The sequence below is a fragment of the Pseudochaenichthys georgianus genome, unplaced genomic scaffold (assembly GCF_902827115.2).
Source record: "Pseudochaenichthys georgianus unplaced genomic scaffold, fPseGeo1.2 scaffold_534_arrow_ctg1, whole genome shotgun sequence".
In the NCBI taxonomy this organism is placed as follows: Eukaryota; Metazoa; Chordata; class Actinopteri; order Perciformes; family Channichthyidae; genus Pseudochaenichthys; species Pseudochaenichthys georgianus.
In genome coordinates, this window is record NW_027263095.1 from 37,689 (window position 1) to 109,777 (window position 72,089).

Here is a 72,089-nt window from a genome sequence, read left to right on the forward strand (position 1 = left end):
AATATGTGCAAATAGCGAGACATGAAGTCATAAATAAAACTACAAAAGAACAAATATTTTTGACAGGTTTCAGACATAGACTACATTTAAGAAACGAGAATAATTATAAATGTGTGCTTTGTGTTTATTCAAACTATGTTTAAAGGTCCAGTGAGGGTGAAACTTACAGGGTGTTTCTCAATGTCAAGGAAGGATGCTCAAGAGCCACTATTTCAAGGATGCTACGTCATCGAGTCCCACGAAGGACTGTTCCAATGTCCAGGATCCTTGGAATTCGAGCCCGGCGTCCTTAAGCGCATAGGTGCGCCACATTTTCGGCTCAGTTGAGGCCTCCTCCGCGAGATGAGGCCCCCTCCGATAGGGGACTCTATGGCGCTATTGAGACCCCCGACGCCAAGATCAAAAGCTATATTATAGCAACCGGTCCATGTAGGCCTACCGGTCCATCCCCCAGAGACAAACATCAAGGAAACAGGTGTAATCCTCTTCTTAGTGCGCTGTGCCGTTGTCAGGCTGTGGTGGTCTGAGGCCAGACGAGGCTGTTGTTGATAGCCTATACATGTGGCGCTTCTGAGTGGTTGTGTATGTCCGTGCGTGTGTGGGGGAGGGGCCCCAAAACAATATTTGCACCGGGGCCAATCACAACCTTGTTACGCCACTGACGGCCCTGTATAGTCCGTTTGAGTTTTGCCCGTTTGAATGCAAACCGAACCTTCTGAAAAATGAACCTAACAAACTGTGGTCTGGTGCGCACCAGAGAAGTGACTGTTAGGTTTGAAGGACACCTTAAAGCGTTTTGCACCTGAATAAATAATTAAAATGAACCTTGACTTCTCTTGTTGATATTTGCGGCCTATGCAACAATGTGCACCAATATGTGTAAAAAAGGTTTGCAGACATCAAGTATGATATATGAATGGAAAGGATGTACAGAAACACCTTTTTGGAAAACTATGAGCATGAAGAAAGGTGATTGAAGATGAGAAATGATTGGAAATGTATGAATGTAAATATGTAAGTATGATTTAAAGGATACGCATTGATCAGCAGTAAGTAAGGGGTGGGCATTATAAGCATTTGCTTCCTCCTGCTCCCTTTCGGACACATGATTTATTATTATTATCATGAATATTTTTGTTGAATATATACATATTACAGGGTTCGTACGGCTGCTGGAAATCCTTGAAAATGCTTGACATTTCATGTGGTGTTTTCAAGGTTTGAAAAGTGCTTGGATTTTGGTTAAAGTGCTTGAAATTGTACTTTTATAATAAATTGCTGTCTGACTGAATAGTTCGCTTTTTTCGATAAAAGAAGAGAAAGAAGTCAGAGCGAGCTTAATTACTTTTCATAAAAAGACAGCTCCGCTCCTTTTATACATAATTTGATATTTTAATCCTTAGTTTTTTCAGTTGCAGATTTTCCAGTTTCAGATTCAAAACAATTATTTTTTTCAGTTTCAAATCTTGTTGTTTCAGGTTTCACCGTTGTACTTGTAGAAACAAACCTACACTATGTCCACAAGATTCTCAAGCAACGAAACAAGCAGTAGGCCTACATTAATTAAAAGTGAATCATTTTAAATATAATTTTAGGCCCTTTAAAACGGCCCTGCATTAAACTGCGGAGTGGCGTTCACAGACCGCGGCTCACAGAGCTGCAGAGAGACCGAGCTGTCCCCGCATCTGAAGGTGGATCAGATTCCCCTTGCAGCATTTTCCCTTCGACTAGTTTGGTTTTTTACTAAAGACCAGAGCTTGAAACAAAATATTAATAAAACGCTGCTGTTTGAATCTATAGAGGGTTCATGTTAGGTGATGCGCTCCCAGGAGCCCTCCTGAGGGGACACTTGGAACTGCACTTAAATCACTTCATGCTTTTTAAGATAAGATACGATGGTACTTTATTGATCCCAATTTTGGAAATTGTTTTTGTTGCTGCAGCATAAAAGACAAGGCATTTTACAATAAGACAAAAATACAAATAAACAAGAATAGAAATAAAATAAAATAGACAATATACATGTAGATATTATATATGCAAATATTCAAAAATATATGACGGATGGAATATGGAATATGGAATAATGAACAGATTATATATGTGTAAGATGTACAGCGAGGTTTTATTCCAATAGAAACTATGGAGCAGAGAGTTCTCTTCCAGCCAGAGGTGATTTATTGTACAGAGTTATTGCAGTGGGCAGGAATGTGTTCCTGTATCGGTCCTTGTGACAGCGGAGCTGCAGCAGTTTGTTGGAGAAGGAGCTCCGTTGACTGTCCAGCTGCAGGTGGAGAGGATGGCTGGGGTTATCCATGATGGACAACAGCCAGGGGCGGACTGGGACTAAAATTCAGCCCTGGAAACTGACCCAGTCCGGCCACATGAAATGTCAAATGTTAGAAATCCGCTGTTTATTATTTAAAGTTTTACGTCTGATTCGCTCCTTCTTTCCTCTCTGTACACAGCTCTAGTTTGGGCATTGGCCTGTCATCAGATTTCATTTTTAGTAGTTGCTGCTGTAGCGGAAGTTTAGTAAAATTATTTTTTGTATGAAATACTCCAAATCTCCACCCTCCATAATTGCACTTGCTTCAGTTGCTTGCTACTTTTTAAGGGCAGTTACAGTACGAACTGAAGTTGATGCGATTTGATTGGATTGTGTGGCATGACGTGAGCCTCATCTGATTGGTCAATCCCTCAATTTGTTTTCACCAAGGGAAGCCAATTTCGGCTAGCCTCCTCTCGCAACAGAGAGTGCAATCTACTGTTTCACCATAACATCTAGAGGGGCGCTGTTTCACTCTTTGTAAAATACTCAATGAGAATGGGGGAGAGACGGGCCGGCAGAATAATTACCGAAACTAAACGAAGTGTTTTTATTTATTTATTAATATTATAACTACAATGCAAAAAAACAGGGGAAGCCGGGCTTCCCTTGGCCTCCAGGAGAAAACGCCAAAGAGTTCAAGGGATAATTCTCACCCACCTCTTGCTCTTGCCCTGCACGTGTGCCAGTTGAGCTGGTTCTTCCAGCAGCTCAACTCTGTCCCTCATCATGAACGCAGGAGGCTGGCTGTATATCTGAACTCGCGCCCTCATGATCCTCTTCATCATCTTGCACTTGTTCTAAGCTGCTGATGATAGTGCTTGTAGCAACGCTGCTGCCAAAAAGGTCTGTCAATTTGCAACATTGATACGCTTCACCTGCGAGTGACTTCGTTTTATTTGATTTGTATCCATATTTTTTCATTCTCCCTGTCTGCCGCGGCGTCTAATCCCTTCTCTTCGTGTGGCCGGTCTTTTTTCTTCTTCGTGTGTGATTATTTGACAGATAAGAACCACACAACTGCATTAGCGACCGCTGTCGCCCTCTGTTGGCTGTCAGCGCAACTTAAATGATGACGTTAAACACATTTTTTTTTAAAGGGCCGGCCGGCCGTCAACGGCCCTTGACGACCGGCCGTTCTGTGGTTCTCCAGATTCTACAGATGGTCAGTCCGCCCCTGACAACAGCCTGTTCAGTGTCCTCCTGACTCCACCACAGCTTCAAAGGGGTCCAGCTTGATGTCGATGACAGACCCAGCTTTCCTGATCAGTTTATTGATCCTGCTGGTGTCACCGGCTCTTATGCTGCCCCCCCCCCCCAGCAGACCGCAGCAAAGCAGAGTGCACTGGCCACAACAGACTAGAAGATCTCCAGCATCTTGCTGCACACGTGGAAGGATCTCAGCTTCCTCAGAAAATAGAGTCTGCTCATCCCCTTCTTGTACACAGCTCCCCTCCAGTTCAGCCCATTGTCTAAGTGCACTCCCAGGTATTTGTAGTCCTCCACAACAGCCACACCCTCTCCCAGAATGCACAGGGGTAGAGGAGGAGACTTCCTCTTCCTCCTGAAATCAATGACCATCTTTCTGGTCTTGGCCACATTCAGAAGCAGATGATTTCCTCCAGTCCACTCTACAAAATCACCCACCAGCGCTCTGTACTCCTCCTCCCGTCCATCCCTTATCCACCCACTGCAGAGTCATCAGAAAACTTCTGCAGGTGGCATGACTCTGAGTTGTATTGAAAGTCAGAGGTGTATAAGGTGAACAGGAAAGGAGACAGCACAGTCCCATGAGGGGCTCCAATACTACCAACCACCACATCAGACAGCACACCATCCAGCCGGACGTACTGTGGTCTGTCCGTGAGGTAGTTGGTAATCCAGGAGATGGTGGACGAGTCTACCCTCATAGCCTGCAGCTTGTCACTCACTAGCCGAGGCTGGATCGCGTTAAATGCGCTGGAGAAATCAAAAAAGGTGATTCTCACAGTGCAACCCGATCCATCAGGTATGAGTGAGCATGCTGCAGCAGGTAAATATGCAGCAGCGACTAAGATTTTAAAAACCACTGCAGGGTGGGTCAAGTGACCCCTTCTCCTTATTGGTCGTCAATAATATGCACTAGTGATGTTATGTATTGCGCCGAGGCTTCGGAGCGTGTGTCGAGTAATCCCCGAAGCTTTTTGTGAAGCCTGTATCGAGGCTTGTATCGTTTTGGGCCAGTGACGTCACCGATGACAAACGAAGCCTCGCTGCCTGTCGATACCACGTGACTGCTTCAGGAAGCCATTCAGATCGGTTGAACCGTTGAACCACAACGCTCATAATACCCATGGATGTATAATAAGAACATATTACCCCTCCTGTACCCGGGCCCGGTGACACGATGGAATCAAGAGAGCTCAGACCCTCACTCATATAGAGGTCGGAACATGTCATAAGTAGGCTATAAATAGATACAAGCATAAATAAATGTAGGAATAAAAACATCAATAAATACAGGAATACATATCTTGCAGTGTTTTCAGGGAGCTTCAGTGTGTGTGCTGTGGCTCAGCTGGAAAGCAGTTGACTCCTGACCGCAGGGTCCCTGGTTCAACGACTGAACAATACGTATTTTTTGTTGTTTATAAAAGCTACAGCTAAATGAGATAATGTAGTTAATAAATGTAGTCTTGGATATGGTTTAGCCTTTCTCAGGCTACAACAAGGTTAAGTTTATGAAGGAATGCAAATCCCTCTTTGCAATGTTTACCAGCCTCCTTAGGATTTTCAATCACAATCATTCAACTGGAATAAATACAATATTGTTAACATGAAAATATGATTTAATGTTGGTTGTTTAGAGTTATTCTAAGGCTTTACTCAATGGGAACTCGGTATGAGAGAGCACACCGTTGAGATGTCCAATCTGCCTGTTTTACACACTTTGACCAGCAGGGGTTTGTGTTCAAATGAAGCCCATGATGGAGCCTCACGAACCCTTTTGCAAACCAATTGGCTGGAAAGCTTCAAAGCTTCATAAGGCTTCATCTCGCCATCACTAATATGCACCTTTACAATGGGTGATCCAAGGCCCCACATTTGTTTACTCCCAATTATATTGCTTTTTCAAAATTAAATTAGCTGTTTTTAATTTTAATTTAATTTTAAACTCTACATTTTGGACGACAAACAAGTCATTTCCCCATAAAAAGTTCTCCTGTTAAGATCTGTCTGTCTGCGTTGTGTTTTGTCTTGTTTAGATCTGTCTGTGGTTCCCTGTCGTTAGTTTCCCTGGTGTGTCAATTTACCTGATTGTGTTCACCTGGTGTCCCCGTGTTTTCTCCTCCCTCCTCACCTGTGTCTTGTTTGTTTGATTAGTCTTGTGTGTATTTAAGTTCTGGTTTTTCCGTCTGTCTTTGTCGGTTCGTCTTGTGTTTTGACTTGGTCTGCGGTGAGTGTTCTGTTCTGTATTTGTTAATAGTTGAGCCTTGAAATAAAGGAGCTATTTTTGTCACTTTAATCTGCATTTGGGTCCTGCTTCCTGCACACACCGTAACATTAAGAACCGACCCGAGATATGGGCCCAGCAGATCCGTTTGAGCAGGAACTTTTGGATTTGACCTTTTCTTTGTCTGTCTGCGCTAATCGATGGATAGGAGCGGTCAGGGTTCAGCAGCGAGAGGCTGCTATGGCTGAGGCACACCAGATGGCTATGGAGAAGCCAGATTTAGTGAAGTTCTTACCTGGCTGGATTTTGGACTTCCTCTCGGTGTGTGATTCCCGGCCTGCTAGCCCCAGTATGCTAGCCCCAGGCATGCTAGCACCCTGCCTCCCAACTCCCAACCTGGCGCCGTACGCCTCGGTGTGTTCCGTCTGGAGTCGGCCTCTGCTTCTTCCCCAGTTCCTGCTCCTGTCCAGGAGCCATTCTCTGGAACTCGTCTGGCTTTTGGAGGTCCACGGAGCCTCCAAAAGGCTCTTAAGAGAAGGAGTCGCAGGTCCAGGCTAGCAGCCCTACCCCCGGAGGCCATGCTTTGGGCTCCAGTACAGGCCCCAGCAGCCATGGTTCCGGACCCTGTTCTGGCCCCAGCAGCCATGGTTCCAGCCCCAGTTCCGGCCCCAGTGCTGGCCCCAGCAGCCATGGTTCCGGCTTCAGTACCGGCGCCAGAAGCCATGGGCTCGACTCCAGTTTCGGCTACAGGGCTGGCTCCCCAGCCGACGCCAGCTCCCAGAGTCTTGTCGGCGTACCGGCTGACTCCAGCACCTCGTCTCCTGCTGGCTCTCCAGCCGACGCCAGCTCCCAGAGTCTTGTCGGCGTACCGGCCGACTCCAGCACCTCGTCTCCTGCTGGCTCCACAGACGACGCCAGCTCCCCGTGTCCTGTCGGCGTACCGACCCGACACAAGTCACCTCTCAAGTCCCCTCTCAAGTTTCCCCTCTAGTCTCCTCTCTCAAGTCCCCTCTCAAGTCACCTCTCGAGTCTCCTCTCGAGTTCCCTCTCAAGTCTTCTCTCGAGCTACCTCTCAAGCCCTCTCTCGAGTCCCCTCTCGAGTTCCCTATAGAGTCCCCGCTCGAGTCAACTCTCAAGTTTCCTCTCGAGTCACCTCTCAAGTCTCCTCTCGAGTTCCCTCTCAAGTCTCCTCTCGAGTTCCCTCTCAAGTCACCTCTCGAGTCAACTCTCAAGTCTCCTCTCGAGTTCCCTCTCAAGTCACCTCTCGAGTTCCCTCTCAAGTCACCTCTCGAGTCACCTCTCAAGTCTCCTCTCGAGTTCCCTCTCAAGTCACCTCTCGAGTTCCCACTCAAGTCCCTACTCATGTGCCGTTGGAGGTCTCGCAGACTACTCTTCTGCCGGGGGTCCTGCCAACCCCATGTCCTGAGCCGTTGGAGGTCCCGCAGACTGCTCTTCTGCCGGGGGCCCTGCCAACCCTATGTCCTGTCCCGTTGGGGGTCCCGCCGACTACTCTCCTGCCGGGGGTCCTGCCAACCCTATGTCCTGTCCCGTTGGGGGTCCGGCCGACTACTCTCCTGCCGGGGGTCCTGCCAACCCTATGTCCTGTCCCGTTGGGGGTCCCGCCGACTACTCTTCTGCCGGGGGTCCTGCCAACCCCATGTCCTGAGCCGTTGGAGGTCCTGCAGACTGCTCTTCTGCCGGGGGTCCTGCCAACCCCATGTCCTGAGCCGTTGGAGGTCCCGCAGACTGCTCTTCTGCCGGGGTCCTGCCAACCCCATGTCCTGTGCCGTTGGAGGTCCCGCAGACTGCTCTTCTGCCAGGGGCCCTGCCAACCCTATGTCCCGTTGGGGGTCCGGTCGACTACTCTCCTGCCGGGGGTCCTGCCAACTCTATGTCACGTGCCTTTGGAGGTTCCGCTGGGGATTCTGCCAGCTCTATGTCCAGTCCAGTTGGTGGCCCCGCCATCACCTATCTTGCCGGGGGTGCTGCCAACTCCTGGTCCAGTGCCGTTGGAGGCCCCGCCATCATCTGTCTTGCCGGGGGTACTGCCAACCCCTTTTCCATTGGACAGACAATTTTCTTTCTGTTTTACTGTCGGTGCGACACCCTCACAATGATGCCTGTATGTCTGAATGTACGTCTCCATGCTTTGAGGCAACGTGATTTCACGCATGGTATTCCCCCGTCCCCTCCCAGTGGACCAGTGAGGAGAGGGCCAGTCCTCATTACAGGAGGCTGCTGGGGACCGCATGACAGTCTTGACCGGGGTCTTGAGAGGCGTCTGACTACCGGAGGCTGCTGGAGACAGCATGACAGTCTTGACCGGGGTCTTGAGAGGCGTCTGACTACCGGAGGCTGCTGGAGACCGCATGACAGTCTTGACCGGGGTCTGACTACAGGAGTCTGCTGTGTTTATGCCGGAGGTACTTGAGATTGCCAGGCCCTTAAATCGTATACATTCTTCCTCTTCCTCAAGCACAGCAGCAGTGGCACACTGCCTGGGTTTTAGCCCCTTTTTCAGCCTGGAGCGCAGGGTCTTCACCTCATCAATGAGGGCATCCTTCTGAGCCCTCAATGCCACATTTTCCAGCATCACCTGCCTGCAGTCCTCTTCGTCACACTCAGTATGTGGGGAGAAGGGTGGAGGGTGCACCGGGTATTCCTCCTCATTGTCTATATCCAATGATGTAGCCATTCCAATGATGGGATTAGTCTGTCTGAGGTCATGGAGCAGTTGCAGGGCCACACTATGCTTCAGCCTTGCCAGGACCTGCTGTGCTTCATCTCGGGATAACTCAGGGTGGCCACGAGTGACATGACGGTGCAGTTTCTTCCCAGCATACGAACACCCTGTGATGGGACAGGGTTTGGTCCGAACATTTATTCTGCCACTGGCCATTTTAAGAATGATGCCTCTTTCCTCCAAGTTCTGCACTGCATGTTTGTGCTTAAGGTGCTTGTTCAAAGCTAGATAGAAGAGTCTGCACACCGGGCATTCGGACGACATCCTTACTGAAAAAGACACAGTTAATTGTATTTAAATTCTGTTGTGTTTCTCCGTTTATATGCGTAAGGCAAATGTCAGCCTTATGAACGGAGGTACCGTGGGACTTGCCCTTCCCATGTACGGGAGTCCGCTCAATGGAAATGCGATGTCAAGTTCCGATGTCAAGTTCCTGTCAGCGGCTAGACATATGTTACCAGTGTTTACCAGTGTTGCCAGGGGCATGATAACATCCTCCACTGGAGGTTGGGTGTTGCTGCTGTGAATAAGGCCGACTATGGGTGCCGATGGGCGGACGGTAAAGCACCGCAAAGTAGACCCCCTTTAAGTGTAGCCAGGGGCATGATAACATCCTCCACTGGAGGTTGGGTGCTGCTGCTGTGAAGAAGGCCGACTATGGGTGCTGATGGGCGGACGGTAAAGCACCGCAAAGTATACCCCCTTTAAGTGTAGCCAGGGGCACGAGAAACATCCTCCATGGAGGTTGGGTGCTGCTGCTGTGAAGAAGGCCGACTATGGGTGCTGATGGGCGGACGGTAAAGCACCGCAAAGTATACCCCCTTTAAGTGTAGCCAGGGGCACGAGCAAAATCCTCCATGGAGGTTGGGTGTTGCTGCTGTGAATAAGGCCGACTATGGGTGCTGATGGGCGGACGGTAAAGCACCGCAAAGTATACCCCCTTTAAGTGTAGCCAGGGGCACGAGAAACATCCTCCATGGAGGTTGGGTGTTGCTGCTGTGAATAAGGCCGACTATGGGTGCCGATGGGCAGACGGTAAAGCACCGCAAAGTATACCCCCTTTAAGTGTAGCCAGGGGCACGAGCAAAATCCTCCATGGAGGTTGGGTGTTGCTGCTGTGAATAAGGCCGACTATGGGTGCTGATGGGCGGACGGTAAAGCACCGCAAAGTATACCCCCTTTAAGTGTAGCCAGGGGCACGAGCAAAATCCTCCATGGAGGTTGGGTGTTGCTGCTGTGAATAAGGCCGACTATGGGTGCCGATGGGCGGACGGTAAAGCACCGCAAAGTATACCCCCTTTAAGTGTAGCCAGGGTCACCCTGCATGCGTCGTCAAATGTGATTGAAATGGACAGATTCCTGTACATTTCAATCACTTTTAATGGGAGTCGTCAGTATATGGAGCTTAACCCATAATTCCCGGACGTTCCAGGCCGAATTTGGAAGCTCATATGCGGCCTGCCATGCGCCTCCACCCGTGGAAAGCAAAAAAAAGTAAAGAAAACGGTCAATTATATGTTAAAATAATCAAAAATGAAGTTTTTGAAAATTCTTGAAAAACGGCTAAGTGCCAACGGGGGAGGGGGTCAAGTCTTCGGCGCTTCGGAACGAAGCCCCGGAGACTTTTGCACTCCCCCGTTGCAATTTACAACGGAGAGGGGAAACGAGAGCTCCCCTCCTCCGTCCAAAATTTTCATTCATCTTTTCCAAGCTACCATCTGCACGAAATCGGAAACCCGGTTTTTGAGAGCACTTAGAAAAAAACGAGCTATTTTCACATGATGGGGAAATCATGGAGGAATGTATCCGCCTCATGAGCACTTTGGATCGGATGAAATTGTTGCCTGGAGGACCCCCAATCATGGTTCTCACAAAACTTTAAGTTTTCAAACTGGTGTCTGGAGGAATGCAAGGGGAGTTGTCAGGGGACTCTACCCGCCTCAAGAGGCACTATTTTGGGATACATTTTATCCATTTTCACCCCTTTTTATGGTTCTTCCAAAAAGTTAACTTAGACTTTTTCCGACTCTGGAGAAAGGTAGGGGGAGTTGTCAGGGGACTCTACCTGCCTTTTGGAACACTATTTTCGGATACAATTTATCCATTTTCACCCTTTTCTCTGGTTCTTCCAAAAGTTGACTTTAACTTTTTCCCACCCTGGATAAAGGTATGGGGAGTTGTCAGGGGACTCTACCTGCCTTTTGGAACACTATTTTCGGATACAATTTATCCATTTTCACCCTTTTCTCTGGTTCTTCCAAAAGTTGACTTAAACTTGTTCCCACCCTGGAGAAAGGTATGGGGAGTTGTCAGGGGACTCTACCTGCCTTTTGGAACACTATTTTCGGATACAATTTATCCATTTTCACCCTTTTCTCTGGTTCTTCCAAAAGTTGACTTGTACTTTTTCCCACCCTGGAGAAAGGTATGGGGAGTTGTCAGGGGACTCTACCCGCCTTATGGAACACTATTTTGGGGTACTTTTTTCCCATTTCACCCCTTTTTTCTGGTTCTCTGGTTGTGGCGGCCTCGCCCTGGCCGTCCACCCTCTGGGTACCTGACTCCCCTGCCTCCTCCGGGGGGCAGTTGAGAGGGGTTCAATGCCTCCCCGGAGGATACTGTTATCCCGGCAACCCGCCAGCAGATGAAAAGACCCACCCCTCCGCCTCTCCACCTCTTCTGAGGGACGAGGGAACCGCGCGGGGGTCTGCTGGAGGCTACTGCCGGGTGCTCCGTCCTGCGCCTCACCGGTACCCTGACTCCAGCGCGGTGTGGCGGCCTCGCCCTGGCCGTCCACCCTCTGGGTACCTGACTCCCCTGCCTCCTCCGGGGGGCAGTTGAGAGGGGTTCAATGCCTCCCCGGAGGATACTGTTATCCCGGCAACCCGCCAGCAGATGAAAAGACCCACCCCTCCGCCTCTCCACCTCTTCTGAGGGACGAGGGAACCGCGCGGGGGTCTGCTGGAGGCTACTGCCGGGTGCTCCGTCCTGCGCCTCACCGGGACCCTGACTCCAGCGCGGTGTGGCGGCCTCGCCCTGGCCGTCCACCGTGCGCCCTCTGGGTCGTACCCGAAACTGTCGGGTATCCTTTGGGAGAATCAGACTCTGGAGGAACGTGAGGGGAGATTACAGGGATCTCTGCCCGCCTAACGAGTGCCTAAATGGGACACCGCACCATGATGCAAATGAAAACAAACACAGATTTGAAAATAAGCTGAGTGCGTCTTTCGTGAGTCTTTTCACGCTTCCTTCTTTTTTACCCACGATTCTGGTGACATTTTCCGGTACCGAAATGCTCAAGAATACAGGTCGGATGGCGGTCCGTTGTCCGATCTGCAATAGCTCCTACCGTGCCCTGAGCAAGCACCTACAGAGGAACCATGGTGTGCGTAACTTGGATGAAAGAAAAATTCTGCTGTTGTTGGCCAACGGACGGACCAACATTAGGCTCCATCCCTGTACCATTCTGGGATGCGAGTACCACGGCACAAGGCTGGATCGCCACTTGGCCAGAGACCATGTTGAGCTGGCCCGGGAGGAACTACATGTGGTTCAAAATCAAATGAAAATGACAGTGGCCAAGAAGGAGCTTTATGAACTCCGAATGACAAACCCCACAATAGAAATGATTACCGCTTGGGCTGTTGACACGGTGGCAGACGACGATATACTGTCACAACCTCCACCCTTGTCCCCGGTGAATGAATGTGACAACCCGGACTGCAAAGAATGGAGGCTGGAGGCTAACGCAGTGAGGGCTCAGCGGGACATATATGCTGCTGAGGTGAAATCCCTGCGCTGCAAGTTGCAGCAGAGGATAAAGGACAAGCGACAGAGGATGGATCAGCGGGCCGGGGACATGCCCGCGTTCGATGGGGAGGAACGAGAGCGGGTCATTCTGAAGAAACGACCCCGACCAGAGTCGACACCAACGAGGCTGTCCAAGTCGAAAGGTCCCTCCTGCAGCAAGTCTCCCATTCCTGCCTGCAGCACGTCTCCCATTCCCGCCTGCAGCACGTCTCCCATTCCCGCCTGCAGCAAGTCCCCCACTGGCTCTCACACCCATTCACCCAGCTCCTCAGAGCCTGCATCCATCCATACCGAGGCCTCGTCAACCTCCCCTCCCATAAATTCCCCCTGGTTCCGGGGCAGGGGCCGGGGAAATATAATGCGGGACATAACATTCCCACGGATCATGGGTAAGTGTTTTGGCTATGTGACACATGCAGTTTCTGTAACACATCATGTGTTGTCATTAAAGTACTGTTTATATTTCACAGAGGAGTATCTGCAAGGATACCGGGAGCATTATGCAGGTATCGACCCACCAGTGAGGCTCCAGGAAAACACAGTCTCCAAACTAAGCAGAGTGAAGTCGTTCCTCAGTTTCATGGCACACGGTTTCAATCGCCTGTCTGACTGGCTCTTTTTGAGGGATCTCAAGAGGATACGCGGGTGGTCCCGGAGCCTGATGAAGTCAAGCCTTCAGGTCACGACCTCCGACTTCTACATCAAGAATATATCACACTTTCTCAAGTACATGGCCGACACACCGTGCAAGGGGAGCAGGCTCAGCCAAACGGACATGATTTTAATCAAACGGGAAGTAGTTGCCATCCTGAAGTCCCTGAAGAGAAAAGTACTTATCCACCAGATGCAAGTGAAGCGTGACAAGATGGAAGGTCTGCCGAGCCACAACGACCTAATGACATGCTTGACTTCGACCACCACTCGCATCCCTCAGCTCCTGGATGTGATGGCCAGCAATCCGACTACCGCGACCCGGACACTGCTCTATGGGTATATGACTCTTCATTGGAGCTGCATTTATGGCCACCGTCCGGGGGTCTACTCCAACATGACCAACGCCGAGGTCCGAAAGGCGGATACAACTGGCACTGCCTTCGGCTACCTGGTTCATGTGAGTGCTATTAATCAATGTATTTATTCTGGCAGTTATATGCATGATTGACATTGTATTGACACTCTCTATCTCTGTCATAACAGGTAAGTAACCACAAGACGGCCAACGCGTTCGGGGAGGCGCAGCTGTACCTCACCGTAGAAGAATTTGGATGGATGAAGAGGTGGCTGGAAATTAAGGGTACGCTGACCTGCACCCAGAGCCGTTACTTTCTGTACACAGAGGGGAAGAACCCGTTCAGGAAGCTTGCCTACTCCCTGAGGTTGGCATGGGCTGATGTGGGGCTCCGCAGTCCCATTAACTTCACCGACCTCCGCACAGTCCACGCCGATAATGCGAAGAGGTTTCAAGACAAAGGCAACCGCCAAAGAGTGAGTGATTTCATGTGTCACAACACTGCAACTGCGGACAAATTTTACGCGAATAATCCTTCTTTGAAGGAGGCTGCGGACATTCGGTTGCTCTTCACACAGTCACTTCAAGCAGCGGCGGCGGCATCGACAGCAGCAGCAGCAGCGGGAAATGAAGACACTTTTGCGGGTATTGACATCGACAGTGACAACTCTGGAGAGGAGCACAGCCCGGCTCCCTACCAAGACTCCCTACCAAGACATGTCCCGAAGAGGGACCAGTCACTGGCCGAACACAACCCCTCAGACATGGGTGAAGAGAGGGTGCCATACTCTGCCCCAACTTCACCCACTGTTGCCAGTGATCAACTTGTAAATATGCAGTGTGTTGTTGTAATCAGTCCCCTTGTAAATACGTTATATCCTGTTTGAATGTATTTATTACTGTCAATATTACTGTAAATAAAGTTTGTTAAAATTACTAAGTCTTCTGTTTTTAAATCCCACTATGGGTTTTCTTCCTTTAAGATCCCCAGGGGCACGATATTCTGGTTCTGGTGGTAGCATGTAGGTGTTTAGTCCGAGTGAGGAGTGCTCAAGTGTGGGATGATTTGTAAGGTAGAAGAGGGTAAAAAAAGTTAAAGTGTGAACCTCCAGCAGGGCAGGTGGTGCTGTGAAGAAGGCCGACTATGGGTGCCGATGGGCGGACGGCAAAGCACCGCAAAGTAGACCCCCTTTAAGTGTAGCCAGGGGCACGAGCAAAATCCTCCATGGAGGTTGGGTGCTGCTGCTGTGAAGAAGGCCGACTATGGGTGCCGATGGGCGGACGGCAAAGCACCGCAAAGTAGACCCCCTTTAAGTGTAGCCAGGGGCACGAGCAAAATCCTCCATGGAGGTTGGGTGCTGCTGCTGTGAAGAAGGCCGACTATGGGTGCCGATGGGCGGACGGCAAAGCACCGCAAAGTAGACCCCCTTTAAGTGTAGCCAGGGGCACGAGCAAAATCCTCCATGGAGGTTGGGTGCTGCTGCTGTGAAGAAGGCCGACTATGGGTGCCGATGGGCGGACGGCAAAGCACCGCAAAGTAGACCCCCTTTAAGTGTAGCCAGGGGCACGAGCAAAATCCTCCATGGAGGTTGGGTGCTGCTGCTGTGAAGAAGGCCGACTATGGGTGCCGATGGGCGGACGGCAAAGCACCGCAAAGTAGACCCCCTTTAAGTGTAGCCAGGGGCACGAGCAAAATCCTCCATGGAGGTTGGGTGCTGCTGCTGTGAGGAAGGCCGACTATGGGTGCTGATGGGCGGACGGTAAAGCACCGCAAAGTAGACCCCCTTTAAGTGTAGCCAGGGGCACGAGAAACATCCTCCATGGAGGTTGGGTGCTGCTGCTGTGAGGAAGGCCGACTATGGGTGCTGATGGGCGGACGGTAAAGCACCGCAAAGTAGACCCCCTTTAAGTGTAGCCAGGGGCACGAGAAACATCCTCCATGGAGGTTGGGTGCTGCTGCTGTGAGGAAGGCCGACTATGGGTGCTGATGGGCGGACGGTAAAGCACCGCAAAGTAGACCCCCTTTAAGTGTAGCCAGGGGCACGAGAAACATCCTCCATGGAGGTTGGGTGCTGCTGCTGTGAGGAAGGCCGACTATGGGTGCCGATGGGCGGACGGTAAAGCACCGCAAAGTAGACCCCCCTTTAAGATTCCCAGGGGCACGAGATTCTTGAGGGTGTGATCATCTTGGTTTAGTCCGTGGGGGAGTGCTTAAGTTCGGGGGCCCGGGGACCCAAGGTGCTCGAGGTTCTGGAGGTACATGGGAGGGATCCTGGAGCTCCTCAGTCCGTGTTTTGGGGGTCTTGGAGCGGCCACAGAGAGGTGCTTTTCCCCGGGGTATGTCATGGAAGTCTGAAATAACCTGTTTGCTCATGTCAGGGAGAGATGCTGGGGCTGCTGCGTCCGTGTTTTGGGGGTCTTGGAGCGGCCCCGAAGAGGTGGCTTTGTCGGTGTACGTAATGTAAGTGTGAACTAGCCTGTTTTCTCAAGGCAGGGAGGGATCCTGGAGCTCCTTAGTCCGTGTTTTGGGGGTCTTGGAGCGGCCACAGAGAGGTGCTTTTCCCCGGGGTATGTCATGGAAGTTTGAAATAACCTGTTTGCTCATGTCAGGGAGAGATGCTGGGGCTGCTGCGTCCGTGTTTTGGGGGTCTTAGAGCGGCCCCGAAGAGGTGGCTTTGTCGGTGTACCTAATGGGTAAGAAAGCCAGTCTACACAGGTCGTGAAATGTGATTGAAATGTACAGAGTGCTGTACATTTCAATCACTTTGAATGGGAGTGGTGAGGTGTGGATGAAATGGCCATATCTCCCTTAAATTCACATCAAACTCACCCATCTTTCACACACTAATTCATGGGTAACAGAGCCATGTGCACCATGCATTTAAAGTAATGTTAGCCAGCTTTCAGACACTAATTCGTGGGGAAGAAAGTCACCCTGGACGGGTCATCAAATGTGATTGAAATGGACAGATTCCTGTACATTTCAATCACTTTTAATGGGAGTCGTGAGGTGTGGATGAAATGGCCATATCTCCCTTAAATTCACATCAAACTCACCCATCTTTCACACACTAATTCATGGGTAACAGAGCCATGTGCACCATGCATTTAAAGTAATGTTAGCCAGCTTTCAGACACTAATTCGTGGGGAAGAAAGTCACCCTGGTCGGGTCGGGAAATGTGATTGAAATGTACAGAGTGCTGTACATTTCAATCACTTTGAATGGGAGTCGTGAGGTGTGGATGAAATGGCCATATCTTCCTTAAATTCACATCAAACTCACCCAGCTTTCACACACTATTTCATGGGTAACAGAGCCATGTGCACCATGTATTTAAAGTAATGTTAGCCAGCTTTCAGACACTAATTCGTGGGTAATAAAGGCCTGTACATCTCCCTGTTTGAAAGGGCCATATCTCCCTTAAATTCACAGCAAATTTACCCATCTTTCACACACTATTTCATGGGTAATAAAGCCATGTGCACACTGTATTTAAAGGGCTGCAGGAACACTTTACCCGCCTTTTAAACACCTTTTCCTGGGTAAACAATCCATGTATTTCCGCCTGCTTTCCATCAGCACCCGCCAGTCATTTCAAACGGTTTCAAATCGTTTTTTCACTTTTAAAAACAGCTTTCTGCCCTGTAAATGATTTCTAATCATTATTACCGTCATGGAGGAGCTGCAGGGACACTTTACCCGCCTTTTAAACACCTTTTCCTGGGTAAACAATCCATTTATTTCCGCCTGCTTTCCATCAGCACCCGCCAGTCATTTCAAACGGTTTCAAATCGTTTTTTCACTTTTAAAAAGAGCTTTCTGCCCTGTAAATGATTTCTAATCATTATTACCGTCATGGAGGAGCTGCAGGGACACTTTACCCGCCTTTTAAACACCTTTTCCTGGGTAAACAATCCATTTATTTCCGCCTGCTTTCCATCAGCACCCGCCAGTCATTTCAAACGGTTTCAAATCGTTTTTTCACTTTTAAAAAGAGCTTTCTGCCCTGGCAATTATATCTAATCATTATTACCGTCATGGAGGAGCTGCAGGAACACTTTACCCGCCTTCTAAACACTTATTCCTGGCTAAAACAATCAATGTATTTCCGCCAGGGTCACAGCCTGCTGCTGCTGCTGCTGCGGCGGCTGCTGCTGCTGCTCTCCCTCCCTAAATTCACATCAAACTCACCCAGCTTTCACACACTATTTCATGGGTAATAAAGCCATGTGCACACTGTATTTAAAGTAATGTTAGCCAGCTTTCAGACACTAATTCCTGGGGAAGAAAGTCACCCTGGACGGGTCATCAAATGTGATTGAAATGGACAGATTCCTGTACATTTCAATCACTTTTAATGGGAGTCGTGAGGTGTGGATGAAATGGCCATATCTTCCTTAAATTCACATCAAACTCACCCAGCTTTCACACACTATTTCATGGGTAATAAAGCCATGTGCACACTGTATTTAAAGTAATGTTAGCCAGCTTTCAGACACTAATTCCTGGGGAAGAAAGTCACCCTGGACGGGTCATCAAATGTGATTGAAATGGACAGATTCCTGTACATTTCAATCACTTTTAATGGGAGTCGTGAGGTGTGGATGAAATGGCCATATCTTCCTTAAATTCACATCAAACTCACCCAGCTTTCACACACTATTTCATGGGTAATAAAGCCATGTGCACACTGTATTTAAAGTAATGTTAGCCAGCTTTCAGACACTAATTCCTGGGGAAGAAAGTCACCCTGGACGGGTCATCAAATGTGATTGAAATGGACAGATTCCTGTACATTTCAATCACTTTTAATGGGAGTCGTGAGGTGTGGATGAAATGGCCATATCTTCCTTAAATTCACATCAAACTCACCCAGCTTTCACACACTATTTCATGGGTAATAAAGCCATGTGCACACTGTATTTAAAGTAATGTTAGCCAGCTTTCAGACACTAATTCCTGGGGAAGAAAGTCACCCTGGACGGGTCATCAAATGTGATTGAAATGGACAGATTCCTGTACATTTCAATCACTTTTAATGGGAGTCGTGAGGTGTGGATGAAATGGCCATATCTTCCTTAAATTCACATCAAACTCACCCAGCTTTCACACACTATTTCATGGGTAATAAAGCCATGTGCACACTGTATTTAAAGTAATGTTAGCCAGCTTTCAGACACTAATTCCTGGGGAAGAAAGTCACCCTGGACGGGTCATCAAATGTGATTGAAATGGACAGATTCCTGTACATTTCAATCACTTTTAATGGGAGTCGTGAGGTGTGGATGAAATGGCCATATCTTCCTTAAATTCACATCAAACTCACCCAGCTTTCACACACTATTTCATGGGTAATAAAGCCATGTGCACACTGTATTTAAAGTAATGTTAGCCAGCTTTCAGACACTAATTCCTGGGGAAGAAAGTCACCCTGGACGGGTCATCAAATGTGATTGAAATGGACAGATTCCTGTACATTTCAATCACTTTTAATGGGAGTCGTGAGGTGTGGCTGAAATGGCCATATCTTCCTTAAATTCACATCAAACTCACCCAGCTTTCACACACTATTTCATGGGTAATAAAGCCATGTGCACACTGTATTTAAAGTAATGTTAGCCAGCTTTCAGACACTAATTCCTGGGGAAGAAAGTCACCCTGGACGGGTCATCAAATGTGATTGAAATGGACAGATTCCTGTACATTTCAATCACTTTTAATGGGAGTCGTGAGGTGTGGATGAAATGGCCATATCTTCCTTAAATTCACATCAAACTCACCCAGCTTTCACACACTATTTCATGGGTAATAAAGCCATGTGCACACTGTATTTAAAGTAATGTTAGCCAGCTTTCAGACACTAATTCCTGGGGAAGAAAGTCACCCTGGACGGGTCATCAAATGTGATTGAAATGGACAGATTCCTGTACATTTCAATCACTTTTAATGGGAGTCGGTGTGGATGGCCTGTTGAATCCGATTTTGAGCACTCTTTTCCCCGCATAAACTAGTTTAAATCACCGTTAAACACTTATTCTGTTGATGTCTATATAACCGACTTCCCGCTATGCATTAAGTCGGTTATATGGACCCTGTACACTAGGCATACCGCGGCCGGTAGTAAATGTCCAACCATTGTACCCTCTGGTCCCTAGGGTATGTTAGCGTAACCGGTGATTGCAACAAAAGTTCGATGCTTCAATGCCTGGTACACGGACCAAAGGAGGACTTGGGTTACCACCTGGCAAAATGGTCCCACCTCCGCACCAACGCGGGGCTGGTGATGGCAACATTGGGTCCGATGCATCAATTCATGGTGGCCCAACCATGAGAGGGTTTGAGGTGCCCCGGAACCAGGCAGTACCCCAGCAGGAAACACGTTTTATGGTCAAAGGAGGAAAGAGTGATAGAACCGGGGTAAAGCAAAGAAAGTGTCCGAAAATAGTGACTTGTAACCCGGGTAGAGAGTATGTCATCTCTCGGTCCTATCCTCCAGGCAATGCGGTACCAGAACTGGGTCAAATTGACCAAAATGTAAAAAAAAAAAAGTTTCAATTCATCCATGGAAAAGGGCTGAAAATGAAAAAAAGTATCCGAAAATAGTTCATCATGAGCCCGCAAGAGTCCCCTATAAACTCCCCTTGCATTCCTCCAGAGTCAGAAAAAGTCTGAGTTAACTTTTGGGAAAACCATAGAAAGGGGTGAAAATGGATCAAATGTATCCGAAAATAGAGTCAGAGTCGAACCCGCAGTTTGGAGGAACCGACAGCCAGAGCACCGGCACGTGGACCGGGGGAGAAGACCCTCCGATGGCAGGTCGCGTTTGCCATTCGATCAGTGAGAAATCAGGGAAAAACTCTGTTACCTTTTGGGAGAACCAGAGAAAAGGGGTGAAAATGGAGAAATTGTATCCCAAAATAGTGTCTCTTAAGGCGGGTAGAGTCCCCTGACAACTCTCCTTACATTCCTCCAGAGTCAGGAAAAACAATGTTATCTTTTGGGAGAACCAGAGAAAAGGGGTGAAAATGGAGAAATTGTATCCCAAAATAGTGTCTCATAATTCCCTGACAACTCCCCTTGCATTCCTCCAGAGACCAGTTCAAAAACTTAAAGTTTGGTAAGAACCATGCTGGGGGGTCTCCATGCAACAATTGTATCCGAGCCAAAGTACTTATGTTGCGGACACATTCCTCCATGATGTGAAATAGCCGTTTTTTTTCTGAGTCCTCTCAAAAACCGGGTTTCCGATATCGTAGCTTGAAAAAGATGAATACATTTTTTTTACGGAGGAGGGGAGGTCTCGATTCCCCTCTCCGTTGTAAAATGCAACGGGGGAGTGGAAAAGTGTCCGGGGCTTCCGCCCGAAGTGCCGAAGACTTGAGCTTTTAGGAGCCCCTCCTCCATTGGCACTTTTAAAACTTCATTTTTGATTATTTTAAGATATAATTGACCGTTTTCTTTACTTTTTTCTGCTTTCCACTGGTGGGGGCGCATGGCAGGCCGATATGAGCTGCCTAATTCGGCCTGGAACCTCCGGGAATTGTGGGCTAAGCTCCATAAACCGACAGTCACCCAGAAATGTCACTTTAATAGCTCAAAAATATATAATACAAATACATTTAAATAGTAAAAGGTACAATTGTGCTCCTAATTACCCGGAATTTGATTTATATAGCACCATGATAGTGAATAAAAATCATTTTATGGAAAAAAGTGTTAAAACGCCTGATTAATATGTTTGTAATGCTGGCAGCAGGTTCACTGCTGTAAGCAGGGTCTCACACTCAAAGGCACCTAGGCAGAGCTCCAGGGTGATGTACATGGCTTTCCTACCCAGGAATAAGTGTGTGAAAGGCGGGGGAAAGTGCTGTGAATACAGGGAGAGAGCAGCCAGAGAGAAGCGCTCTGTGAGAGCCACAGAGCACACCCAGAGATCTCCTTGCAGCGCATGGCTCTTGCACCCAGACTGCACCCAGAGAACAGGCTGCTTCACAGCACTTTACAAGCCAGGAAGAGTGATTGAATCCTGGGTGTACATGTTTTAAATAGTCTGATACCTCCAGGGCGCATCACCACATTTTACAAGCCAGGGATGGTGCCTGAATCCTGGGTAAACATTGTTTAATTGTTTAAGTGTTTTTAAATGTGTGAAACAGTGTTTTGTCACTTTCAAAACTCTCCCGTCATTGACCGGAGAAATTGGGTCGATGTTGTATTCAATCTGACCGTTAATATTCCAGTGAGACGAAGTACGTACAATGACCGGAGTGATCCCATGTTAATCTTGTGCCAAAACCGGAGCATTCCCTCACCCCCTGTAAAAACCGCGACATCAGTGGATGAGAAAAGGCTGACCTGCCGTCAAATCCCTCATGGCAGGATGAGATGGCTGCTGCATACACCTTCACCGTAGAATGAGCAAGCCCTCTGTCCACCAGTAACTGTAAGAAAGATAAAATAGAGCCCAACTCATAAGAAAGGGGCTCTATTCTCCGCTCCACACACCATCGCTGGAATCCCAGCCACTTTGGCCTGTAACAGGCTGTGGTGGATCCCGCTCTAGCTGCCTGGATAGACTGAATAATGTTGTCAGACAATCCACCCTGTCTCAGCCTGTCCCTCTCAGGAGCCAAGCCTGGAGAGGACGGCCCAGAGTGGGTAACGCCCCGATTGCACCTGCCTCTTGAGACCTCGCCCCCCAGAACTGGGGAATTGCCCAGGGCTGGCCCACCTTCATCTGTGTCATCTCTGAGTACCACGGTGCCACGACGCGATCCGGTGCTACTGGGATGACTGCCAGACGTTCTCGCCTGAGTCTCCCCAGGAGAGGGATAATGAGACGCAGCGGTGGAAATGCGTATAGCATCTTCCTTGGCCATGGCTCTTGTGAAAACGCGTCCACCCCCAAGGGCGGGTCCACATGGAGCACCACAGGGCACAGTGGCTGTTGTGCCGGCTGGCGAGCAGATCCACTTCCGCTCTCCCGAACTGGGCCAAGATCTGCTTCACCACCTCCGGGTGAAGCACCCACTCGCCTGGCAGGGGGCCGCCCCTCGACATGAGGTTGGCCCCCCTGTTCTCCAGTCCCGGAATGTGGATGGCTCTAACCACAATTTCTCCGCTGTAGTCAACAAGGCGGCAGAGCGGACTCCGCCCTGCCTGTTGATGTATGCCACTGTGGTGCTGTTGTCACTCCTGACCAGTACATGTCTCCCCTGAATTAGGGGCATGAAATGCTGGAGGACCAACCCTACCGCCCGTAGCTCTAGGAGGTTTCTGTGCCGTGTCTCTGTTAGAGACCAGCACCCATCTATAGCCCTCTTCAGGCAGGTCCCTCCCCATCCTGTTCTGGACGCATCCGTGAACACTGTGATGTAGGAGGTCACCCGTCCCAGTGGAGACCCCCTCCTGAGGTGATCCGGGGACCCCAGAACCGGAGGTTGCCCTCCACTGAGGGGGGGATGGTCACCAGACGTCGTTTGTGCCTCTTGGGATCTAAACGCAGGCTGGAGAGCCACCTCTGCAGGCAGCGCATATCCAGTAACCCGAGCGGAACCGCAACGTGAGCAGCCGCCATGAGACCCAGGGTCTGCATGACAGTTAAAGCTGTCACTGTCGCCCCTGTCGCAGCCTGTGAACCGCCCTGAGAAGGGACGCACGTCTGCTCTCTGACAGGGTGGCGCACAGCTCGCCTGCATCGAGCACTCCACCCCTTGCATTCCTCCAGAGTCAGAAAAAGTCTGAGTTAACTTTTGTGAGAACCATAGAAAGGGGTGAAAATTGATCAAATGTATCCGAAAATAAGGCAGGTAGAGTCCCCTGACAACTCTCCTTGCATTCCTCCAGAGTCAGAAAAAGTCTGAGTTAACTTTTGGGAGAACCATAGAAAGGGGTGAAAATGGATCAAATGTATCCGAAAATAGAGTCAGAGTCGAATCCGCAGTTTGGAGGAACCGACAGCCAGAGCACCGGCACGTGGACCGGGGGAGAAGACCCTCCGATGGCGGGTCGCGTTTGCCATTCGATCAGTGAGAAATCAGGGGAAAACTCTGTTACCTTTTGGGAGAACCAGAGAAAAGGGGTGAAAATGGAGAAATTGTATCCCAAAATAGTGTCTCTTAAGGCGGGTAGAGTCCCCTGACAACTCTCCATACATTCCTCCAGAGTCAGGAAAAACTCTGTTATCTTTTGGGAGAACCAGAGAAAAGGGGTGAAAATGGAGAAATTGTATCCCAAAATAGTGTCTCATAATTCCATGACAACTCCCCTTGCATTCCTCCAGAGACCAGTTCAAAAACTTAAAGTTTGGTAAGAACCATGCTGGGGGGTCTCCATGCAACAATTGTATCCGAGCCAAAGCACTTATGTTGCGGACACATTCCTCCATGATGTGAAACAGCCGTTTTTTTTCTGAGTCCTCTCAAAAACCGGGTTTCCGATATTGTGCGGATGGTAGCTTGAAAAACAGGAATGAATTTTTTTGACGGAGGAGGTATGAAGGTAGATATGGTGCAAAATGCGAGAGCGTGTAAAACCTGATGTGAGCACTTGTAGAAAAAAAATCTGAGCTTGTGTGCTTACATTTACACTTGTATAAAATATCCACGTAACTGTGAATCAAATTTACACTTGTAAAAAATATCCACGTAACTGTGAACCAAATTTGAAGTCACAGAAGAAAAAAAAAAGTTTTGTAGCTTGTAGAAAAAAAATGAACTTAGAGATGAAATGTTCACTTGCAGAAAAATACATATTTTTAAAATATATTTTCCATTACAACTGCAACTTTATTTATTACAACCTCTCAAATCAGTCATTACAACTTGACGAATCTGCTCTGTGGCAGTATACATCGACGAATCTGCGGTCTTGACTTTTGCTACACTTCTTGCGATAAATGTGTCGCAAAAGTAATTTTCACCTGTAGATGTGGGGGGAGGGAGGGGGGTTGGAGCGAAGGGGCGGAGCTATCAGAACAACGAGGCTTGGGTCAGTCACAGTCAGGTCGAACCGGATGACAGCGGGGCTAACTGTTCGTGTCGCTACCAGTCCGCTGACATGGCGCGTCAATCAACGGTAAGTTTTGCCCAGTATTACTTTGAATATTATTATTGTGATTGAGGATTAAATCCGCTTTGAAGACCACCGTTTTATATCGTGCAGTTTAGCGGCGAAATAACGTCAGTCAGCCAGCTAACGCTAGCTCTGTTGAGTTTATGCTAGCTAAACAAGTAGTGGTTGTAGTCTATACAGCAGTAATTCATATATTATAGCCTACTGCTTTGGCACTAACGGTTGATAACCGTTTATGAAAATAAAACCAATTGAACTGTACTGAAATAATGACAAGTTTTATAATTGTCTTGGGCTCCTGCTGTGTTTTGAAAGCCTTTGTAATTTATCCATGCTATTTTCTATTTAGCTAACGTCGAAGTAGTGTATGTGAAATCAACCTCACAATAAGATGTGTGTATATTACAATTATTAATGTCATATTTCAAGATGATTACTTAGATATTACAATATGGTTGGTTGAGCTGGAGTTCATTATTGAGCTTACAAGTTAACGTCACAGTCATCTGAAGAACGAACCCAAACCTTGTTGTTTTTATTAATTGTATTACAAATTGATATCAAATAAACAGTAAGCATTGGTAACACAATTTCCAAAGTTACAGTAAAATAAAAAGGACCCTGACTCGGACAATACACAATCCAACATGTTCAACAGAAGAGAATCAGTTATATTGTTTGTACACATGGTACTTTACATATATATCTGTTTGTTTAAAGTGTCCAGGTGATGCAGACAGGCTGGACCAGAGAGTGAGAGACAGAACTGGACTCCTCACAGCAGTGAACTTCAGCACAGGTACAACTACTCTTTTTTCATACTGTACAAAGAATCAAGAAAGATATTGGTTTAAATGAATGAAGTATTGACTTGAATACACTGATATACATTCCATTAAACAATACTAAATACTAGATCATCTACACATCAGTTAAGTTGAGGGTTTTTTCCATGCAAAAAGTCACATTTAGATGTTAACAAGCAATATGACTGTCAGCTTTCTAATTGAATGTATTGAAGGCAAAGATATTTAACACATAGTGAGAACTGCTACTATTTATCTCTCAATATTGTCTGTAAAAAACGTGGTAAAAGTTATTCTTTCAGTGAGACAACAGAACAAGCTTCTACAGTTGCACTACGTTTTGATAACAGTTAAATATTATTTTGATAATAACATATATTTCAATGTTGATGAATTTCATACTGTTCATTCATAATCTGATTACAATTAAAAAATAATGATAACAGCCCCATAACACACAAACACACCTCTTTCATAAATAACACACTTGTTCTGCAATAATGTTTTATGTTTGCTGTAATTTTTGTTAGGAAAGGACATGCCCGAAAGACACGACATCTTCTCCTTCTCTGAGGGTCAAGAAGAACATCCAAGAGGAACATTAAAAGCTGATGTTATGAGATTTTAAGACCAGTACAGGACATTCACTAAGAAACTATTTTTATTGTGAAAACAAAGATCTGCACACTGAATATTTTTGTAGTCTATCAGGACCATCATTTGTTTGTGACGCTGCCTGCACCTCAGAGAAGGGGTGGTTATAGTCAGGCTTATAAAGTGTGGCGAAAAACATAGTCAGCTGATCGAATGCACCTATTTCCACATCTACACTCCATCAGCTGATTATTTCTATTTGCCTCACTTTAGGAGCTTCACATCACTTGTGTCTTGTACCGCAGAGTTTGCAATGTCACAAATAAATGGGGCTATCTTCAGTCAGATGTGAATGTGTAATCTAACATTTTCAGTAAAAATAATGGACAAAAGGAATGCAAATACAATTTATTGAAATGTGAACCAAAAGTTAATCAAATGTTTTAAATAAAAAGCACATATGGACAGAAGGTGTAAACCTATTAAATGTATAAGTAAACACATTTAGTCGAATAAAGTGACAGACTAGGCCTGTGCAGTTGGTATCAGCTTTGCCCAGCATGGGCTCCTTCATCAGCCCTGGTCCTCCTCGCTGAGGAAAGACCCTCAGTCCAAACCAACAGACAGGACGTCCATCACACGGAGGTTTCTCCCTGAAGTCTCTGCAGCCCTCTGGACACCACGCTGTCTCAATCCGTCCACACTGAATATGAGAGGGGGAAAATGAAAATAATAAATGGTTTAGACAATAAGAAACATAAAGTTGACTGTTGAGTTGCTCAGTTTTTTTAGATTGTCAATACTATTACTGTATAACTAATATCTCAGGTTAAGAGGCACCTTCAAATAAAGATTGGTCTTTAAATACATGTTGTCTTTTGAATTGTTTGTCTAAAGTCAAGGATCTAGAACTGGTACTTAGTTTTAATGATACAGTCTGGTTATTATGCTGTTTGGAGGAGGCCTCACAGGTAAGAGCACTAACTAGCTGTACACATGTAACACATGTACCTTAGCTTGACTTAAATGTATTACACGTATAGTTCAGTGATGGCAAAATATAAATAACTAATGTCATGCAAACATATTAATATTTGCTTGATTCCAGAGTTGAATTTAGCACAATTGCATACAAACGTTAAGGGATTTTAAGATTCTGAAGTCTTCGTTCTAAATAGAAAATAGCATGGATAATTTACAAAGGTTTTAAAAACACAGCAGGAGCCCAAGACAATTATAAAACTTGTCATTATTTCAGTACAGTTCAATTGGTTTTATTTTCATAAACGGTTATCAACCGTTAGTGCCAAAGCAGTAGGCTATAATATATGAATTACTGCTGTATAGACTACAACCACTACTTGTTTAGCTAGCATAAACTCAACAAAGCTATCGTTAGCTGGCTAACGGACGTTATTTTGCCGCTAAACTGCACGATATAAAACGGTGGTCTTCAAAGCGGATTTAATCCTCAATCACAATAATAATATTCAAAGTAATACTGGGCAAGTAATGGGCAAAATGTACCGTTGATTGATGCGCCATGTCAGCGGACTGGTAGGGACACGAACCGTTAGCCCCGCAGTCACCCGAGCCTAGTCCTTCTGATAGCTCCGCCCCTTCTCTCCAACCCCCCTCCCTCCCCCACATATACAGGTGAAAATTACTTTTGCGACACATTTATCGCAAGAAGTGTAGCAAAAAAAGTCAAGACCGCAGATTCGTCGATGTATACTGCCACAGAGCAGATTCGTCAAGTTGTAATGACTGATTTGAGAGGTTGTAATAAATAAAGTTGCAGTTGTAATGGAAAATATATTTAAAAAATATGTATTTTTCTGCAAGTGAACATTTCATCACTAAGTTCATTTTTTTTTCTACAAGCTACAACACTTTTTTTTTTCTGTGACTTCAAATTTGGTTCACAGTTACGTGGATATTTTTTACAAGTGTAAATTTGGTTCACAGTTACGTGGATATGTTATACAAGTGTACATTTGGTTCACAGTTACGTGGATATTTTATACAAGTGTAAATGTATGCACACAAACTCTTTTTTTTTCTGCAAGTGCTCACATCAGGTTTTCACGCTCTCGCATTTTGCACCATATCTACCTTCATAGAAGGGCTGGCCCACCTTCATCTGTGTCATCTCTGAGTACCACGGTGCCACGACGCGATCCGGTGCTACTGGGATGACTGCCAGAGGTTCTCGCCTCAGTCTCCCCAGGAGAGGGATAATGAGACGCAGCGGTGGAAAGGCGTATAGCAGCTTCCTTGGCCATGGCTCTTGTGAAAACGCGTCCACCCCCTAGGGCGGGTCCACATGGAGCACCACAGGGCACAGTGGCTGTTGCGCCAGCTGGCGAACAGATCCACTTCCGCTCTCCCGAACTGGGCCAAGATCTGCTTCACCACCTCCGGGTGAAGCACCCACTCGCCTGGCAGGGGGCCGCCCCTCGACATGAGGTCGGCCCCCCTGTTCTCCAGTCCCGGAATGTGGAGGGGTCTAACCACAATTTCTCCGCTGTAGTCAACAAGGCGGCGGAGCGGACTCCGCCCTGCCTGTTGATGTATGCCACTGTGTCACTCCTGACCAGTACATGTCTCCCCTGAATTAGGGGCATGAAATGCTGGAGGACCAACACTACCGCCCGTAGCTCTAGGAGGTTTCTGTGCCGTGTCTCTGTTAGAGACCAGCGCCCACCTATAGCCCTCTTCAGGCAGGTCCCTCCCCATCCTGTTCTGGACACGTCCGTGAACACTGTGATGTAGGAGGTCACCCGTCCCAGTGGAGACCCCCTCCTGAGGTGATCCGGGGACCCCCAGAACCGGAGGTTGCCCTCCACTAAGGGGGGGATGGTCACCAGACGTCGTTTGTGCCTCTTGGGATCTAAACGCAGGTTGGAGAACCACCTCTGCAGGCGGCGCATATGCAGTAAATCGAGCGGAACCGCAATGTGAGCAGCCGCCATGAGACCCAGGGTCTGCATGACAGTTAAAGCTGTCACTGTCGCCCCTGTCGCAGCCTGTGAACCGCCCGGAGAAGGGACGCACGTCTGCTCTCTGACAGGGTGGCGCACAGCTCGCCTGCATCGAGCACTCCACCCCTTGCATTCCTCCAGAGTCAGAAAAAGTCTGAGTTAACTTTTGGGAGAACCATAGAAAGGGGTGAAAATTGATCAAATGTATCCGAAAATAAGGCAGGTAGAGTCCCCTGACAACTCTCCTTGCATTCCTCCAGAGTCAGAAAAAGTCTGAGTTAACTTTTGGGAGAACCATAGAAAGGGGTGAAAATGGATCAAATGTATCCAAAAATAGAGTCAGAGTCGAACCCGCAGTTTGGAGGAACCGACAGCCAGAGCACCGGCACGTGGACCGGGGGAGAAGACCCTCCGATGGCGGGTCGCGTTTGCCATTCGATCAGTGAGAAATCAGGGAAAAACTCTGTTAGCTTTTGGGAGAACCAGAGAAAAGGGGTGAAAATGGAGAAATTGTTTCCCAAAATAGTGTCTCTTAAGGCGGATAGAGTCACCTGACAACTCTCCATACATTCCTCCAGAGTCAGGAAAAACTCTGTTATCTTTTGGGAGAACCAGAGAAAAGGAGTGAAAATGGAGAAATTGTATCCCAAAATAGTGTCTCTTAAGGCGGGTAGAGTCCCCTTAACCCTTCTACTTCTAATTCAATGTACCTGCCCGCGAGATATTGGACAAAAGAATCTCGGCTAGTACTGACAACTAAATCCATAGTATTACAACAAAAGTGCTTTAAACGAGGTAAGTTACAAATTTATGTTCTCAATCGTCATGTGTGGGATTGAATATTAAATTAGTTTAGATATATTGTGCCGAGGAGGAAATTCATTTGCACAACTCTGTGAAAACAATATGAAATCAACAAAAAATAAGACAGACAACTACAGATAGCTCCACACGATGGTTACTTGTTATTATTTAGGGATGCCTGTATGGATCAGGTTTTTGCCAAAGCAAGCCCTTTTACTATAATAATAATAATAATAATATGTTGTGTATTATATAAACCGTATTGGTACAATGAGCGACATCTAGTGGCGGATTTTGGAACATTGATTTGATTTTTCTCATGGCAGTTAGACTCTAGACACAAACCAGGGGACTATATTTGTATTTTTAATCTGTGTCTGTCCATTTGGTGTAGTATTTTATCCAATATTCTATTTGGTTTATATATTAGTCACTTTCTTATGAAATGCCAGGTTTTAGGCCTTGGTTTGAACATTCAATCCTGAAAATAATTGTTCTTTAATCCTGACATGACTAGAGTAGATAGTAGGTAAGTAAATCTGTATAGGAAGACGAGTTAAGGGATAGAGGAGAAAAGGTTATGGTATAATTACAGAGCCTGTCAATTTATAAATTGAGGAAATCAATGTTAGTCTGTTAACCAAAGTGCAGCCATCTATCTATAATAATAATAATAATAATGGGTTCCATTTATAAAGCACTTCATATTTGAATTCAAATCCCTGTTAACCAAAGTGCAGTCATCTATCTATCAACTATCTACTATCTATTATTAAAGATCAGAGGAAAAGAACAGAACGAGAGGGGTAAATCCGGAATAAAAATAAAGAAGCAAAGCGATTGTAGAGCGGTGAGAAGGAAAAAAGCTTGGTGTGTCAATTCATTAAATTGCCAGTATTTTTCGTTGTTGTGAAAAAAAAGTCGCCCCCTCGGATTTTTTAACAGCCCCCTCAGTCATTTAATCCTGGAGCCGGGCCTGGCTGGAACCTGCAAACAAGAAGAGAGAGAGACCTCGGAACGCGAGTGGTGTGGAGGGGTCGTCACAACAGTAAGGATGTAAAATCCTCTGTTATCCAATCAGAATGGACGCTCACATTGCCTTTAACTGCCGCTGACATATTGACGGTATTTGATGCGGTGCTTCCCTGAGCATGAAATACCGCCGCCGATGGGAATACATTGCAATCAGTTGAAAGCTCTTTGCATCCGTTTATGAAGCTGAAGGGGACTCGGCGCGTCACAACTGCACGCCAAAGGACCCTGACCAAGCGTCGCTATTGGACTATCAGGGAGTGAGACTGTGTTGGATCACGCACACCTGTGCCTTACATACCCGTGCGTGCCAGTACTACTGGTGTGTCTTACATAATTATCCACCTCATCTGTCAGGTTCTCCCATACATATGGAATATGTAGCTGGGTGGAGAGATAGTCTTTCACTCAGAGTACAACGGTTACAATGTAACCTACAGTTATCTGCCAGCCAGAGGTGAGCTGTTGAAAAGTGCAGTGTATCTAGAGCAGTGCTTCTCAAAGTGTGGTCTGCCGACCACTGGTGGTCCGTCAGCGCCACCTAATGGTCCGTGAGTATATTGGTAACATTTCACATTTTAAATAAATCAATTTAAGTTTTCCGCACTCTCGTGGGAATATCTCCGCAATGTAGTGAGCTTAGGTTTAACTTTCAATTGCATGATATAGCCCAGATAAACACCTTCATCACACATGTGGCCACTTGTTTGTACCATTTTCAGGCGATTTGTAAAAAACGATGTGTTTTTGGATATTTGTGGAGTTAGGTGGTCCTTGGTATGAAAAAGTTTTAGAAACACTGATCTCGAGTAAGCCAGCTGTTAGTGACAATCCCTGAATGTTTCCATATGTAATTTCGTGGAAGGTAATATATTTTTGAAAATAAAAATGTTAACCCAAGACCACAATAAAAACTGTCAAGTTTAGTCCTAAAAGTGAATCTCAGGTTTCAGGCCCGCTTTTCGTGATATTATATTTGGTTATTTAGTGTTTATTCTACTTCTATCATAGATACATTACAAATGTTAATGCAAAACACTTTCTTTACAAAACAGCACATTCACACTACACCTGCATGGAAAGTGACCAATCTTACTAACATTTCACAAAATATGTTCTTGCAAAAATAGTTCACCAATGCAAACGTTTTGGACAAAAAACTGCCGATCTTTGTAATTTACTGTACGTATAACATTAAAGTTAAGGCAGGGGGCCAAACATAGAAAGCTCTATAGTTTATTAATTCCCATAATCTTCAGCTGCACTGATAATCATCTAATGTTAGCATGCTTCAAGGTTTAACATGTTCCAAATGGCTAACAATAGCATTTAATTTAAGTGAAGGTGAAAAAGCAGGGACTCACATGGCTGTAGACTGTTGTTTATTGAATATATTACATCATTACATTTTCATTATAGTAACAAAGGGTGAATGCTTCACAACAAAATATTAAAACACAATAACAACAGTAAGTGGTGTAGCATCACAATGCCTAACATACAGTAAACCTGAATTCCTGTCAAATCAACTTTTTATGAGGATATGTTAAAAAAATACATTTTAATATTGAACTTAAATATGCATGAAGAGGCAGAACATAATATGTGTTCTAACTTTAAATCTATTACATTTAACAGAATAGTGATATTTTAACATTTGAGGGAAATTCAAGCCAAATCAAGTTAAATCAAGCATATACTATATTGTTGTTGTGCTTTATGTTGATCTCTATCTAATCATGCATCCCTTTAAATAATTATGATCGGAAACACAATCTAACATGGTCAACATATTCCTTTTATATTTCAGCAGCAGGGCCCTTCTTCAGAAATCTCAACACGACTCCTTTGATTTGAGGCAGACCCAGGCCATACACGATAGGGTTATTGAGGGGGGGAATAATCAGATACGCTAAAGACAAAATACCTACGATGCTTGGATTCAGTTGACCAGCCTCAAATCGAGTCAAACACAACTCGCAGAAGAGAGAGATGGAGTAGGTCATAAAGGACACGATGTGAGGCAGGCAGGTTTGTAACGCCTTTCCTCTGAATTCAGACGATCTCCTGCTGCAGACCAGCAGAATCCGTAGATATGTGTACAGGACGAAGAACATGGGGATGAAGATGCCAGTCACCACAAGAAACCGTCCAACTATGTTGTTCAGAGTGGTGTCCACACAGGAGAGCTGCACCACAGGCCAGTTAGAGCAGAACATCCGGTTCAGTTTATTTCCACACAGTGGTAATCTAACACTAAGATAGAGAATGAAGCCAACATTAAACACTGGGTAGAAAACAGCAACGAGCACAAGAACCTGCACGCATTTGAAGGTCATTTTACTGTGGTAGTGTAAGGGCTGACAGATAGCAATGAACCTGTCGTAGGCCATGATGGTGAGCATGGTCAGCTCGCAGGAAGCATAGGTGTAAATAACATACATCTGAATAAGGCATAATGGACGTGAGACCAAATGAGAGTCAGAGAGGATGTCCTGCAGGAACCTGGGGAAGAATCCAGCTGAGCCATACAGAGAGTTTACACACAGACAGCTGATGAAAATATACATGGGCTGGTGCAGAGACTTCTGCAGGAACACTGCCAGAATAATGAGCATGTTAGCAGAGACTATAGTCACATAGATGAACAGACACAAGATGAAGAACAGGTATCTGAGGGGCCCAAAGTCTGCAAACAGGGTCAACTGAAAGTAGGGAGGGTTCAGGCTGCTGTTGCTCTTCATGTCTGCTCCAAAGAGAGGAACAATACAGGAACTGTTAATGAGATGCTGTTAGCTACATTTCAGATATTAATACAAAATCAGCCTGCATGAAGTCTCCAACAGTTGTATGTGACCATGTTAAATATAACCTCTGGGAAAATCTCACCTCCACATACAGTAGTTCACAGACTTATTCAGGCTCTCTATATCTGCGAAGGAAGGGGGAATATAAATGCACAACAAGGGAAATGTTCAGAGGAAAATGTCGTAATTCAACACCAACAGTAATGCAAACACACAATAAGCCTGCGTGCATGTGAATTACAACCTTCCTAACACTTGCACTTGACAATATTGAATTTAGCTTCAGGGAGCTGGAGAAGAGAAGCACACAAATGAAGGGCAGGAAAAAAGCCTCATAAACTACATGAACCACCAACATGGTAATTCGCATTGATTTAAACATTATTTCACACTCGTACACATTGCCTCCTTCATGTTTGCAAGTCGGCCTGAACAGAGATCACATTCATAGAAAGAACAAGAGTTATAGAAAGGAGAAGCAAGACTTAAGGAAAGGTCACAAGCAGACAATAATCAATATAATCTCATTTGAAGTAAGTCAATATAAGTGAGAATATATTCTTTCCTTATGTTAAATACATATATGTGCACAAATACTTGCATGCAGAAGCAGTATACACATGTAAACAGTATGATTATCTACCTGTGTCCAGGTACTAACAATAAAACAACGTACGTTACTCAATATTCATATATTAACATGTATACAAAATCAGCCTGCATGCATGCATGTGAATTGTAACATCTCCTAGGGTTGTACGTGACAATATTGTGCTGGGAATATCTCACCTCCACACACACCACATGCAGCAAAGGTCTGGCCTGTCTCAGTTATTCAAACAGGAGTTCACAGACTGACTCAGGCTTTCTGTCTCTGGATAAAAGGAGGGAATGTAACTGCAACATGTCCTAATTCAACACATACAATACTAAAAACCACAATAACCTGCATGCATGTGAACGGCAAACGTTCACAGTTGGACCTGACAACAGGAAATATACATTCCAAGTAACCGAAGAAGTGATGTACACAAACTAAGACCTTCTCATAAACTACATGCACCACAATCCTGGCATGTCTCACTTATTGAAACAGTATTTCACTCAGATTTCAAATGTTTGTGCACCTAAAGCAAAAAGAGAGGTGCATTCAGAGAGCAACCGGTAAAGGAAGGAGAGGAAGACCTGAAAAAAAGGCTACACGTGCCCCAGCCAGCATATAGCATCATCACCATGAAGGATAATGAAAGTGAGAACAATCCAAAGCATACACACCATGTTAATCAAAGCTTGCATAAGAATAACATATTCAATGAATTCAACACTCTCAGTGCATCAGTACATATAAATACACTCATACAGAATAATTATTGACTTACTGGTTCCATGCCTGAAAGTGTAGGAACATTTACATTTGTTATACTTGTGTTCAGATCAGCACGATAACCTTGAAAGCATTCAATATAATGAGGACAACTATTAAAGACAATAGTTAGACAACTGAAACAACCATCAACAATTACGTTTTAAGATTCAATGTGGGAACTAACAATAAAGCAGTGTATGTTACTCAGCTTGTTAGTGAGAGCTTTGACATGATGAGAGGAAGCCCCCTCCCCTGTAATGATCCACTCTGAAGAGGCTGGACACTATAGGTTTGTCTGCTGCTAGGATGCAGACGTTGCATCATGTGACTGAGAGGCAAACACCTGTGTGTGTGTGCGCGCGTGTGTGTGTGTGTGTGTGTGTGTGTGTGTGTGTGTGTGTGTGCGTGTGTATGTGTGTGCATGTGTGTGTGTGTGTCTGTGTGTGTGTGTGTGTGTGTGTGTGCATGTGTGTGTGTGTGTGTTGGCCTCTCAGTAACATTATGCAATGTATTCAGATGACAGCCGTGTCCACAGAGTAATTGGTCCGAGGCGGTCAACAAAAAAGGTTTCTCCTTCGTCCTCTGAGGAGAGAAACTTTGGCCTGTTAGCAAACACATTAACAACAACTTGATAAGATCATTTAATACACACACACACACACACACACACACGCACGCACGCACGCACGCACGCACGCACGCACGCACGCACGCACACACACACACACACACACACACACACACACACACACACAAGCTGCTGTGGACGCTGTGTCAATGCGGAAGGAATGCCTCGAATAATGTTCTGAACATATCCCCAAAATAAGCAACACATTGTGGAAGTGTCTCTGGAACCAGAAACGTGTGGCCGTTTCCCCTGTTTCGGTGAGAAAGAGTGTTGCGTGTGCATCGTACCTTGCGCTGAGGTATTTGGTTAGTGGCTCGTATGGGCTGGGATACGAGTTCAGGCGGAAGATCATCTCTTTCTCCACGACTCCACTTTGAGCGATAGAATTACTAACAAAGCACTTATATACTAATAAAGGACTGGCTTCCCTAAAGCCAGTTGAGTAGCACTTGAAATGTTTTGGCTCGATGAAAACTGATGTACTTTATGATTCTGTTTTCTTCAAGTTTGTATTTTGTTGGTCGAATTCGCTTTGGATAAAAGCGTCAGCTAAATGCAATGTAATGTAATGTAAAGATGTGGATGGGGAAAGAAATTCCCAGCTGATCCGTTTTACTCCTTCGGAGTGTGAATATGAGAGTCGTTTGCCGTGGAGGGCTAACGGCTGCCGTTTTGTGCATCTGTCTGCCTATAAGTAGTTTGACAAGAGGAGAGTGATGCGCTGGTCTTTCTCTGAGGGCAGAGAAGCCTGGAAAGACATTGAGTCCGGGGTGATGCCTAGAAACTCAATGGAGGTTGTTGGCCCTGAGGTTTTCTCTTCAGAAAGAGGAATGCCAAGGTCTGAAAAATGTTGGTATGAGTGTGTTCAGCCCGTGGCAGGGGGGCGTGGATGGTGGAGTGACAGTGAGAAAGTCGTTGATAAGATGGAGCACATAGGGGAGTCTGTGGTTGTTTGTCAAGATCCGGCACAGAGCTTCTGAAAGGGAATCAAAGATTTTGGAACTGCTTCTGCAGCCGAATGTGAGGCGTACTGAGAAGTAATAGGATCCCTTCCAGTACGCTCCAAAGACACGCCAGGAGTCTGGGTGAATAGGCAAGATCTTGAGTGCACTGGTGGTGTCTGCCTTAGAGAGCCATGCTCCCCGGCCTGCTGAGCGGATGAGGGTGATGGCGTGGTCGATGTTTGCGTATTGCATCGAAAAGTCTGGGCTTGGAATGACGCTGTTAATGCTCGGGATGGCTGAGCCGTGTGGAGAAGACAGGTCTATTATGAGCCTCTTTTCCCGGAGTATTTCCGAGTAGCTATGCCTACTGGACTGATGCGGACACTGGAAAGGGGGGACTATCGAATGGCCTATCATGAATCCTTCTTTGACTTCTTTGGCCAGTAAGGTGTCGAAGGTGTGAAGTTCTGTTAAAGCGGACTGAAGGTTGTGGCAGATGTGAGATGTGTCAGGCAGTATTGCTACGCCTGGGGGAAACTATGGGTGAAGCCATTGTTGAGAAAGTAAACAAACTATCTGGATGATTCTCTGAGGCGGTAGCTAAGTTGCTTATCTTGACGGGTGTGCTGAGGTGCCGTGCTAGTCAATCTGCTGGTGTAGTTGGGTTGTGAGGGCAGGTGCTCCTGGCATGAGCGCCGCCGCAGAAAGAGCAGATGTGCATGAGGCGGCAGCTAGAAAGAGAGCAGCCTAGGTCATTGAAATTGTTGCGCACTATCCTGCCTCCCTGGTAGAGGATTGGCCTTCCGCGTCTGTCGACGCCCTTTGAAACGGGGGTGTTGGCTGGTGAACGTTTGTTTGCGGGCCTAGGGATGATGGGAGTGCGGCAGGTGACAGGCGGTTGAAGGTTGAGGCGTTGCCTCTTGAAGGAAAGGGGAGTGAGCGGGGTGGCTCGGGTGGTGGGGCGCTGACTGACCACGCTGAGGCCGGGTGGGAGGGGGCTCCGCATAATTGGCAAGAGAGGGATCCGCGTGCTGCAAAGATGCGGCAGTAAAGCTCGGAGTCCAGAGCGCCCCAGTATGTTCCCTGGTTGAACTGCTTGATGTGGCCGGCGGCTTGTCTAGCAAAGTGGACGTGGTAGGTGTAAAAACCTGAGTCTCCGAAGTGTAAGGCCATGTCGAGCTCTATGAGGAGGTCGTCCAACTCGGTTCTGCGTGTGGGATAGACTGAGCAGATGACGTCGCGGTAAAGGGAAAAAGCTAGGGCGAACTCTGCGGGGGTTAAGTCCTTAGACCTCAGAGGTGATGGATTTCGCAGCTGGACTAAACCGAAGTTGGTCTGTATTTTGTATTTCCCTGGGCAGGCTAGTGTCGATGATTGATGGCTGTAGTAGCTGAGCCAAGTCTACGTAGTTACCTAGGAGAATCTGCTGGCGCAAGACGGGGGACACGGGGGAAGGGAGATAGACTGAGGAGGCTGGCTGGATGGGTGGGTGGTGTTGCTGTGGCTAGAGTGGAGCTGGTTGCACAGGGAGGATGGGGTAGGGATGGGGAAGGGATGAGGTAGGGATGGGGGAGTGGGGGGGGAAAGGATATACCAGTTGGGAAAAGAAGGTACTGGGTAAGAGTCGGCTAATGGGTTAGCATGTAGCATGGCCCCTTGGGTTACTGGGTGAGGTGCTGTTGCTACGGGGTTAGCTGCTAAAGGAGGAAGGTAAGCAGAAGCTGGGTTGCTGTGGACTGCTGAAGGTAGAGAAGAAGAAGAAGAAGAAGAAGAAGAAGAAGAAGAAGAAGAAGAAGAAGAAGAAGAAGAAGAAGAAGAAGAAGAAGAAGGGATGGAGGGATGTATGTGCAAGGGGATTTTGTGAAGCCTGTGAGCACAGGGATGAGAGAAAGGTTGACATGAGCTGCGACATGTCAGACACAGAGAGAGCAGGCACAGAGGGCAATACGACCGGGGGGTGCTGGTGAGTCGAGCTGTGGTTGGCCCTGGAGCAGGAAGAGCTGTGTGTCTCGTTGCTCTTGCCGTTGTGCTGCTGTAGGCTTTGTAGAGGTTGAACAGTCTAGCCTTGTTGTCATTTTGGTGAAAGTGGATGCCGTTTTCTTTCAGGAAACGTTGGAGTTGAATGACTGTCCACCTCCGTAGTTCGGGCTCTGTAGTTCGGGCTCCGTTTCGGAGCGCGGCTCCGTTTCAGAGCGCGGCTCCGTCCGAGAGGCGTGTCGAGTGCGCCGCTGCGAGTGGCCGGGGGCTGCTAATGAGGCAGGCTGCCGTTGATGGGGAGATTGGAGCTGGCTGTGCCTGTTGTGGCCTGTTGTGAAGAGTTCAAGTATCTCGGGGTCTTGTTCTCGAGTGAGGGAACAATGGAGCGTGAGATGGGCCGGAGAATTGGAGCAGCGGGAGCGGTACTGCAGTCGCTTTACCGCACCGTTGTGACGAAAAGGGAGCTGAGCCAGAAGGCAAAGCTCTCTGTCTACCGGGCCATTTTCGTTCCTACCCTCACCTACGGTCATGAAGGATGGGTCATTACCGAAAGAACGAGATCGCGGATACAAGCGGCCGAGATGGGTTTCCTCCGCAGGGGGGCTGGCGTCTCCCTTAGGGATAAGGTGAGAAGTTCGGTCATCAGGGAGGGACTCGGAGTTGAGCCGCTCCTCCTTCGCGTCGAAAGGAGCCAGTTGAGGTGGTTCGGGCACCTAGTTAGGATGCCACCTGGGCGCCTCCCTAGGGAGGTGTTCCAGGCACGTCCAGCTGGGAAGAGACCAAGGGGTAGACCTAGGACCAGGTGGAGGGATTATATCTCTTCGCTGGCCTGGGAGCGCCTTGGGACCCCCCAGTCAGAGCTGGTTGATGTCGCCAGGGAAAAGGAAGTTTGGGGCTCTCTGCTGGAACTGCTACCCCCGAGACCCGACCACGGATAAGCGGGAGAAGATGGATGGATGGATGGATGTATTTTGTGATCATGTTCACAGTTTATGTTCTGATCATCTGCAGTAATTCCACTATTGTGTGCATCATTGTTATTCCAGGGTTTGTACGGCCATTGAAAACCTGGAAAAGTCATGGAAATTCAAAATGCAAATTCCAGGCCCTGGAAAAGTTATGGAAAACAATATTTTTCCCAAAGTTTTTGAAAAGTCATGGAAATGTAACTAAAGTTGTGTCAAATATAATTTACATTTGATCTAATCTCCGAAATAATCTGCGGTCGCGTGCTGTTATGTGCCATCATGACGCGCATGGTGTTATTTTTTAATATATGAAGCGCAAGCTGTGTGCTCGAGTCTTCCTGCCTGTCGGCTGAACTCTGCTGCTCCGGGATGAAGGTCAGCTACAGTATCTACGGTGCGTTCGTTAACTGTGCGGAGTCACTGTGGCACAGACTGCACCGCTGGTGAACAGCTGTTAGAACGGGCCGTTCAGGTGTTCAGAGCAGAGCAGCAGAGCGTGATGTGAACTGAAACGTTTTTATGTCGCAATATTATTTAAGGAATCGTTGAGCTAGCTAACTAGCATAAATTGTCACTATCTGCTAACGTTAGCTTTAGCCTTAGTTTTCTAATAGTTTTTTTCATAGGCTATAAACAGAGGTGGTAAAGGAATAGATATTTACTAGAGTAAAACTAAAAGTACTCAGATCTTGTACTTTAGTAGAAGTACTCAGATATTGTCCTTGAGTAAAAGTAGAAGTACTCAGATCTTGTCCTTGAGTAAAAGTAGAAGTACTCAGATATTGTACTTGAGTAAAAGTAGAAGTACTCAGATGTTGTACTTGAGTGAAAGTAGAAGTACTCAGGTCGTGTACTTGAGTAGAAGTAATCAGGTATTCTACTTGAGTAAAAGTAGAAGTACTCAGATCTTGTACTTGAGTAAAAGTAGAAGTACTCAGACCTTGTACTTGAGTAAAAGTAGAAGTACTCAGATATTTTACTTTAGTAGAAGTACTCAGATCTTGTACTTAATAAAAGTAGAAGTACTCAGATCTTGTTCTTGAGTAAAAGTAGATGTACTCAGATCTTGTACTTGAGTAAAAGTAGAAGTGCTCAGATTTTGTACTTGAGTAAAAGTAGAAGTACTCAGATCTTGTTCTTGAGTAAAAGTAGAAGTACTCAGATGTTGTACTTGAGTCAAAGTAGAAGTACTCAGGTCTTGTACTTGAGTAAAAGTAGAAGTACTCAGATCTTGTACTTGAGTAAAAGTAGAAGTACTCAGATCTTGTACTTGAGTAAAAGTAGAAGTACTCAGATATTGTACTTTAGTAGAAGTACTCAGATCTTGTACTTATTAAAAGTAGAAGTACTCAGATCTTGTTCTTGAGTAAAAGTAGATGTACTCAGATCTTGTACTTGAGTAAAAGTAGAAGTGCTCAGATTTTGTACTTGAGTAAAAGTAGAAGTACTCAGATCTTGTTCTTGAGTAAAAGTAGAAGTACTCAGATGTTGTACTTGAGTCAAAGTAGAAGTACTCAGGTCTTGTACTTGAGTAAAAGTAGAAGTACTCAGATCTTGTACTTGAGTAAAAGTAGAAGTACTCAGATCTTGTTCTTGAGTAAAATTAGAAGTAGTCAGATCTTGTACTTGAGTAAAAGTAGAAGTGTTCAGATTTTGTACTTGAGTAAAAGTAGAAGTACTCATATCTTGTTCTTGAGTAAAAGTAGAAGTACCAGAGTGTAGGAATACTATGTTACAGTAAAAGCATTCAAAATGTTCCTCAAGTGAAAGTAGAAAGTATTCTCATCTAAATATAGTGAAAGACAGTGAAAGTAGTCGTTGTGCAGATTGGTCCATTTCAGAATAATATATATGATATGTTTTATAATGATTGATCATGAAAGTGTTCTCAAAGCTGGTGAAGGTGCAGCTAGTCTGAAGTACTTTGTATACTGCAGGTTAGCTGGTGAAGGTGCAGCTAGTCTGAATGGCTTTGTAGACTGCAGGGTAGCTGGTGGATTTACTCCAGGTGGAACTAAAGTCTGATTTAACTCTTGATTAGATTTCACATCATTCATCCACATCTGTGAAGTAACTAAGGTATTAAATACATGTAGTGGAGTAGAAGTACACCATGTACCTCTGAACTGTAGAGGAGAAGAAGAACAAAGTAGCAAAACATTGAAATACTTAAAGTACAAGTATCTCAAAATTGTACCCAAGTATAGTACTTGAGTTTATAAACTTAGTTACTTTACACCACTGGCTATACAGATAGAAAGACTAAGCCTTGCACAGAGGCATGAAAATACATTTACTCAACAGTGCTGCCAGAATGATAAACTGACTGCTGCACAATTAAAATAAAAGCTTTTGTATATTTCTATTAGATGTGACTCTCTGGCGTTTCTGTTATTATTACCTGCTGCTTTAGTTGCTCTGACTGCTAAACTCCTCTGTTATTTCTAAACCGATATTCCGTGGGGTCAGGGGTCGGGTCCTTGTCACCTTTTTCATACCTGATGACTTTGCCTTCCTGACGGCAGTTGCTTTAGCGAGTAGAAGCTAGTAAGCCTACTATTTGATTTGTTTTAGATAGGCACTACATGTTTCATATGCAGACCTTATTTTCCTGTTCCATGTTCAAATACAACATTTTCCGTGCTAATTTTTTTTGGTCCTGGAAAATCAGGTAAAGGTCATTAAGAAGTCATGGAGAAGTGTATGAACCCTGTTATTCACAAAAGCCTCCTTGAGCCTATGTACATCACATCACATGTCACTTGTTAGACGTACATGTACGTACCACACGTACATGTTCATTGCAGCTTTGTTGATTGACTCTGTTCTTTATAGCACCAATATTTACCCCAGGCTTCTGATTGACTTGTTATCAGAGAAACAGATCATATCTTCTCGAGCCCGTCTGTTTCAAAATGTGATGAATATGACTTTGACCTTTTCAGAGTCTTCCCTGCTGGCAGCCAGGGCCTGCGACAGATACGTGTCTCTGTGGAAACCTCTACATTATCAACCATCGTGAGGAAAAGAACTGTCGATGTCTGTCTGGTTTTGTCTTGGCTTCTGCCGACTTGTGAGACTGCAGTGGGATGTATTCTTTATTCTAATAGCAAACTCTGCATTTTTACTATTAGGGGGATTTTTGTAACAATTCGATTTACGATCTTCAGCGTGTGAGCTCGAGCGCTCTCTCTGTATGTGGAGTGTTCATGTTGGTAAATCTGTCCCTTCTGCATCTTATCTTCATACTCTTTACATACACCAGGAGACTTATACTATCATATCAACATGGTGGAGAATACAGGAGAAAAGCTGCACAGACCTGTTGACCCCACCTGTTGGTAAAACAGCTTTCCCTGTTTATTTGATTTAGATGTTGTTATAATTCGTCTAGGGTTAAATATTCCCAAAATGACACGTTTGATATTGACTTTGCAAATAGTTTCCTATCGCTCCGTCTTCAACCCAATCATATACGGACTGAACGTGAAAGAAATCTCTGAACACCTTAAATTGTTGTTGTGTGGGATCAAATCACACTAATGTCACCTGGGTTGGGACAGCAGTGTCCACAGAAGCTGATGTAATGAGGGTCTTTAGGGCCCCCCCCAAAATCATGAATCAGCTAAATATTGTCTGTCTTACACAGAAACGTTTGGCAAATACAAAAAAGTCTAGTTTTAGTTGCGTCTCTAGGTAAGACTGGAAAGTGTGTATGTGTGTCTATTAGTGTGTGTGCGTGTGTGTGTGTGTGTGTGTGTGTGTGTGTGTGTGTGTGTGTGTGTGTGTGTGTGTGTGTGTGTGTGTGTGTTGGCCTCTCAGTAATATGATGCAATGTGTTCAGATCACAGCCGTGTCCACAGAAGCTGATGTAATGAGGGTCATTAGAGCCCCTCCCCCCCCTCTCCGACTACAGCCAGTGTACAAAGAGCTAATTATGACCCAGTGGTCCCAGTGAGTCTCGGGGGGGGGGCTCTGTCGTCACGAACACAACACACACTCACCTGAGCTGCTGAGTAGCTGAGGTGATTATCTCAGTACTTGGTCCGAGGCGGTCAACAGAAAAGTTTTCTCCTTCGTCCTCTGAGGAGAGAAACTTTGGCCTGTTAGCAAACACATTAACAACAACTTTATAAGATCATTTAATACATGGTTATATAATATACAGAGAAATACAAAATAATACAATGTAACACGTTCTAATAAATAACATCAATAATAATGAAGTGGGCCTTGATGATGTTTTCTGTATTCCACTCAAACATCCAAAATCCAGATTAAGGATTACGTTTTACTGTCTTTGTCTGACACACACACACACACGCACGCACGCACGCACGCATGCACGCACGCACGCATGCACGCACGCACGCACACACACACACACACACACACACACACACACACACACACACACACACACACACACACACGCACACGCACAGTTTTCATCACTTTAGGGAAACAAACTCCTCAAAAGTTAGCATTACATAACTCTTCATGAACATATTCAAACATGACATGTCAGAAAGCGTGTAATGTAAAAGATAACTGTGTTAATGTCCGTAATGAGGGGGGGGGGGGTTCATGGTGATATCTGTTAGTTTATTGGTTACCCTATTCTCCTGTAGTGTGTACCACATGTCTGAGTTTTACAATCCACCTCTCCTCCTCAGAAGTCTCCACTTCAGAGTCCCTTACTGTGCATCCTTCCTCTGCACATTGTGAGGCTTCTTACACACACAGACTGCCTATCACTTAAAAGCTTAAAATATAATGTACCTGTCACATCCTCACGATGCTGATGGCAAACACTCTTAAAAAAAAAATGCATTCATCATCATAATTATTCTATATATATAATTTACACAGTGCCTGTAAACCGGAGGAGAACGCTGGCATGTCTCCTCCTACTTGAAAGACTACGGAAGGACAGGGGCTGCAAAATGAGTTTGTGTGTGTGTTTATATATATACAGTATATATATGTATATATATATATATATATACATATATATACTGTATATATACACAGGGTTGGGTGAAGTGTTTTGCCCAAAAGACCAAAATGCCTCATCAGCAATTTTCCCCCTAAAAATGAATTGTAATCAATACTTTTAGATGTAAATGATTTATTGCATGATTACTATGGGTCTCTAAAACAATCAGACTGTTACCGCACTGTTAGCAGACTGTTAGCAGACTGTTAGCACTCTTTTCCCCACTGAAACAACTTCAAATCATCAGTGTCACTATTGTGGGGATGTAGGAATGTGCCTGGTGTGGAGCCTCCCCGCACTTAAAATCAATTGATTTGCCTTTATTGATCGTATGTTCTGCTGTTAATGCACTGTGCTCGTGTTGGGTGATGCGCTCCCTGGAGCCCTCCTGCGGGGAAACTTGGAACTGCACTTAAATCACTTTAAATTAGTTGTTCTCATTTTTATGCTGCATGAACACGTATTTGAGCATCTATGCACACTTTCCTCCTATTTAAAACACTGTTCAGTGAGGTGCAGCAGCCTGCTTCTCTCCTGTTTCTCTGCCCATATTTAAAACACTGTTCAGTGAGGTGCAGCAGCCTGCTTCTCTCCTGTTTCTCTGCCCCTATTTAAAACACTGTTCAGTGAGGTGCAGCAGCCTGCTTCTCTCCTGTTTCTCTGGCCCTATTTAAAACACTGTTCAGTGAGGTGCAGCAGCCTGCTTCTCTCCTGTTTCTCTGCTCCTATTTAAAACACTGTTCAGTGAGGTGCAGCAGCCTGCTTCTCTCCTGTTTCTCTGCTCCTATTTAAAACACTGTTCAGTGAGGTGCAGCAGCCTGCTTCTCTCCTGTTTCTCTGCCCCTATTTAAAACACTGTTCAGTGAGGTGCAGCAGCCTGCTTCTCTCCTGTTTCTCTGCCCTATTTAAAACACTGTTCAGTGAGGTGCAGCAGCCTGCTTCTCTCCTGTTTCTCTGCCCCTATTTAAAACACTGTTCAGTGAGGTGCAGCAGCCTGCTTCTCTCCTGTTTCTCTGCCCCTATTTAAAACACTGTTCAGTGAGGTGCAGCAGCCTGCTTCTCTCCTGTTTCTCTGCCCTATTTAAAACACTGTTCAGTGAGGTGCAGCAGCCTGCTTCTCTCCTGTTTCTCTGCCCATATTTAAAACACTGTTCAGTGAGGTGCAGCAGCCTGCTTCTCTCCTGTTTCTCTGCCCTATTTAAAACACTGCTCAGTGAGGTGCAGCAGCCTGCTTCTCTCCTGTTTCTCTGCCCATATTTAAAACACTGCTCAGTGAGGTGCAGCAGCCTGCTTCTCTCCTGTTTCTCTGCCCATATTTAAAACACTGCTCAGTGAGGTGCAGCAGCCTGCTTCTCTCCTGTTTCTCTGCCCATATTTAAAACACTTTTCCTCCTTCCACCTGGCTGGAGGTGAAATCTCTATTCCAGCCCTGATTTTGGCACATCTTGTAAACTAGTTAAATGTAGCTTTGTGTTTTTATTTAAGTCGCTGTTCATTGTTTTCTATATAAAGCAGATGTAATGATATCCTATGGACGCTGATGTGTGGATGTTGTGTCCTTTGATGACTTTGTCTTTTTCTATCTCACTGAACAAAGTGATGGATGTGAACTGCTTCAGCTGGTGAGGCTGGTTATGAATCAGAGGGAGGAGCTGCAGACAGGTGAGGGAAGGTGAAAGTATGAAGTCAGACTGCCAGACGCCATTTTACAGCTCGACAGCAGGAGGAGAACAACAGGGTGAGTGTTAACACCAGGATCTGCTTTCGAACACATTCATTATTTACTCTGTCAAACTGGATGTCAGAAAATAACTTAACAATCTGCGTCCTAGAGTCCATGAGACTTCTGCAAGTGTTGTGCACTTTTATTATTTCCTGTTTCCTCACTCATCAGAGTTACATAACATGTGACAGCCCAGCGCAGACAAAATGGAGAGCGGCCTGAAGTCTGACTGATTTCATGTAGTTGAACCGTGTGTGTGTGTGTGTGTGTGTGTGTGTGTGTGTGTGTGTGTGTGTGTGTGTGTGTGTGTGTGTGTGTGTGTCTGCAGTGTTACTGGTTTATCTCTCAGACTGGAGAAGATGAGTGGTTTCAAAGATGAGGAAGAGGACAAACCTCCAGTCTCCAGCTGCCTGTCTCTGAAGAGTGATGGCTCTATGTGTCTTCCTCCAGACTTCAGTGATGAACCCGGACCCCCCGACACAAAGTAAGAGTTTCTCCTGTAAGCTGACCTGAAGAGGATTCAGTTGTTTGGTATCATCTAAACTGTTTAATGAAACCCAGTAGAGTACATTAACAAAGTGTAATTGATCTCTTGCTTCTTGTCATCATCAGAGATAGTAAATAATCTACTAGTGAAATCATCCTCACACTCTACATGTTGGACTTTGTGTTAAATTAAGCAAATAAAATACAAATGTTAAACGTTTCACACTCGAATGAATATTACCAACAGAAACCCACAATCACGACTCAACAACTCTAAACATCTGTAATCAGGTGAACAGTCACAGATCAGAAGCTGCTCTTTAAATGAACTACTGATGTTTAAAAATGTGTTGTTTCCACAGACAGAGAGCAGAGTCTCCGGTCTCCATGTGGTCTCTGAAGAGTGACCGGTCTAAAGAGTGGCTTCCTCCAGACTTCAGTGATGAACCTGGACCCTCAGACACAAAGTAAGAGTTTCTCCTGTGACCTGACCTGAAGAGGATCCAGTTTGTACGTAATCTAATATATGAAACTGTTCTTTAATGAAATCATGTGAGCAGTTTGTAAAGGACACACGCAGCAGAGCAAGCTAACATCATCTAAGGATATTTCAAGAGGCAATTGTTGGGTTCAGAATTCCAGAAAAGACAACTTCTAAGTTTAACTATTTATTGTAAAGAGAGCAACAGATATATATCACTTAGCCAAGGACTCGTCACGTCTTTGGGAATCACAGGCAGCACAGCTGTAATCTGTAACCACCAAATCCGTCAAGAGCCTCGAACCTCGTGCGACAATACATTGTATGACACAGGGCGTTGCCCGTACATTTATGATTGGTCAAGACTAGCTGAAGAGATACCGCGGGTTAGACTTGGTTCTCTTTGGTTGGTGCACAGACTCAGAGTCTCTTGGCAACACGATCCTCCAATCAGCATTCGGCCGGCCTGTGGAAGTCCCTCCCTACTCTGGCACCATCATACTCATTTGTTTTCTCTCACGTTTCTTCAGATATAGCGGGAAACCATGATGTTGCTTCCTAGCTTTGCGGGGAGCGCGGCTCCCACACAGAGTCAAGGCCGGTGCGTTGTGCTGTTCTGACTCCCTCTTTGTGTTCTCTCAGTCTCTGCACTCCACCTTGCTACTTTCAATATTCCAAGCAAAACTTTCTTCTGACTATTCCCCTCGTTGGTATCTAACCCATCAGAACCTGGGATTAGTGATTGTGTCTATTTATTCTATAGTCATAGCAATCTCATGAGCACAATAAGCATATATTGTAATAATAAATAAAAGAAATAATAAATAATACAATTAATTAACGTGCTTTAACCACCAGGTGTCCCTTTCTATCAGCTCTGCACCTTTATGGTGTAAATACAGCCTATCCAACAATTGGATCAAATATAAAAGTCAGCCGAATTAGTGTTGATACTGCAAGGAGACGTATTGTATGAAGAGAAATGTAAGATGTTGTTTAATGGCTGATATATTTATGATCCACGTCACATTTTCAGTGTTGGCTACAGTTCCTCATGTTTGTCCAGAAGTCTTCTCAGCAGGGCTCTATAAATAGAGAACTACGGCAGATATATAGTATTTAATGCAACCGAACCGTGTATTACAATGCCATTATGTGATGACCTTCAAAGAGAAAAGCAAGCACACTCGGAATAAAGTATTGTTTTATTTTTAAGAGATTTCACATCACATAAACACCAAATCCCAGCATGCATTGCGTCTAAACCATCCAATCAGCGAGCTGAGGATCTTGCCTACGTCTGTTTCCGGTTCCACATCCACACACATCGATTTAATACATTAATGTAGCCTTTGTTTCTGATAAAAGAGCCGTCGACCAGCTGGGGCAACAAGACATTGAGTAATCGAGTGTGACTGTTACAAAATAAATCATTATTATATTAATATTGACAATAACAACCGACCGTCGGGGTAGCATTTGCTTGGCATTTCCGGTTATTTCTCCACTGGTTAACATGGGTTAACAATACCATGTAACTGTCACGTTTGAAGGGACGAAATCGTGACATCTTCACGCATCCCAGCATGGTAAATCGTCACATGTTCACGTCTTGCCGTGATACCGGGTTGCACAAATCACGGATGTGATGACAGATTTCATTGCGAGGTTGAAAGAGAACTTTGCCGGTCGATTGGATGGACTTGCTCTGCCCACAGAGGTGATGGGCTTTGCCAGAGACCCCTTCACTGTTGCAATAGAGGGGGGCGTATCCCCCAGAGCAAAGGAAGTGGTCCCCTGCATCGACAAGGGGACATGTATACTGGAACTTATTGACATGCATTCATCCGTAACCATGGCACAAGAGCAGCGCACTAACGGGCCAGCAAAGTTTTGGAGTGATGTCAAAAAACAGCAGTTCCCTTCGTTCAGAAAGTAGCGATCTGTGTGCTCAGTATGTTTGGATCAACATACAAATGTGAGTCAAGCTTTTCACACATGAACTCAATAACAAGTAGCACTCGCTGCTCCCTGACTGACAGCACCCTTCACCAATGTCTTACCCCTAGTTTCCACTGGGTCCGTCTGCGGCGCGTTACGGGCACGTTGCGGCTGCGCTGCGGCGTCCGCAAGGATCGTGGCCACTCTAGTCGATGGGTGCTATTCCACCAGACGCGCCGCGTTACGGCTCAGAAGCGTCTCGCCGCTGGGCTCCGCTCGAAATAGGATTGAAGTCTATTTTTTTACGCGACGCAGCAGTAAGGTAATGTCGGGCAGGAAGTGGAACGGTGACAGCATTCGGCCCACCCCCCGAAACCGGTTCCTTCTCCTCCCCCATCCCTCCTCTGTAATCTTTCCAGTAGGAGAATAAAGGCCAGCGTTCTCCTTCGGTTTACAGGCACTGTGTGTAAATTATATAGAATAATTATGATGATGAATGCATTTTTTTTACCACTAAAATACAGCAACCCATCTTTGATTCATGTTGTTTTTAACTGGACTATTACAATTATTATTAATTATGTATGAAGTCTACAACACAACAAAATAGGAAATAACAACAATAAACACGATTTAAACCGACACAAAAATAAACCATTTAACTACGTAGCCTACTTACTTTCCTGTAGAAGTAGATGTCCAGGAAATATGCCCAAATCAGCAAGAACTGCGAGCCGGCATGCACGACGCTCCGCTTCCGTAATGCATCTGAAACGCGCCCGGTAGGGTATGACGCCGGAGGAGGCCGGACCAAAACCGCGGCGCAGCCGTAACACGCCGCAGACGGACCCGGTGGAAACTAGGGGTTAGGATTGCATTGACATCCTATGAGCCAAAAATCACTGCTCTTATTCAAAACTAAAAATGTCACTTCTCCCATTGAGAAAGTCAGCGATGACAAATCACAAATGAGGTGATAGTAAGCACCGAGCTTAGTAGACGTGTAGTATTCATTCAAACAACTGTGCAATTTTTTCAGATTCCGTTAAATTAATGCTAATTTGTTGTGTTTTTATGCACTTCTTGACGTACCTTTGTTCGATGAACAATGAATAAAAATGGCATGTTTTTCATCGCAGTAATATGTGTTGGTTTAAAATGTGTCATTACCTGCTTTTTACAGGCCGCTGAATGTCTGGCCCAGCTGAATTTTGTAGTTATAAAATCTGGCCCATAGTATTTCCTGTAGGATTAAATTGTATTATATGTATTGTATCTGGGTGTTTTGTATAGAAAGAAATGCCTGTAACACCAGCATCTACTAGATTTTAACTCAATTAAAAGTGGCTTGGAAAACGTTTTTTTCCCCAAAAAAAGTCAGAGTGAGTTTTTCTCCTCAGAAGCGTCACAGCCTGACATGTTTTATAAGTTTTATAGAAGAGGTGTTACTGTGTCCTAATGCTGCAATTTCTCCTCTTCCTCCTCCTCCTCTTCCTCAGTGTTCCTGCGGAGCCACAAGAGTCTTGAATCTGTCGACCCTCAGTTCACGATGAGGAGGAAGATGGAGCAGCTGAGAGAAGAGCTGGAGCTCACAGAGCATCTGAGAGACGTGAGAAACTTTAATCATTCATTAGTTAGTGGGGGATTATAATTTAAAAAAGGCAGTTTTGACCAATACGTTTATGAATAAAAAGGTGAAATCTGAACTCAAATCTAAATTCTGAGAAAAAGTAAAAACGTCTGAACAAATTCAATATTTCAAGAAATTAAAGGCAGAAATAAAAAACTGATTTTTTTGTAATAAACGTGATGATTCTTAAGCAACTTCATTGTGTGAGTCAAATCTGTTCTGAAAAAGTAAATTAAAAAAAAATAATAATAATCTGAAATCTTAATTTGAAATTTGGAGAATGATTAAAAAATATATGATAGAAAAAAATAATGATAATTTAATCTTAAGAAAAATCAGAAATCTTGAAAAAGTCCAAGTTTAGTGGAAAAATAACTTTCTAGAAAAATAACAGAATCTCTCTGAAATCTTAAAAAAACTCAGAGAAACATTTAAAAATCAGATTCTCTATAAAAAGTGTAATCTAAAACCTGATGTCTGTGTTTCCTCTTTAGAGCATAGAGAGCTGTCTGAAGGTGGATCTCCCTGGAGACCTGGCTCCTCTCTGATGGACGGAGTGGTGCTCTGTCATCTGGCCAATCAGATCCGCCCGCGCTCTGTGGGCAGCATCCACGTGCCCTCCCCTGCTGTGGTGAGAGATCAATACTTTATATATAATATATATCATACATAATATAGAAGGAAAATAAAAAATATATCAGATTTTTTATTAAAAAAGTATAATATAAAATGTAATATTTGTATTTCCTCCTCGTCTGCAGAATTTCAGAATCTAAAGGAAAATCAGAAATCTAATAAAAGTACATTTGAAGAAAATGGGCTTTATATTACTCCATCTTTAATATAATAAATATCCCCCGTCGTAGTGAGAGATACATCAAATTAATGCATCTTTAATATAATAAATATCCCCCGTCGTAGTGAAAGATACATCATATTAATGCATCTTTAATATAATATATATCCCCCGTCGTAGTGAGAGATACATCATATTAATGCATGTTTAATATAATAAATATCCTCCGTCGTAGTGAAAGATACATCATATTAATGCATCTTTAATATAATATATATCCCCCGTCGTAGTGAGAGATACATCATATTAATGCATCTTTAATATAATATATATCCCCCGTCGTAGTGAGAGATACATCATATTAATGCATCTTTAATATAATAAATATCCCCCGTCGTAGTGAGAGATACATCATATTAATGCATCTTTAATATAATAAATATCCCCCGTCGTAGTGAGAGATACATCATATTAATGCATCTTTAATATAATAAATATCCCCCGTCGTAGTGAGAGATATAGTACATCATATTAATGCATCTTTAATATAATAAATATCCCCCGTCGTAGTGAGAGATACATCATATTAATGCATGTTTAATATAATAAATATCCTCCGTCGTAGTGAAAGATACATCATATTAATGCATCTTTAATATAATATATATCCCCCGTCGTAGAGAGAGATACATGAAATGAATGCATCTTTAATATAACATACAGTGGAGGAAATAAGTATTTGAGCCCTTGCAGATTGTGTTTGCCCACTTACAAAGAAATGATCAGTCTATCATTGTAATAGTAGTTCTATTTAACAGTGAGAGAAAGAACATCAAAAAGACAATCCAGAAATTGACATTATATAAAAGTTCAAATTGATTTGCATTGAAAACCCTTTCATGAATTATGAAAACCTCAGTCAGGATGTTTTTACCAAGTGTTTTTATTGCTCTTGAAAAACAAGATTTTAACTTTTTTTTTTTTAATCTAGTTTTTTCAAATAGATTTGGATATGTCCACTCAGGTGGACAGTATGCATTCAGGGTTTGAACTGAAGAGATGTACATTTTGAAAAAATGATAAATTGGCCAATTTGAGGCCGCACGCACAGTTATTTGATGAGTGCTAGTGGAGCCTCGCAGCGGCGAAACCATGCCGTGCCACCCTAATTGCGCCAGGGGGGGCTCAGATGAGGCCCCCTCCGCAAGGTGTGGCCCCCTCCGCAAGGTGAGGCTACAATTTGGTACGGCTCTCGAGGTAATTTATAAACACACGCAAAAAAGAAAAAAAATTAAGAAATCTAGACCGCACAAAAATTAAACAAGCGAGTGCCTGTTTTTCCTGGCCAAGGTCAGGGTCCTTGAACACAACACGAGCCTAACGTGTCTTCACGTGGTATATGTCTGTACTGACAGGGGTGCAGTTCTGACGGAGAGCACCAGAACGCCACTCCAGCACTTCAGAAATTGCAGTACCCATAAGGAGCTAGTTATCAAAAAGTAACAGAATAAAGTAAACAGGTATAAAATACTATATGACAGTAAAAAAAGTTGTTATTAATAAAGAAGAATACAGTTTGAAAGGGGAGTGATTTGTAAAATTCATAAAGAAAAATAAATCTGCTTCCAGTTCTGTTTCATATGGATGTTGAGAGACGTATCCATTGATCTCCTAATGTTGCTCCCAAAGTGCACCAAGTGCTTTTAACTTCAACATTTAAAAACAAATCTTCCCGGGGGAGCATGCCCCCCGGACCCCCCTAGAGGAGGTTAGCTCCTCCCCACTTAAATCATGTTCACATGGATAGGAATCTAAATACATTTGCACACATCTTGTGTCCATCTTTCTGTTTTGGTGGTCACGCCAAACCGTGCACGTGCGCACGTGCATGCATGCGCGAGTCATGGTGAGATATCTGGATTAAGAGGTTGCATTTTTTGCACAGAATGAAATTAATGGGCTGTAATTTTAGTTTTTTTAAGCAGAGGTCAATCATTTGTACGGCCCTCTGAGGATATTGTAAAAATTGAAATGGCCCTTGAGAGGAAAAAGGTTGCCCACCCCTGGTGTAGAGACATGTATCATGCACTTCCACTGACTCTCCACTGAGGGGCAGTGCATGGGATGATGCAATAGGGTCCTATGTAGTGGCTGATGCTGCAACTATGCAAAAAAAACAATGCATATACAAGAAAACACCTTTTGAATAGCTGTCCACTGTAGTGACCTCTATGCATGAAAGGGTTTTAACTGTGGGAAATAAGTATTTGATCCCCTTGCATACCCTAGGGACCAGAGGGTACAATGGTTGGACATTTACTACCGGCCGCGGTATGCCTAGTCTACAGGGTCCATATAACCGACTTAATGCATAGCGGGAAGTCGGTTATATAGACATCAACAGAATAAGTGTTTAACGGTGATTTAAACTAGTTTATGCGGGGAAAAGAGTGCTCAAAATCGGATTCAACAGGCCATCCACACCGACTCCCATTAAAAGTGATTGAAATGTACAGGAATCTGTCCATTTCAATCACATTTGATGACCCGTCCAGGGTGACTTTCTTCCCCAGGAATTAGTGTCTGAAAGCTGGCTAACATTACTTTAAATACAGTGTGCACATGGCTTTATTACCCATGAAATAGTGTGTGAAAGCTGGGTGAGTTTGATGTGAATTTAAGGAAGATATGGCCCTTTCAAACAGGGAGATGTACAGGCCTTTATTACCCACGAATTAGTGTCTGAAAGCTGGCTAACATTACTTTAAATACAGTGTGCACATGGCTTTATTACCCATGAAATAGTGTGTGAAAGCTGGGTGAGTTTGATGTGAATTTAAGGAAGATATGGCCATTTCATCCACACCTCACGACTCCCATTCAAAGTGATTGAAATGTACAGCACTCTGTACATTTCAATCACATTTCACGACCCGACCAGGGTGACTTTCTTCCCCACGAATTAGTGTCTGAAAGCTGGCTAACATTACTTTAAATGCATGGTGCACATGGCTCTGTTACCCATGAATTAGTGTGTGAAGGATGGGTAACTTTGCTGTGAATTTAAGGGAGATATGGCCCTTTCAAACAGGGAGATGTACAGGCCTTTATTACCCACGAATTAGTGTCTGAAAGCTGGCTAACATTACTTTAAATGCATGGTGCACATGGCTCTGTTACCCATGAATTAGTGTGTGAAAGATGGGTAACTTTGCTGTGAATTTAAGGGAGATATGGCCATTTCATCCACACCTCACGACTCCCATTCAAAGTGATTGAAATGTACAGCACTCTGTACATTTCAATCACATTTCACGACCTGTGTAGACTGGCTTTCTTACCCATTAGGTACACCGACAAAGGCACCTCTTCGGGGCCGCTCCAAGACCCCCAAAACACGGACTGAGGAGCTCCAGGATCCCTCCCATGTACCTCCAGAACCTCGAGCACCTTGGGTCCCCGGGCCCCCGAACTTAAGCACTCCCCCACGGACTAAACCAAGATGATCACACCCTCAAGAATCTCGTGCCCCTGGCTACACTTAAAGGGGGTCTACTTTGCGGTGCTTTGCCGTCCGCCCATCGGCACCCATAGTCGGCCTTCTTCACAGCAGCAGCACCCAACCTCCATGGAGGATTTTGCTCGTGCCCCTGGCTACACTTAAAGGGGGTCTACTTTGCGGTGCTTTGCCGTCCGCCCATCGGCACCCATAGTCGGCCTTCTTCACAGCAGCAGCACCCAACCTCCATGGAGGATTTTGCTCGTGCCCCTGGCTACACTTAAAGGGGGTCTACTTTGCGGTGCTTTGCCGTCCGCCCATCGGCACCCATAGTCGGCCTTCTTCACAGCAGCAGCACCCAACCTCCATGGAGGATTTTGCTCGTGCCCCTGGCTACACTTAAAGGGGGTCTACTTTGCGGTGCTTTGCCGTCCGCCCATCGGCACCCATAGTCGGCCTTCTTCACAGCAGCAGCACCCAACCTCCATGGAGGATTTTGCTCGTGCCCCTGGCTACACTTAAAGGGGGTCTACTTTGCGGTGCTTTGCCATCCGCCCATCGGCACCCATAGTCGGCCTTCTTCACAGCACCACCTGCCCTGCTGGAGGTTCACACTTTAACTTTTTTTACCCTCTTCTACCTTACAAATCATCCCACACTTGAGCACTCCTCACTCGGACTAAACACCTACATGCTACCACCAGAACCAGAATATCGTGCCCCTGGGGATCTTAAAGGAAGAAAACCCATAGTGGGATTTAAAAACAGAAGACTTAGTAATTTTAACAAACTTTATTTACAGTAATATTGACAGTAATAAATACATTCAAACAGGATATAACGTATTTACAAGGGGACTGATTACAACAACACACTGCATATTTACAAGTTGATCACTGGCAACAGTGGGTGAAGTTGGGGCAGAGTATGGCACCCTCTCTTCACCCATGTCTGAGGGGTTGTGTTCGGCCAGTGACTGGTCCCTCTTCGGGACATGTCTTGGTAGGGAGTCTTGGTAGGGAGCCGGGCTGTGCTCCTCTCCAGAGCTGTCACTGTCGATGTCAATACCCGCAAAAGTGTCTTCATTTCCCGCTGCTGCTGCTGTCGATGCCGCCGCCGCTGCTTGCAGTGACTCTGTGAAGAGCAACCGAATGTCCGCAGCCTCCTTCAAAGAAGGATTATTCGCGTAAAATTTGTCCGCAGTTGCAGTGTTGTGACACATGAAATCACTCACTCTTTGTCACTCACGGTTGCCTTTGTCTTGAAATCTCTTCGCATTATCGGCGTGGACTGTGCGGAGGTCGGTGAAGTTAATGGGACTGCGGAGCGCCACATCAGCCCATGCCAACCTCAGGGAGTAGGCAAGCTTCCTGAACGTGTTCTTCCCCTCTGTGTACAAAAACGGCTCTGGGTGCAGGTCAGCGTACCCTTAATTTCCAGCCACCTCTTCATCCATCCAAATTCTTCTACGGTGAGGTACAGCTGCGCCTCCCCGAACGCGTTGGCCGTCTTGTGGTTACTTACCTGTTATGACAGAGATAGAGAGTGTCAATACAATGTCAATCATGCATATAACTGCCAGAATAAATACATTGATTAATAGCACTCACATGAACCAGGTAGCCGAAGGCAGTGCCAGTTGTATCCGCCTTTCGGACATCGGCGTTGGTCATGTTGGAGTAGACCCCCGGACGGTGGCCATAAATGCAGCTCCAATGAAGAGTCATATACCCATAGAGCAGTGTCCGGGTCGCGGTAGTCGGATTGCTGGCCATCACATCCAGGAGCTGAGGGATGCGAGTGGTGGTCGAAGTCAAGCATGTCATTAGGTCGTTGTGGCTCGGCAGTCCTTCCATCTTGTCACGCTTCACTTGCATCTGGTGGATAAGTACTTTTCTCTTCAGGGACTTCAGGATGGCAACTACTTCCCGTTTGATTAAAATCATGTCGGTTTGGCTGAGCCTGCTCCCCTTGCACGGTGTGTCGGCCATGTACTTGAGAAAGTGTGATATATTCTTGATGTAGAAGTCGGAGGTCGTGACCTGAAGGCTTGACTTCATCAGGCTCCGGGACCACCCGCGTATCCTCTTGAGATCCCTCAAAAAGAGCCAGTCAGACAGGCGATTGAAACCGTGTGCCATGAAACTGAGGAACGACTTCACTCTGCTTAGTTTGGAGACTGTGTTTTCCTGGAGCCTCACTGGTGGGTCGATACCTGCATAATGCTCCCGGTATCCTTGCAGATACTCCTCTGTGAAATATAAACAGTACTTTAATGACAACACATGATGTGTTACAGAAACTGCATGTGTCACATAGCCAAAACACTTACCCATGATCCGTGGGAATGTTATGTCCCGCATTATATTTCCCCGGCCCCTGCCCCGGAACCAGGGGGAATTTATGGGAGGGGAGGTTGACGAGGCCTCGGTATGGATGGATGCAGGCTCTGAGGAGCTGGATGAATGGGTGTGAGAGCCAGTGGGGGACTTGCTGCAGGCGGGAATGGGAGACGTGCTGCAGGCGGGAATAGGAGACTTGCTGCAGGAGGGACCTTTCGACTTGGACAGCCTCGTTGGTGTCGACTCTGTTCGGGGTCGTTTCTTCAGAATGACCCGCTCTCGTTCCTCCCCATCGAACGCGGGCATGTCCCCGGCCCGCTGATCCATCCTCTGTCGCTTGTGCTTTATCCTCTGCTGCAACTTGCAGAGCAGGGATTTCACCTCAGCAGCATATATGTCCCGCTGAGCCCTCACTGCGTTTGCCTCCAGCCTCCATTCTTTGCAGTCCGGGTTGTCACATTCATTCACCGGGGACAAGGGTGGAGGTTGTGACAGTATATCGTCATCTGCCACCGTGTCAACAGCCCAAGCGGTAATCATTTCTATGGTGAGGTTTGTCATTCGGAGTTCATAAAGCTCCTTCTTGGCCACTGTCATTTTCATTTTATTTTGAACCACATGTAGTTCCTCCCGGGCCAGCTCAACATGGTCTCTGGCCAAGTGGCGATCCAGCCTTGTGCCGCGGTACTCGCATCCCAGAATGGTACAGGGATGGAGCCTAATGTTGGTCCGTCCGTTGGCCAACAACAGCAGCATTTTTCTTTCATCCAAGTTACGCACACCATGGCGCCTCTGAAGGTGCTTCCTCAGGGCACGGTAGGAACTATTACAGATCGGACAACGGACCGCCATCCGACCTGTATTCTTGAGCATTTCGGTACCGGGAAATGTCACCAGAATCGTGGGTAAAAAAGAAGGAAGCGTGAAAAGACTCACGAAAGGTGCACTCAGCTTATCTTCAAATCGGTGTTTGTTTTCATTTGCATCATGGTGCGGTGTCCCATTTAGGCACTCGTTAGGCGGGCAGAGATCCCTGTAATCTCCCCTCACGTTCCTCCAGAGTCTGGTTCTCCCAAAGGATACCCGACAGTTTCGGGTACGACAATGTGGGGATAACAGTATCCTCCGGGGAGGCATTGAACCCCTCTCACCTGCCCCCAGAGGAGGCAGGGGAGTCAGGTACCCAGAGGGCGCACGGTGGACGGCCAGGGCGAGGCCGCCACACCGCGCTGGAGTCAGGGTCCCGGTGAGGCGCAGGACGGAGCACCCGGCAGTAGCCTCCAGCAGACCCCCGCGCGGTTCCCTCGTCCCTCGGAAGAGGTGGAGAGGCGGAGGGGTGGGTGTTTTCATCTGCTGGCGGGTTGCCGGGGAGAACGCCCTTAACGTTTTGTGAGAACCATGAGTGGGGGTCATACAGGCAACCATGTTAGCCGAAAATAGTGTCTCGTTATTCCGTGAAAACTGCCCTTGAATTCCTCCAGAGACCAGTTTCACAACTTAAAGTTGTGTGAGAACCATGATTGGGGGTCCTCCAGACAACCATTTTAGCCGAAAATAGTGTCTCGTTATTCCGTGACAACTCCCATTGCATTTCTCCAGAGTCGGAAAAAGTACAACTTAACTTTTGGAAGAACCAGAGAAAAGGGTGAAAATGGATAAATTGTATCCGAAAATAGTGTTCCAAAAGGCGGGTAGAGTCCCCTGACAACTCCCCATACCTTTCTCCAGAGTCGGAAAAAGTATAAGTTAACTTTTTGGAAGAACCAGAAAAAGGGGTGAAAATGGATCAAATGTATCCCAAAATAGTGCCTCTTGAGGCGGATAGAGTCCCCTGACAACTCCCCTTGCATTCCTCCAGAGACCAGTTCAAAAACTTTAACTTTTGTGAGAACCATGATTTGGGGTCCTCCAGGCAACAATTTCATCCGATCCAAAGTGCTTATGAGGCGGATACATTCCTCCATGATTTCCCCATCATGTGAAAATAGCTCGTTTTTTTCTAAGTGCTCTCAAAAACCGGGTTTCCGATTTCGTGCAGATGGTAGCTTGGAAAAGATGAATGAATTTTTTGGACGGAGGAGGGGAGGTCTCATTTCCCCTCTCCGTTGTAAATTGCAACGGGGGAGTGCAAAAGTCTCCGGGGCTTCGTCCCGAAGCGCCGAAGACTTGACCCCCTCCCCCGTTGGCATTTTTAAAAACTTCATTTTTGATTATTTTAACATATAATTGACCGTTTTCTTTACTTTTTTTTGCTTTCCACGGGTGGAGGCGCATGGCAGGCCGCATATGAGCTTCCAAATTCGGCCTGGAACCTCCGGGAATTATGGGATAAGCTCCATATACTGACGACTCCCATCAAAAGTGATTGAAATGTACAGGAATCTGTCCATTTCAATCACATTCGACGACCCCATTAAAAATGCATGAAATGTACAGGAATCTGTCCATTTCAATCACATTTGACGACCCCATTAAAAGTGATTGAAATGTACAGGAATCTGTCCATTTCAATCACATTTGACGACGCATGCAGGGTGACTTTCTTCCCCAGGAATTAGTGTCTGAAAGCTGGGTAAGATTACTTTAAATACTGTGTGCACATGGCTTTATTACCCATGAAATAGTGTGTGAAAGCTGGGTAAGTTTGATGTGAATTTAAGGAAGATATGGCCCTTTCAAACACACCTCACGACTCCCATCAAAAGTGATTGAAATGTACAGGAATCTGTCCATTTCATTCACATTTGACGACCCGAGCAGGGTGACTTTGTTACCCAGGAATAAGTGTCTGAAAGCCGGGTAAGATTACTCAGGGTATACAGGACTTTCACCCTCCCCCGTTGGCACTTAGCCGTTTTTCGAGAATCATCCATACTTCCATAACATGAGACCCCCGAACCCCGGAATTAAGCACTCCCCAACGGACTAAACCCAGATGTTCACACCCTCCAGAACTTAATGCCCCTGGTGAGTCAGAAAAGAGGTGTATTTTGCGGTGCTCTATCGTCCGCCCATCGGCACCCATAGTCGGCCTTCTTCACAGCAGCAGCACCCAACCTCCAGTGGAGGATTTTTCTCGTGCCCCTGGCAACACTTAAAGGGGGTCTACTTTGCGGTGCTTTACCGTCCGCCCATCGGCACCCATAGTCGGACTTATTCACAGCAGCAGCACCCAACCTCCAGTGGAGGATTTTTCTCGTGCCCCTGGCAACACTTAAAGGGGGTCTACTTTGCGGTGCTTTACCGTCCGCCCATCGGCACCCATAGTCGGACTTATTCACAGCAGCAGCACCCAACCTCCAGTGGAGGATGTTATCGTGCCCCTGGCAACACTTAAAGGGGGTCTACTTTGCGGTGCTTTACCGTCCGCCCATCGGCACCCATAGTCGGACTTATTCACAGCAGCAGCACCCAACCTCCAGTGGAGGATGTTATCGTGCCCCTGGCAACACTGGTAAACACTGGTAACATCTGTCTAGCCGCTGGCAGGAACTTGACATCGGAAGTTGACATCGCATTTCCATTGAGCGGACACGCGTACATGTGAAGGGCAAGTCCCATGATACCTCCGTCCATAAGGCTGACATTTGCCTTACAACAAACAAGGATGCTGGCTCCCACAGAGCGGTTAAAGAAGTCCTCTTCCTTTAGGAAATGACTCCCCCGGCACTGTTTTTTGAGCACACTTTCTGAGAGGTAAGCGCAGCAGGGTGTGCTCTGTCAGCCACAGCCCAGATTTCTCCTCGGTTACACCCGGGTTAAAGGAGAATGTGGGGCAGCAGCTGCTGACCATAAAAGCCGGTCAGGGGCAGTAGGGTGGAATGTTGTTGTTGGACGACAGTGCGCGTATACATCGCGGCTCCACCCACTGTACCCATAGAGTCCAGTAGAGGGCGGAGCCTGTGAGAGATATAACGTTGGGTTACGTATTGTAACCCTTGTCATATTATCACAGGGGGAGCCCTCTACTCAGGGCACTGTCTGTCCTATTCCGCTCGCTGAAGAGAGGTGTAGGATGATAGTCAGGAGACGAGGCCTCCTTTTATACGGTGTGATGCGCGCGCATTCCGGTAGGCCCGCCCAAGGCCAGCTACGTCAATAGAAGTCTCAGTGGGAGAATGCTCGCAGGGTAAGGTGTACCCATATAGTCCAGTAGAGGGCTCCGCCTGTGCTAATATTACAAGGGTTACAATACGTAACCCAACGTTATCTGCCAGCCAGAGGTGAGCTGTTGAAAAGTGCATTGTATCTAGAGCAGTGCTTCTCAAAGTGTGGTCTGCGGACCACTGGTGGTCCGTGAGCGCCCCCTAATGGTCTGTGAGTATATTGGTAACATTTCACATTTTAAATAAATACATTTAAGTTTTCCGCACTCTCGCGGGAATATCTCTGCAATGGAGCGAGCTTAAGTTTAACTTTCAATTGCATGATATAGCCCAGATAAACACCTTCATCACACATGTTGCCACTTGTTTGTAGCATTTTCAGGCGATTTGTAAAAAACGATGTGTTTTGGGATATTTGTGGAGTTAGGTGGTCCGCGAGTGTTTTTTTATTGGTTAAGTGGTCCTTGGTATGAAAACGTTTTAGAAACACTGATCTCGAGTAAGCCAGCTGTTAGTGACAATCCCTGAATGTTTCCATATGTAATTTCGTGGAAGGTAATATATTTTTGAAAATAAACATTTTGACCCAAGACCACAAGAAAAACTGTCAAGTTTAGTCCCAAAAGTGAATGTCAGCTCTCAGGTTTCAGGCCCGCTTTTCGTGATATTATATTTGGTTATTTAGTGTTTATTCTACTTCTATCATAGATACATTACAAATGTTAATGCAAAACACTTTCTTTACAAAACAGCACATTCACACTAAACCTGCATGGAAAGTGACCAATCTTACTAACATTTCACAAAATATGTTCTTGCAAAAATAGTTCACCAAGGCAAACGTTTTGGACAAAAGACTGCCAATCTTTGTAATTTACTGTACGTATAACATTAAAGTTAAGGCAGGGGGCCAAACATAGAAAGCTTGATAGTTTATTAATTCCCATAATCCTCAGCTGCACTGATAATCATCTAATGTTAGCATGCTTCAAGGTTAAACTAACATGTTCCAAATGGCTAACAATAGCATTTAATTTAAGTGAAGGTGAAAAAGCAGGGACTCACATGGCTGTAGACTGTTGTTTATTGAATATATTACATCATCATTACATTTTCATTATAGTAACAAAGGGAGAATGCTTCACAACAAAATATTAAAACACAATAACAACAGTAAGTGGTGTAACATCACAATGCCTAACATACAGGACATGTTAAAAAAATAAATTTGAATATTGACCTTAAATATTCATGAAGAGGCAGAACATAATGTGTTCTAACTTTAAATCTATTACATTTAACAGAATAGTGATATTTTAACATTTGAGGGAAATTCAAGCCAAATCAAGTTAAATCAAGCATATACAATATTGTTGTTGTGCTGTATGTTGATCTCTATCTAATCATGCATCCCTTTAAATAATTATGATAGGAAACACAATCTAACATGGTCAACATATTTCTTTTATATTTCAGCAGCAGGGCCCTTCTTCAGAAATCTCAACACGCCTCCTTTGATTTGAGGCAGACCCAGGCCATACACGATAGGGTTATTGAGGGGGGGAATGATCAGATACGCTAAAGACAAAATACCTACGATGCTTGGATTCAGTTGATCAGCCTCAAATCGAGTCAAACACAACTCGCAGAAGAGAGAGATGGAGTAGGTCATAAAGGACACGATGTGAGGCAGGCAGGTTTGTAACGCCTTTCCTCTGAATTCAGACGATCTCCTGCTGCAGACCAGCAGAATCCGTAGATATGTGTACAGGACGAAGAACATGGGGATGAAGATGCCAGTCACCACAAGAAACCGTCCAGCTATGTTGTTCAGAGTGGTGTCCACACAGGAGAGCTGCACCACAGGCCAGTTAGAGCAGAACATCCGGTTCAGTTTATTTCCACACAGCGGTAATCTAACACTAAGATAGAGAATGAAGCCAACAGTAAACACTGGGTATAAAACAGCAACGAGCACAAGAACCTGCACCCATTTGAAGGTCATTTTACTGTGGTAGTGTAAGGGCTGACAGATAGCAATGAACCTATCGTAGGCCATGATGGCGAGGATGGTCAGCTCATAGGAAGCATAGGTGTAAATAACATACACCTGAATAAAGCATAATGGACGTGAGACCAAATGAGAGTCAGAGAGGATGTCCTGCAGGAACCTGGGGAAGAATCCAGCTGAGCCATACAGAGAGTTTACACACAGACAGCTGATGAAAATATACATGGGCTGATGCAGAGACTTCTGCAGGAACACTGCCAGAATAATGACCATGTTAGCAGAGACTATAGTCACATAGATGAACAGACACAAGATGAAGAACAGGTATCTGAGGTGCCCAAAGTCTGCAAACAGGGTCAACTGAAAGTAGGGAGGGTTCAGGCTGCTGTTGCTCTTCATGTCTGCTCCAAAGAGAGGAACAATACAGGAACTGTTAATGAGATGCTGTTAGCTACATTTCAGATATTAATACAAAATCAGCCTGCATGCAATCTCCAACAGTTGTATGTGACCATGTTAAATATAACCTCTGGGAAAATCTCACCTCCACATACAGTAGTTCACAGACTTATTCAGGCTCTCTATATCTGCGAAGGAAGGGGGAATATAAATGCACAACAAGGGAAATGTTCAGAGGAAAATGTTGTGATTCAACACCTCCAGTAATGCAAACACACAATAAGCCTGCGTGCATGTGAATTACAACCTTCCTAACACTTGCACTTGACAATATTGAATTTAGCTTCAGGGAGCTGGAGAAGAGAAGCACACAAATGAAGGGCAGGAAAAAAGCCTCATAAACTACATGAACCACCAACATGGTAATTCGCATTGATTTAAACATTATTTCACACTCGTACACATTGCCTCCTTCATGTTTGCAAGTCGGCCTGAACAGAGAACACATTCATAGAAAGAACAAGAGTTAAAGAAAGGAGAAGCAAGACTTAAGGAAAGGTCACAAGCAGACAATAATCAATATAATCTCATTTGAAGTAAGTCAAATATAAGTGAGAATATATTCTTTCCTTATGTTAAATACATATATGTGCACAAATACTTGCATGCAGAAGCAGTATACACATGTATACAGTATGATTATCTACCTGTGTCCAGGTACTAACAATAAAACATCGTATGTTACTCAATATTCATATATTAATATGAATACAAAATCAGCCTGCATGCATGCATGTGAATTGTAACATCTCCTAGGGTTGTACGTGACAATATTGTGCTGGGAATATCTCACCTCCACATACACCACATGCAGCAAAGGTCTGGCCTGTCTCAGTTATTCAAACAGGAGTTCACAGACTGACTCAGGCTTTCTGTCTCTGGATAAAAGGAGGGAATGTAACTGCAACATGTCCTAATTCAACACATACAATACTAAAACCACAATAACCTGCATGCATGTGAACGGCAAACGTTCACAGTTGGACCTGACAATAGGAAATATACATTCCAAGTAACCGAAGAAGTGATGGACACAAACTAAGACCTTCTCATAAACTACATGCACCACAATCCTGGCATCTCTCACTTATTGAAACAGTATTTCACTCAGATTTCAAATGTTTGTGCACCTAAAGCAAAAAGAGAGGTGCATTCAAAGAGCAACCGGTAAAGGAAGGAGAGGAAGACCTGAAAAAAAGGCTGCACGTGCCCCAGCCAGCATATAGCATCATCACCATGAAGGATAATGAAAGTGAGAATAATCCAAAGCATACACACCATGTTAATCAATGCTTGCATAAGAATAACATATTCAATGAATTCAACACTCTCAGTGCATCAGTACATATAAATACACTCATACAGAATAATTATTGACTTACTGGTTCCATGCCTGAAAGTGTAGGAACATTTACATTTGTTATACTTGTGTTCAGATCAGCACGATAACCTTGAAAGCATTCAATATAATGAGGACAACTATTAAAGACAATAGTTAGACAACTGAAACAATCATCAACAATTACGTTTTAAGATTCAATGTGGGAACTAACAATAAAGCAGTGTATGTTACTCAGCTTGTTAGTGAGAGCTTTGAGATGATGAGAGGAAGCCCCCTCCCCTGTAATGATCCACTCTGAAGAGGCTGGACACTATAGGTTTGTCTGCTGCTAGGATGCAGACGTTGCATCATGTGACTGAGAGGTAAACACCTGTGTGTGTGTGTGTGTGTGTGTGTGTGTGTGGTGTGTGTGTGTGTGTGTGTGTGTGTGTGTGTGTGTGTGCGTGTGTATGTGTGTGCATGTGTGTGTGTGTGTGTGTGTGTGTGTGTGTGTGTGCATGTGTGTGTGTGTGTTGGCCTCTCAGTAACATTATGCAATGTATTCAGATGACAGCCGTGTCCACAGAATAATTGGTCCGAGGCGGTCAACAAAAAAGGTTTCTCCTTCGTCCTCTGAGGAGAGAAACTTTGGCCTGTTAGCAAACACATTAACAACAACTTTATAAGATCATTTAATACATGGTTATATAATACAGAGTGATACAAAATATGACACACACACACACACACACACACACACACACACACACACACACACACACACACACACACACACACACACACACACACACACACACACACACACACACACGCGCGCGCGCGCACACCACACACACACACACACACACACGCGCTGCTGTGGACGCTGCGTCAATGCGGAAGGAATGGCTCGAATAATGTTCTGAACATATCCCCAAAATAAGCAACACATTGTGGAAGTGTCTCTGGAACCAGAAACGTGTGGCCGTTTCCCCTGTTTCGGTGAGAAAGAGTGTTGAGGCGTTGCGTGTGCATCGTACCTTGCGCTGAGGTATTTGGTTAGTGGTTCGTATGGGCTGGGATACGAGTTCAGGCGGAAGATCATCTCTTTCTCCACGACTCCACTTCGAGCGATATAATTACTAACAAAGCACTTATATACTAATAAAGGACTGGCTTCCCTAAAGCCAGTTGAGTAGCACTTGAAATGTTTTGGCTCGATGAAACCTGATGTACTTTATGATTCTGTTTTCTTCAAGTTTGTATTTTGTTGGTCGAACGCACTTATTGTGAGTCGCTTTGGATAAAAGCGTCAGCTAAATGCAATGTAATGTAATGTAAAGATGTGGATGGGGAAAGAAATTCCCAGCTGATCCGTTTTACTCCTTCGGAGTGTGAATATGAGAGAGTCGTTTGCCGTGGAGGGCTAACAGCTGCCGTTTTGCGCATCTGTCTGCCTATAAGTAGTTTGACAAGAGGAGAGTGATGCACTGTACTTTCTCTGAGGGTAGAGAAGCCTGGAAAGACATTGAGTCCGGGGTGATGCCTAGAAACTCAATGGAGGTTGTTGGCCCTGAGGTTTTCTCTTCAGACAGAGGAATGCCAAGGTCTGAAAAATGTTGGTATGAGTGTGCTCAGCCCGTGGCAGGGGGGTGAGGATGGTGGAGTGACAGTGAGAAAGTCGTCGAGAAGATGGAGCACATAGGGGAGTCTGTGGTTGTTTGTCAAGATCCGGCACAGAGCTTCTGAAAGGGAATCAAAGATTTTGGGACTGCTTCTGCAGCCGAATGTGAGGCGTACTGAGAAGTAATAGACTCCCTTCCAGTACGCTCCAAAGACACGCCAGGAGTCTGGGTGAATAGGCAAGATCTTGAGTGCACTGGTGATGTCTGCCTTAGAGAGCCATGCTCCCCGGCCTGCTGAGCGGATGAGGGTGATGGCGTGATCGATGTTTGCGTATTGCATCGAAAAGTCTGGGCTTGGAGTGACGCTGTTAATGCTCGGGATGGCTGAGCCGTGTGGAGAAGACAGGTCTATTATGAGCCTCTTTTCCCGGAGTATTTCCGAGTAGCTATGCCTACTGGACTGATGCGGACACTGGAAAGGGGGGACTATCGAATGGCCTATCATGAATCCTTCTTTGACTTCTTTGGCCAGTAAGATGTCGAAGGTGTGAGGTTCTGTTAAAGCGGACTGACGGTTGTGGGAGATGTGAGATGTGTCAGGCAGTATTGCTATGCCTGGGGGAAACTATGGGTGAAGCCATTGTTGAGAAAGTAAACAAACTATCAGGATGATTCACTGAGGCGGTAGCTAAGTTGCTTATCTTGACGGGTGTGCTGAGGTGCCGTGCTAGTCAATCTGCTGGTGTAGTTGGGTTGTGAGGGCAGGTGCTCCTGGCATGAGCGCCGCCGCAGAAAGAGCAGATGTGCATGAGGCGGCAGCTAGAAAGAGAGCAGCCTAGGTCATTGAAATTGTTGCGCACTATTCTGCCTCCCTGGTAGAGGATTGGCCTTCCGCGTCTGTCGACGCCCTTTGAAACGGGGGTGTTGGCTGGTGAACGTTTGTTTGCGGGCCTAGGGATGATGGGAGTGCGGCAGGTGACAGGCGGTTGAAGGTTGAGGCGTTGCCTCTTGAAGGAAAGGGGAGTGAGCGGGGTGGCTCGGGTGGTGGGGCGCTGACTGACCACGCTGAGGCCGGGTGGGAGGGGGCTCCGCATAATTGGCAAGAGAGGGATCCGCGTGCTGCAAAGATGCGGCAGTAAAGCTCGGAGTCCAGAGCGCCCCAGTATGTTCCCTGGTTGAACTGCTTGATGCGACCGGCGGCTTGTCTAGCAAAGTGGACGTGGTAGGTGTAAAAACCTGAGTCTCCGAAGTGTAAGGCCATGTCGAGCTCTATGAGGAGGTCGTCCAACTCGGTTCTGCGTGTGGGATAGACTGAGCAGATGACGTCGCGGTAAAGGGAAAAAGCTAGGGCGAACTCTGCGAGGGTTAAGTCCTTAGACCTCAGAGGTGATGGATTTCGCAGCTGGACTAAACCGAAGTTGGTCTGTATTTTGTATTTCCCTGGGCAGGCTAGTGTCGATGATTGATGGCTGTAGTAGCTGAGCCAAGTCTACGTAGTTACCTAGGAGAATCTGCTGGCGCAAGACGGGGGACACGGGGGAAGGGAGATAGACTGAGGAGGCTGGCTGGATGGGTGGGTGGTGTTGCTGTAGCTAGAGTGGAGCTGGTTGCACAGGGAGGATGGGGTAGGGATGGGGAAGGGATGAGGTAGGGATGGGGGAGTGGGGGGGGAAAGGATATACCAGTTGGGAAAAGAAGGTACTGGGTCGGCTAATGGGTTAGCATGTAGCATGGCCCCTTGGGTTACTGGGTGAGGTGCTGTTGCTACGGGGTTAGCTGCTAAAGGAGGAAGGTAAGCAGAAGCTGGGTTGCTGTGGACTGCTGAAGGTAGAGAAGAAGAAGAAGAAGAAGAAGAAGAAGAAGAAGAAGAAGAAGAAGAAGAAGAAGAAGAAGAAGAAGAAGAAGAAGAAGGGATGGAGGGATGTATGTGCAAGGGGATTTTGTGAAGCCTGTGAGCACAGGGATGAGAGAAAGGTTGACATGAGCTGCGACATGTCAGACACAGAGAGAGCAGGCACAGAGGGCAATACGACCGGGGGGTGCTGGTGAGTCGAGCTGTGGTTGGCCCTGGAGCAGGAAGAGCTGTGTGTCTCGTTGCTCTTGCCGTTGTGCTGCTGTAGGCTTTGTAGAGGTTGAACAGTCTAGCCTTGTTGTCATTTTGGTGAAAGTGGATGCCGTTTTCTTTCAGGAAACGTTGGAGTTGAATGACTGTCCACCTCCGTAGTTCGGGCTCTGTAGTTCGGGCTCCGTTTCGGAGCGTGGCTCCGTTTCGGAGCGCGGCTCCGTCCGAGAGGCGTGTCGAGTGCGCCGCTGCGAGTGGCCGGGGGCTGCTAATGAGGCAGGCTGCCGTTGATGGGGAGATTGGAGCTGGCTGTGCCTGTTGTGGCCTGTTGTGAAGAGTTCAAGTATCTCGGGGTCTTGTTCTCGAGTGAGGGAACAATGGAGCGTGAGATGGGCCGGAGAATTGGAGCAGCGGGAGCGGTACTGCAGTCGCTTTACCGCACCGTTGTGACGAAAAGGGAGCTGAGCCAGAAGGCAAAGCTCTCTGTCTACCGGGCCATTTTCGTTCCTACCCTCACCTATGGTCATGAAGGATGGGTCATTACCGAAAGAACGAGATCGCGGATACAAGCGGCCGAGATGGGTTTTCTCCGCAGGGGGGCTGGCGTCTCCCTTAGGGATAAGGTGAGAAGTTCGGTCATCAGGGAGGGACTCGGAGTTGAGCCGCTCCTCCTTCGCGTCGAAAGGAGCCAGTTGAGGTGGTTCGGGCACCTAGTTAGGATGCCACCTGGGCGCCTCTCTAGGGAGGTGTTCCAGGCACGTCCAGCTGGGAAGAGACCAAGGGGTAGACCTAGGACCAGGTGGAGGGATTATATCTCTTCGCTGGCCTGGGAGCGCCTTGGGACCCCCCAGTCAGAGCTGGTTGATGTCGCCAGGGAAAAGGAAGTTTGGGGCTCTCTGCTGGAACTGCTACCCCGAGACCCGACCATGGATAAGCGGGAGAAGATGGATTGATGGATGGATGTATTTTGTGATCATGTTCACAGTTTATGTTCTGATCATCTGCAGTAATTCCACTATTGTGTGCATCATTGTTATTCCAGGGTTCGTACGGTCATTGAAAACCTGGAAAAGTCATGGAAATTCAAAATGCAAATTCCAGGCCCTGGAAAAGTTATGGAAAACAATATTTTTCCCAAAGTTTTTGAAAAGTCATGGAAATGTAACTAAAGTTGCGTCAAATATAATTTACATTTGATCTAATCTCCGAAATAATCTGCGGTCGCGTGCTGTTATGTGCCATCATGACGCGCATGGTGTTATTTTTTAATATATGAAGTGCGAGCTGTGTGCTCGAGTCTTCCTGCCTGTCGGCTGAACTCTGCTGCTCCGGGATGAAGGTCAGCTACAGTATCTACGGCGCGTTCGTTAACTGTGCGGAGTCACTGTGGCACAGACTGCACCGCTGGTGAACAGCTGTTAGAACGGGCCGTTCAGGTGTTCAGAGCAGAGCCGCAGAGCGTGATGTGAACTGAAACGTTTTTATGTCGCAATATTATTTAAGGAATCGTTGAGCTAGCTAACTAGCATAAATTGTCACTATCTGCTAACGTTAGCTTTAGCCTTCGTTTTCTAATAGTTTTTTTCATAGGCTATAAACAGAGGTGGTAAAGGAATAGATATTTACTAGAGTAAAACTAAAAGTACTCAGATCTTGTACTTTAGTAGAAGTACTCAGATATTGTCCTTGAGTAAAAGTAGAAGTACTCAGATCTTGTCCTTGAGTAAAAGTAGAAGTACTCAGATATTGTACTTGAGTAAAAGTAGAAGTACTCAGATGTTGTACTTGAGTGAAAGTAGAAGTACTCAGGTCGTGTACTTGAGTAAAAGTAGAAGTACTCAGATCTTGTACTTGAGTAAAAGTAGAAGTACTCAGACCTTGTACTTGAGTAAAAGTAGAAGTACTCAGATATTGTACTTTAGTAGAAGTACTCAGATCTTGTACTTAATAAAAGTAGAAGTACTCAGATCTTGTTCTTGAGTAAAAGTAGATGTACTCAGATCTTGTACTTGAGTAAAAGTAGAAGTGCTCAGATTTTGTACTTGAGTAAAAGTAGAAGTACTCAGATCTTGTTCTTGAGTAAAAGTAGAAGTACTCAGATGTTGTACTTGAGTCAAAGTAGAAGTACTCAGGTCTTGTACTAGAGTAAAAGTAGAAGTACTCAGATCTTGTACTTGAGTAAAAGTAGAAGTACTCAGATCTTGTACTTGAGTAAAAGTAGAAGTACTCAGATATTGTACTTTAGTAGAAGTACTCAGATCTTGTTCTTGAGTAAAAGTAGATGTACTCAGATCTTGTACTTGAGTAAAAGTAGAAGTGCTCAGATTTTGTACTTGAGTAAAAGTAGAAGTACTCAGATCTTGTTCTTGAGTAAAAGTAGAAGTACTCAGATGTTGTACTTGAGTCAAAGTAGAAGTACTCAGGTCTTGTACTTGAGTAAAAGTAGAAGTACTCAGATCTTGTACTTGAGTAAAAGTAGAAGTACTCAGATCTTGTACTTGAGTAAAAGTAGAAGTACTCAGATATTGTACTTTAGTAGAAGTACTCAGATCTTGTACTTGAGTAAAAGTAGAAGTACTCAGATCTTGTACTTGAGTAAAAGTAGAAGTACTCAGATATTGTACTTTAGTAGAAGTACTCAGATCTTGTACTTAATAAAAGTAGAAGTACTCAGATCTTGTTCTTGAGTAAAAGTAGATGTACTCAGATCTTGTACTTGAGTAAAAGTAGAAGTGCTCAGATTTTGTACTTGAGTAAAAGTAGAAGTACTCAGATCTTGTTCTTGAGTAAAAGTAGAAGTACTCAGATGTTGTACTTGAGTCAAAGTAGAAGTACTCAGGTCTTGTACTAGAGTAAAAGTAGAAGTACTCAGATCTTGTACTTGAGTAAAAGTAGAAGTACTCAGATCTTGTACTTGAGTAAAAGTAGAAGTACTCAGATATTGTACTTTAGTAGAAGTACTCAGATCTTGTTCTTGAGTAAAAGTAGATGTACTCAGATCTTGTACTTGAGTAAAAGTAGAAGTGCTCAGATTTTGTACTTGAGTAAAAGTAGAAGTACTCAGATCTTGTTCTTGAGTAAAAGTAGAAGTACTCAGATGTTGTACTTGAGTCAAAGTAGAAGTACTCAGGTCTTGTACTTGAGTAAAAGTAGACGTACTCAGATCTTGTAATTGAGTAAAAGTAGAAGTACTCAGATCTTGTACTTGAGTAGAAGTAGAAGTACTCAGATATTGTACTTTAGTAGAAGTACTCAGATCTTGTACTTAATAAAAGTAGAAGTACTCAGATCTTGTTCTT

General features: G+C 45.5%; 2 protein-coding genes, 1 long non-coding RNA gene and 2 pseudogenes across 3 annotated transcripts; 3 read left to right on the forward strand and 2 right to left on the reverse strand.

The window, feature by feature from the left end:
* The first annotated feature begins 24,960 nt into the window (after positions 1-24,960).
* LOC139433505 (uncharacterized) lies at positions 24,961-25,833 on the forward strand. The gene is made up of 2 exons (XR_011642957.1): positions 24,961-25,198; positions 25,736-25,833. It is a non-coding gene; the product is annotated as an uncharacterized lncRNA (long non-coding RNA).
* Positions 25,834-29,803: 3,970 nt separating this feature from the next.
* LOC117443087 (olfactory receptor 4E2-like) lies at positions 29,804-33,523 on the reverse strand. The gene is made up of 3 exons (XM_034079027.2): positions 33,509-33,523; positions 32,453-33,365; positions 29,804-29,846 (listed from the first exon to the last, which is right to left on the reverse strand). Exons 2-3 carry the CDS (start codon positions 33,361-33,363, stop codon positions 29,804-29,806), a joined length of 954 nt encoding a protein of 317 aa, XP_033934918.2. The 5' UTR covers positions 33,364-33,365; positions 33,509-33,523.
* Positions 33,524-39,305: 5,782 nt separating this feature from the next.
* Positions 39,306-42,852, forward strand: LOC117443088 (olfactory receptor 4D6-like; annotated as a pseudogene).
* A 19,925-nt stretch (positions 42,853-62,777) lies between these two features.
* On the reverse strand, positions 62,778-63,882 carry LOC117443089 (olfactory receptor 51L1-like). The gene is made up of 2 exons (XM_034079028.2): positions 63,868-63,882; positions 62,778-63,724 (listed from the first exon to the last, which is right to left on the reverse strand). The coding sequence occupies exon 2, from the start codon at positions 63,720-63,722 to the stop codon at positions 62,778-62,780; it is 945 nt and encodes a 314-aa protein (XP_033934919.1). The 5' UTR covers positions 63,723-63,724; positions 63,868-63,882.
* Positions 63,883-69,750: 5,868 nt separating this feature from the next.
* The window catches only part of LOC117443090 (olfactory receptor 13C2-like), a 4,432-nt pseudogene continuing 2,093 nt past the window's right edge, over positions 69,751-72,089 (forward strand).

Coding starts and splice junctions, on each gene's coding strand:
- LOC117443089 (XM_034079028.2), bottom strand. CDS start 63,722: ATGAAGAGCAACAGCAGCCTGAACCCTCCCTACTTTCAGTTGACCCTG.
- LOC117443087 (XM_034079027.2), bottom strand. CDS start 33,363: ATGAAGAGCAACAGCAGCCTGAACCCTCCCTACTTTCAGTTGACCCTG. Junction 29,847..32,452: donor ATCAAAGGAGTCGTGTTGAG/ATTTCTGAAGAA, acceptor TTGTACCAATAC/GGTTTATATAATACACAACA.